Genomic DNA, 72089 nt, shown 5'->3' with positions numbered 1-72089 from the left:
CGAAAAATTTTTAAACAAAAGAATTTTGAAACAAAAGTTGTCAAAAAATGTCAAACAAAATTTTGAAACAAAAAATTCAAACAAAAATTTGAAAGCAAGAATTTTCAAACAAAAAGTTTCAAACAAAAAATTTCAAACTAAAAATTTTACGTTTCACGGTTAACCGTCAAACTTTATCCGGTTTTTAACTATTCGATTAACAAATAAACGGTTTTGATCATATTTATCAGTGAGTGCAAAATGTTGAACGAAACCAAGATTTTTAAATGTTAAACAAAACTTAAAACTGAATACAGCAAAGATTTGAAAATCATCAACCAATCAGATTGCACGAAAGATAGTGATCAACCAATCAGATTGCAGGAAAGATAGTGATCATCCAATCAAATTGCATTAACAATAACTTTGCTAGTGTCAGATTACATCACCTTATGATTACATTTTAAACTGTTGTAGCATGTATTGCCTTTCGTCTATGAGTCATAAGATTCAATAAGGTTAGCTATCAGATTTCTAAAGCTCAAGGTCAAATCAATCACCACCAATGATCTTAGACTATGAGCTGTGACTAAAGTTCAATGTATTGTTTCAAATTTCGCACCTTATGTTAAAATTCTGTTTATCACCATTCCCAAATTTAAAGAATACTTCTCTTGATATACCTAAGTCTTAGAGTTAATCATATCATTATATGTTCAATAAGGTCAATAATGTCCGTCAATTGTTTACCTGAGTAGAACCAACTGTTTTCTAGAAGTGTGTGTGTACTCAAACTTAAGAAGTACCACAACAAAGGAAATGAATCCCTGTACACTACCTCATCAAGGACAATCACGTGGTACAACGTCTTGCTTACGTTTATATTTGGCGGGAATAATCAAAACCAATGACGCATTATCAAATTATCATACAAAGTTTCAATGTACCAATGTCCTGGACTCTTAATCCCATCATAGGTCAATAACCGATCACGTGATCATAATGATTTACCCAATGAAAGAGATACTATCCAATTTTAAGAACAATTACCAATTATTGATACGACAATAAGAAATGTACCCCTTCCAAAATTTAAGATTGGTACACAAATACACCTGTGTCTTATGAAAAAAGTAATAAATCCTGTACTTATTCAATAATAAAGTCGGTCAATAACATTTAAATTTTGAATATTTGGCCATAAGAGGAACATCAACATCTACAATGGGTCCTAGAAAACGTTTAACGAATTTTGTTATTTGATAATTCCCAAATTTAAAAAGGAACATAAACATATAAAGGTAATAAACCTCTGTACATACCCATATAACATGCTAAATAGGGGTCAATAACCTCCGAAATTTGATTTTTGGTAGTTCTTTACCTTTGAAAAGGGAACGATGTGGACCATCCAAATTTATAGTGGTACATATTGGAGACCTGTACTATGATACCAAATGCTTATATTAAACAATTTCTAAAACCGAGTGGATGAGCCAAAATACCCCTCCCAAATTTTTAAAGGATGCATCAATGTACCCATATCTTATGATAGGAAATGAACCTATATACATGACCATATAACCATATAAGGTAATAAAACCTCATCAAAGGGGAGAAATTGGGCCAAAAACCAAACACATGGTACAACATATTGCTTATGTTTATATTTTAGCAATTTTGTACCCCTAAAAGAGAACGATGTGGACCACCCAAATTTATCATAATACATGTTGAGTCATGTACTATGATACCGAACCCCCTCCCGGGGTGCATCAATGTACCTATGTCTTATGATAGGGAATGAACACCTATACATTACCATATAAGGTAATAGGACCTCATCCAAAGGAATAAATTAGGTCAAAAACCATACACGTGGTACAACGTAATGCTTACGTTTATATTTTGTCAATTTTGTACCCCTAAAAGGGAACGAGGTGGACCACCCAAATTTATCATAATACATATTAGGGTCTTGTACTATAATACCAAATGTTTAAATTGGGCAATTTCCAAAATTTAAGGGGTGGGCCAAAGTAACTCTCCCAAATTTTTAAAGGAGTGCACAAATATACCCATATCTTATGAAAGGTAATGTACCCTATACATGACCATATAACTAAATAGGATAATAACACCTCATCAAAGGGGATAAAATCGACCAAAAACCAAACACACGGTATAACGTATTGCTTACGTTTATATTTTGGCAATTTTGTACCCCTAGAAGGAAACGAGGTGGACCACCCAAATTTATCATAATACATGTTAGAGTCCAGTACTATAATACCAAATATATAAAATGATCAATTTCCAAAATTTAAGGGGTGGGCCAAGGTACCCCTCCCAAATTTTTAAAGGAGTGCACAAATGTACCTATGTCTTATGATAGGGAATAGACCCCTATACATAACCATATAAGGTAATAGGACTTCATCCAAGGAAATAAATTGGGCCAAAATACCAAACACGTGGTTGTACTAAAATTTTGGCAAATTTGTACCCCTAGAAGGGAACAAGGTGGACCACCCAAATTTATCATAATACATGTTAGGGTGCAGTACTATAATACCAAATGTTTAAATTGGTCAATTTCCAAAATTTAAGGGGTGGGCCAAGGTGCCCCTCCCAAATTTTTCAAGGGGTGCACAAATATACCCATATCTTATGAAAGGGAATGGACCCCTATACATGACCATATAACCATATAAGGTAATAACACCTCATCAAAGGGGATAAATTGAGCCAAAAACCAAACACGTGGTATAACGTATTGCTTACGTTTATATTTTTGGCAATTTTGTACCCCTAGAAGGAAATGAGGTGGACCACCCAAATTTATCATAATAGATATTAGGGTCCTGTACTATAATACCCAATGTTTAAATTGGTCAATTTCCAAAATTTAAGGGGTGGGCCATGGTACCCCTCCCAAATTTTTCAAGGGGTGCATTAATATACCCATGTCTTATGAAAGGGAATGGACCCCTGTATACGTCCATATAACCATATAGGGTAATAACACCTCATCAAAGAGGATAAATTAGGTCAAAAACCCCCGAAATTTGAATTTTTGGCAATTTTTTACCCATGAAAGGGAACGACATAGACCCCCAATACTGATAGAGGTACATACTATGGTCCTAGGCTACCACACCAAATTTTTAGATTTGGCAATTTCCAAAATTTAAGGGGGTGGTCCTATGTACCCCTGTCAAAATTTAGGGGGTGGACCAAGGTACCCCTGTCAAAATTTAGAGGGAGTGGTCCTAGGTACCCCTAGGTCATTGACCCCGGGCCAAGGTCATTGACCTTTGACCTATGACGTCACAAAAATTTTTGCTGACTCGGCGAGCCATACGTCGGGGCCTACTACTTGTAGTATCTGCCTGCCAAATTTTTATCAAAATTGGAGTGTTACACTTGGGAAGTGTTACTTGTGTAGCTTCTTATTTCTAAAGGAAATTTTGAAATAGAGATTTATTCCGCAATTTTCTTTACGATAAAACAAATATATTTTGAGATATTCAGAAAAAACGTAAACGCCTGAAAACTAAATGGCCACCTCTGTTTGCTTTCATCAATAATTTTACAAAAATACAGTTTTAGCTTCTCAGAAATACTGTTGTAGCTTCGTTGGTTAAGGAATTCACCTCCCAAAATGATAAACAACCCTTTGAAGAGCATACTCCCTCTTCATTTGCGGACAACATTGCCTCCGCATGGTCATGTGAATCTTGTATTTGGTTTGAGACTTTGCAAAGGATATCTTAAATGTACTGTGCTGTACCGAGAAAATTAATATCAAAGCAAAAGTATATACTATATTTGCATAAGGAGTAACACTGAAATAAAAATACAAGACAAGTTAACAATTCTGGCTTGTCATACAACTCACTAATTATGTAGAAACGTCTGCCGAAGTTACACACTATCAATAGTCTACAAATAGAAACCAGACTTGTGGTTAACCTGAAAAGATACGTATATTCTACACGAAATGTTCCAATTTTCATCTTATATTTGTCAATCACTTTTCACAATGTTGCAGCCAAGAATGTGACTGTTTAAGAGTATTATCTTTGGACACTAAGAATATATTTCACTCATGTGTATTTTTCTATTCTCAGTATTTCTTCAAAGATACTTGACACATAATTTTTCACTTTTCTAACACAAGGGTTTGAATATCTAATATTTAACTTACTCAAATTTAAACTCCATTAATTTTAGTTACCGTTACTTATTTTAGAACTGTTTCATTCACAACATGAAAATTTTAGATGTCATGTTAGCAGTTATTACAGCAACATACTTCACACTACAACCTTTCCCTCACTCCTGTTGTTTGGCCATATTGTTTTCAGGCGTTTACGTTTTTCTGAATATCTCAGCATTATTTGTAATATCGAAATGAAAATTGCGGAATAAATCTCTATTTCAAATTTCCTTTAGAAATAAGAAGCTACTGAGTCATAATGTTATAAGAATCACTTTTACTCTTCTAATAGAAACAAACCCTTGACCCCCAAGTGTTATCGGACCAAATGTTCTTTGGACGAAATGTGCTTTGAACTAAACATCCCTGGACGAAATGTCCTTTGGACCAATTCTCCTTTGGACGAAATGTCCTTTGGACCAATTGCAGTTTGGACGAAATGTCATTTGGACGAATTGTCCTTTGGACCAAATGTCTTTGGATTAAATGTCTCTGGACGAAATGTTCTTTGGACGAAATATCTTTGGACTAAAAGGGTGGCCACCGGGTGGGCCAGTGTGAGTCACGGTGAGTGGTGTTTCGCAGTAGGTCACGTCCTTTTGACCCACGATCCACTGAACCACTCACAAATCTTGACCCATTTCACCCACTTACCAACCGACCCATTGACCCACTCCATCTTTGATTTTAACATGTCTTGTTTCATTTAAAGGACGAAACATATATCCACATAATTTTTTCATCGATTCCGAAGATTGGCTTAATATCATGATTGTAATGGTAATTTCTTCTTAAGGTGAGAAATTGATATGATTAAAAAGCCCATCTTGACGTGGGTACAAATTACCTTCCAAAGTTATTAGAAACGCTTTCTCACCCCGAAAACTATGAATTTGACAAATATTTAAGTAATTTTTGAGATTTAATTATTAGCTCTCCCAGGCCATCATCCTGTAAAGATGGGAATTAATTTGGATGTAACCTCCATTGGAGCATCACTATCCATCTCAACGACCGAGAAAATTATGGATAAAACACTAAGATCAATCGTTTTACATTATTTTTACATGTCACACCTCCCAACTTCCATAACTTCATACTACTACAATATTTTCTTCTTAGATTGAAAGTAATATGTCTCCCAAGTTTGGTAAAGTTTGTCCCAGACATTCCAGAACTACGCTCTCCTTATTAGATGTGCTGGGGGATCTTACTCTTACTGGAAGTTGAACTTAAACTTAAAGGTCATCAGAACTGCTCCCAATGAACTTGGCGACCACGAAAGATATGGGTTGTATGCTAACATTGGTTATTTTCAATTATTTCTACATGTTACAAATTTCACAAACTCCTTCATTGTGTTAATGAGGGCTTAACTTACATGGCATCTGAAGTTCCAATCTTTACCTAAGAGACCCCCAAAATTATAGATTCGACACTAATGTAGGTCTTTTTTTTATAATTTTGATGTCAGTCCCTTTCATTCCTCCTAGGACAGCAAACGGATACTGCCACTGCTAGGACTAAATTTGGTCTTAAATGGCATTAAAATTTCTACCAATTAATTTAGCGAACAGTGCTGCATTTAGAAGCTCGGCGTCCCTACGCACTTTTGCTCTCTGCGCCACCAATAACTACACATTTCTCCGTTCCTTGATCCCTAACTTACAAATAAAACTTAATTCGAATATGCTTAATTAGTGAATTTATTGCAGTTAAATACCACTCACTAGATGCTACAGCTACAATTGGGTAACAAAAAATAAATGGGAAACATGTTCTGAATTATTTCAGACTTCTTACGCTATCGTTAAATATATTAGAATAGTAAAAGAGGACTGCTCATGAAATAGTATACGGTATTTGCTCTCGATTTTTTTTTAACTTTTTCATACGAAAAAAAAATAAAATTTTAAACTTTGCGCTCTTCAAATATATTGCCCTCTAGGCACGGGCCTAGTTGGACTAATGAGAAATGCGGCACTGAAAACTTACGCTTCGACTCTAATATTGGTTGATTTCGATATTTTTTGTCGCTACGTAACTACCCTGGGTGCTAATGGGAGCTTAATTGGACTTGAATTGAAAGTAGAACTGTTTACCTAAGCGACCACGAAACTATGGATTCGATACTAATATCGATCCTTTTCTAGAATTTTTGATATATATCCCGACAGTACTCTTTTCCAGATTGTAAGAAATATGGTTAAAATTGCTCTAGACATATCAGAATTATGTCGAAACACACACATACATCCACTTTCATATATATAAATACAGAGTGAGCGAGCGAGAAAGTGAGAGAGAGCGACCAAAGGCATCACCACTTCCACATTGCAAAAGCATATATCAGGTATTGCATTGAAAATCTATGTAAAGACCTTCTGCTGTGGCATGCTTCATAAGGACAATTCCAGTCTGCTCACGTGACCTTTGGGGTTCATGAATTTCTTGCGAGCGTTCCGACTTTGGATTCTCTGTTTATACCCTCTTTTTATGCCTCGGATAATTTTTCAAGAATATCAATGACATGCTGTAATACGAATGTTCAGAAGTAACCCCTATATGACAAATAGCTGCAAATAAATACACTACATAATTTATTTATTGCGATGATATTATTTTCTTAATTTGTATTTAACATTTACATATATCATAGAATACCAACGTACTGTGAACACCTGTTATATTTTAAACATAATAATCACTATGTTGTGCAATGATTATATGTTATATATATACAACTGACGTATTTTAATGTAATTATTTTATATATTTTTTCATGCATTGCGGAAAATAGAATTTCATAAAAAAAACATTGACTCAGATGGGAACCGAACCATCGACCTTACGATTTGAAATCAAATGGCGTACCACTGAGCTAACACAAGCGCTCCACGAATAATACTTCTAGCGATATATAACGGTATTTAAGATAATAATTACATTCATATCCACTGCAAACGCTATTTATGTTCTACTTTGACTTTTATTTTAGTACTCAGGAGAGAATAATGTTCTATGTCTTAACTTTCACCATTCTTTTACATATGGAAAGATTCGTTTACGTATCTAAATATTCCATTAAGTATGGAGAGCAAAATGACAAACAAGCATGTGCTGGCATTAATACAGTTTCGAAATATTGTATCATTAAGTATTTCAATCAATGTTGCTTTTTTATATATAATTGGTAACAAGTCTTCTTATATTTAAAAGAAGAAAAACACATCTGCAAGATTTTTCCCGATTGCAAAGGTTGGCTTCGAGGTTCGAACCTGGTTTACTTTTTCCCGAAGATACCCGAAGTTGGACTTAGAAAATTTTTGCCTCGAAACAGCAATAAAGAATGCGCTCAACCTTTTTGAGACAAGGTGTACATGTGATGCACATATACATGCCAGGTCCTATTCAACATCTTCACGTGCACAGAACATGTGCAACGTACACGTCCTGCACAAGTGATTTACATCTACCGCGCAGGTGATTTACAACTAGCACGTATTCAATTTACATGTAGTTCACAGGTGATTTACATGTAGGACAGCGGTGATTTACACGTAGCACATAGGTGATTTACATGTAGCACACAGGTGATTTACTCGCAGTAACCAGGTGATTTACATGTAGGACAGAGATGATTTACACGTAACACACAGGTGATTACACGCAGTTCCCAGGTGATTTACATGTAGGACAGAAATGATTTACACGTAACACACAGGTGATTTACACGCAGTACCCAGGTGATTTACAGGTAGGACAGAGGTGATTTACACGTAGCACATAGGTGATTTACACGCAGTACCCAGATGATTTACATGTAGGAAGATATGATTTACACGCAGTACCCAGATGATTTACATGTACGATAGAGGTGATTTGAAATAGTACCCAGATGACTTACATGTAGTGCACAGGTGATTTCCTCGTAGTACAGAGGTGATGTAAAAGCAAATTCGAGATGCAACGGAAAAAAGAAGTTTATATATTTGGTGTTTTACGCAGTAACACAATCTATAACTGCATATTTTTTTTAATGCTAGCTTGAAAGCTAGCTACCTCTAAGAGGGGTACACCCTCTTTCAGGGATGGGAAGTTGTAGGAAATATTGGTTGCAGGGATGATTTATGGATGGTCTAAGGGAGGCTAGAGTACTGGGTGATAGTTTTCATTATATACATTTATTTATTTTTTAAATCAAAAAACATGGACATTATGATCTTTGCGATCATAATCACTATGATATCGGTATTGAAAGGAACTTGGGAATACAGACATATTACAAATACATTACAAATATTATAATACGGTACAAAGATTATAACACATAATATAAGCATGGTATAAGAAGATATTTACAGACAAATTTGAAGACACATGGTGATGGAGAAAAAAAAAGAGTGAATTAAAGTGAAAAGAGAACGAAAGGCGTTAAGATTCTAAGGAAAATATGAGCATGATAGATGGGATGAGGTGCAGACACGTCACAACACTAGGAAGATGTTAAGTAAACGAATGCAGTTAACTTCTGCCTAGGGGCGACTCTAGGCTGATGTAGACATGGGGAAGCCCTGTTAGTAACAGAGGAAATCACTGTGCGATATAAGATGGAAATATATGAGGTAGATGAGCAGGAATGAAAAAGTCCTCTATGAGCGCATGAGCTGGATGATTGGGAGGTAGTGTGTAATAATATATCGTGAAGAGTAAATGTAGAGGTGTATAAGTATAGCGTGCTCGGTAGGGATGGAGTGTGAGATAATGAATGGTATCAAAAAGAAGTGGCTGGTGATGAGGGAAGCTGTCGGTAATGAACTTGCAGCGTAAGGCTTCTAGGTGATATTTGAGAATAGGAAAAGAGATACGAGAATAGAGGTCTTGTGTAGAACTAGGTAATGAGATGCGAAAGGCAATTCTAAATGCATGACGTTCGAGAATGGCATGTTTTTCGTAATATGAGGTTGGTGCAGAGATCCAGGTGGGAAAACCATATGTCAGTACTGGCCTAAGAAAGACTTTGTAAGTGTTAAGAACAAGATTCGAAGATAGACCCCATGTGGTACCTGTTAAACGCTTCAGAAGGTTAAGTTTGTTATATGCTTTTGCCTTGACTGAATTGAGATGTGGTGTCCAGGTGAGGTGGTGGTCAAATGTGATGCCTAGATAGGTAACTGTTTTGCTAGGATGTAACGGTACGTCATTGACTTGTAAGGATAGCTTGGAAGGATTCCGATGGACCTTCGTACGTTTTCGGGGTGGAATGAAAACGATGGCTTGTGTCTTGGCGGCATTGATGGTCAGTTGCCAAGTGTGGCACCAGTGCGTGAAACGATTAATTGCTTCCTGAAGAGTAAGATTGATTTTTGCTATTGTGCGACAGAGGGCAAGAAATGCAGTATCATCGGCGTATTGGAATAAACAGACGTTCGGAGGTAGTTCAGGAAAGTCGGCAACGAAAAGCAGATAGAGGAGTGGTGATAATGCTGATCCCTGTGGAACGCCTGAGAACAAGAAGATCGGGTGCGACAGCTGATCGTTAATGGCAACATAGGCAAGACGGCAGGTAAGGAAATGAAAGATAAGCCGGATATATGCAACAGGAAGTCGGGATTTGATAAGTTTATAGATGAGGCCTAGGTGCTATACTTTATCAAACGCCTTTTCAAGGTCGAAGAGAACAAGACAAGATGGCTGAATAGAGTTGTAATGATTGGTGACAAGTGACGTAAGACGAAGGAGTTGGTCGTTTATTGAATATGAGGGCCGAAAGCCAGCTTGATGTGGTGGAATGATATGATGATCGTTTAAGTATGGGTGTAATCTTTTAACCAGGATCCGTTCGAAAATTTTACTAAAAGTGGAGGTGAGTTGTATTGGCCTATAGGATGAGACATCGGATGGTGGTTTTTTAGGTTTGAGAAACATGAGTGTTTTCGATACCTTCCAGTCAGTGGGAAAGAGACCTGTGCGGAGGATGAAGGTGTATATAAGAGCAAGTAGTGAGAGAAGAGCAAGGGGACATTCTTTAATATGTCTATAAGTGATGCCATCGAATCCTGGAGCAGTGTTTCTCTTACGGCTTAAGACAGCGGTGATTTCATTAGGTGTAATAGGAACAGTGAGAACATGCTGCGGAAGAGTGTGAGTGATGTTGGGCTGTAATTGAGGTGAATCAGTGTTGACTTGAGCAGTAGGATGAGTGCGGTAGGTATGATCGGAAACTGATTGGGTAAAAATGCTTTGAAGGTGATCAGCGAAGGCATTTGATATGTCTAGATCTGATTGGAGAGGCTTATCATGAACAAGGAGAGGATATGTTGTCTTAGCGGCTTTGCCACATAAAGCGTTGAAACGTTTCCAATAGATTGTTGGATGTGAAGTGTCTGCTAGATTATTGCATGTTTTAATCCACTGGCGTTGTTTATAGGCGGAGAGATAATTCCGGACAGTACGCTGCAATTGATGATGAAGTATAAGGGCATCAGGATTACGTGTGCGGAGGTACTCGCGATAGCATTGGCGAGAGCGTCGAACCAGAGCAAGATAATGGGGTGGAAGTTTGGGGCGATATGGAACGGATAAAGATTGCGGGATATAGAGTGTAGATGCGCGCTGGATTGCTGTAGTGAGAGTGCCGATTTGTTCAGCAAGATCATCAGAAGTGACTGGGCCTTGATAGGGTTCTATGGTAGAAGAGATATAAGTACGATAGCTAGGCCAGTCGGCCTTGTCATATCGAGGTGTGACTCGAGAAGTAGGCAAACGTGATGGACATGCAAGACCCGTATGGTAGGTCAGTTTGATAGGAGCATGATCGCTACCTAGCAAATCTAAAACTGTGACAGTGCAATGAGTAGCTAATGTATTGGAAGTAAGTGCGATGTCTGGCGTGGTGTTTGAGATTGGTCGAGTAGGAGAAGGAAGTGCAAGTAGTATGCCAGTAGTATGAGTGGTGATGAAGTCACAAAACTGAGTGCGTTCTTGGGCTGATCGACTGTGAAGGTTTATATCTGCAAGGATAATGAAATGTTTGTACGTATCGGATATGTATGAAAAGAAGGCGGTTGGAATGGGATTGCCAGGTCGAACATAGATTGTAGCGAAAGTAATTGCTATGGACTTAAAATAAATGGTGGTGATGACATATTCAGGTAATTGAAGGTGAGGACAAGAGTGCTGTCCTTATGGCAGGTTATTGCGAAACCCAATAGCAGCTCCACCGTTAGAGCGAAGGGTTGGTAGGGTATTGTCATGTCGGATCAAGTCATAGCGAGGGATTCTGCACGTGATGGACTTTTTAAGAAAGGTTTCGTTTAGAAGAAATACAGTGACATGCTCTTCTAATAGTACTGCCTGGAAAAGGTCTTTGTTTCTAGGGAGTGAACGGATGTTAAGAAATAAAAAGTTTAAATCCATGATGCGTATGAAGTTAGACTGTAGTTTCGTATCGAATGGTATGAAAATGAACGTAATTATTTGAATATGTAGCATAGAGAGAAACGTTAAACGTTTGTTTTGCTGCTAAGGTGAGTTGTTGGAGAACATCATGCCTATGAAAGGGGTGAATATTCTGAAGAGCAAGTGTAAGGAATTCCAACAATTTGCCTACTGTCACGGGATCATCAACATGCTGATCTGTGTTTGTGGAGGTTGACTGTGTGCGTAAGGGAGCCACTAACTCAGGATGTGCCTGGTCAGGAAGAGGTTTACTTTTACATTTGTAGCTGTAAGAAGGATGCTGATCTTTGCAGGTAGAACACTGAGGAGGGAGCTGCATATTCGGACAGAGACGTGTTTGGTGTGGACCGGAACAATAGCCACAAACAGCAGGGTTTGTACATTGAGGCGTTGAATGACTATTGTACGCCTGACATTTCTCACACCTGAGTGGCATAGGTGCAGGTGACCGAGAAGGTTCCACGCGGTGTCTGCGTTTATAGATGTATGCACCTTGGGTAAGAAGGCGGTCAATAGTTTCCTGTGATGGTGTAAGGACACGCACCATGTAGGTGGCACCGCTGTTGTTACAAATGCGGATGATTTTGTGAATCGTGTGTCCTTCGGATTGTAATTCATCCGTAATTTCCTCATCTGAATACGTAGGGTCGACTCCTCGAATTACAACAGATAGCATGGGAGGTCGCTTCGGAGGAGGAGGTTGTTTGCGACGTGAAGATGTGAGGTTGGTGAGGATGGATTGTTTTCCGAAGATTTCAAAGGATGCTTTGTTGCGAACAGTAGTTGCAAAATTTGGATCGGGAGATTTGAAGATATAGCCATTGCGTGTTTTTACTACTTCTTGAAGTGGGAGGCTAGGTAGTTATTTCCGTAATTGCAAGATGATGAGCTTTTCGTTGGAGAACTTAGAATCGTAGTGTTGGAGTAGAAAAGAGTGCAGAGATGGAGTAGCGTTTGAAGAAAGAATGATTTGTTCAGATGTTTTGCGTACTGCTGAAGTGCCTTCGGCTTCCATATCTGAAGATTCAGAGGCGGAAATAAAGTGTTGTTTCTTAGCTGGTGGTGAATGTTTAACCTTGGCAGCAAAACTCGTACGACTCTGAGGTGATCGAGACCTCGTCCGAGTTGAAGTGCCAGAAGCTGCGGAAGCAGTAGAGCATTCGGAGTTTTGGCGATGTCTTTCCTTACGGTCTTTCCGCTTCTCTACCTTCGCAGTGTGACCAGCGGGACCAGGGATAACTGGCGGTAAAAAATCGTGACGACATTCTAAGGATTGTCCAGAAACTGAGCCAGGGTCCGCCATCAGAGAAGCCGATCAAGGGGCACAAAACCGTGCCAACTAGTAACGCGATGATGTGATGTAATGAGATGAAAAATGTAAGGTGAGACGACCCGTTTGGATAGCCGTCAAGGTTGAGTAGTTTCAGGTGCCAAACTCGTAGCACTAGACGCCCTTGGCTTGATTAGTCTGACGTACAGTGCTCAGAAGTGAGGCAAGAGAAAAAACCCGGGATAAGGAACAGGAAGGTAGCAAAAAACAGCCGTACTGACGTGTGGTACGTCACAGCTGATAGATCGAAATAAATATCGATCTGGAGTATGCCCTATAACTGCATATTTTTTTGTCCGCTAGCAAAAGCTAGCTACTGCCCGAAGAGGGTTATGCCGTCTGTAGGGGAAGAGATTCAGAAATATTATGGCAGTCAGAACAAACATACAGATGGGATATGGGTGGTTAAAGGAAATACTTTATTGATAATCAATTAATAGGTCATTATGGCCTTTAACCAAAATCATTGTTAAGGTGCAATAGGTACAGATAGAGGAGAAGCATCAAGTTTGGATGAAAGATGAAATGAAGTGCAGATCACATCACAACACAGAGGTTCGGTTAGTAAGACGAATGTGTGTTATCTTCTCGCCTAGGGGCGACGCTAGGCATTAATGAAAACAGGGGTGCCCTGTTAAAACAGTAGGTGTTACGGTGCATATGATGGCCAGATATGAGGGAGATGAGCATCTGAAGAGTATGGTGCGTAATATTGGCTGTCAGGATGGTCAGGAGGAATGGTGTAACGGTACAGAGTAAGCAGTAATGAAAGCGGAGGAATGAGAGTAGCAGAAGGGGAGAGCTTACGGGCGTGTTCTTCAAATGTTTGCTGGAGAAGTGGATGATTCGATTGCAGACGGCGGGTAATATATTTGGTGCGAAGTGTTTCCAGATGGTATAAGATATGCGGAAATGTGAGTCGAGCATAGAGGTCCCGGGTTGGACTGGGTAGCTTAATGCAAAAAGCTATACGCAAGGCATGTCGTTCAAGAACGCGTAGTCTCTCATAATATGATGGTGGTGCAGATAACCAGGCTGTTAGACCGTAGACAAGTATAGGGCGCAGAGAAACTTTATAGGTATTCAGGATAGTAGTCGCAGAGAGTCCCCAGCTTGTTCCAGCAAGACTTTTCAACAGATTTAGACGACCATACGCCTTTTTTGAAATATCTTATAGATGTGCCGACCAGTTAAGGCGGTGATCGAAAGTAAGGCCAAGATATTTAACAGTACGAGAAGGCTTGAGTGGTACATCTTGAACAGTGAGATTTAAGAGTCTGGGGTTACGGTGTATACGGGAACGACATGTTGGAGATTGGAATACAATAGCTTGAGTTTTCGTCGGATTTATTTTCAAGCGCCAGTTAGAGCACCAATCGACAAAAGTATTGATTGCTTCTTGTAAAGCCAAATTGAGTTGGTGGATAGTGTTACCAGTGGCGAATAAAGCAGTGTCGTCTGCATATTGAAATATCTGGACTGTGGCTGGAACAGCAGGAAAGTCGGCAACATATAGAATGTACAGTAATGGTGACAAAGCCGATCCTTGTGGAACCCCAGAATGTAGAAAACTTGGAAATGAGGAGCTGCAATTTATGTAGACGTAAGCCAGGCGACAGGTGAGAAAATTGAAAATGAAGCGAAGATATGGAAGAGGTAATCTGAGCTGTTTGAGTTTATATAGAAGAGCAAGATGCCAAACCTTGTCAAATGCCTTTTCTAAGTCAAACAGAACCAAGCAAGATGGATGCCCTGTATTAAAATGATTGTAGATGGAATTTGTAAGGCGTAATAATTGGTCGTTGATGCTGAAGGAGGGTCTGAAACCAGCTTGTGCGAGAGGAAGACTGTTGTGAACTGCCAGATAGCAATGAAGACGCTTGACAAGGATAAGCTCCAAAATTTTACAGAAAGTTGATGTTAGCTGAATAGGCCGGTAAGAGCTGACATTGTGGGCCGGTTTGCCTGGTTTGAGAAACATAAGGGTTTTGGACGTCTTCCAGTCAGCTGGGATATAGCCGGTGCGAAGAATAAATGTATAGATGAGAGAGAGCAAATATAAAACAGTGTAGGGACTTTTTTGAACGTGCCTATATGTGATAGAGTCCATGCCTGGAGCAGTGTTGCGCCTATGAGAAACGACAGAAGTGATGTCAGAAATTTGAACTGGCTGAGTAAGAGGATTGTTTTCAGGAAGAGTGTGTTGAATATTTGGTTGTAAATGCGGAGATTCAAGGTTTAGTTTGTCGACGAGATGACGACGAGGAGGCAAATCAGGTGTGAGTGGTGTAAATATGCCTTGAAGATAGTGTGCAAAAGCATTTGCCTTATCAGTATCGGTATGAAGAGGCGTATTGTTGTCTATCAGAGGATAAGTTGTTCGTGTAGTTTGACCAGTGAGTTGCCGGAAACGCTTCCAACACTGCGTTGGATGAGAAAGAGAACCAAGATGGTTGCAAGTTTTTATCCAGCATCGTAGTTTGTAAGCTCTAAGGTAGTTATGAACGGTACGTTGTAGTTGTCGGTGATGATGCAAGGAGTCTAGGTTGCCAGTAGCAACGAAATCCCTATAAAACTGGCGAGAACGTCTAATCAGCGGCAGATATTGAGGAGGCAAGGATGGCCGAAATATAGAAGCAGTAGACTTAGGAACATATTTGTCGGTAGCGTTTTGCATGACAGTAACCAGAGAGTAAAGAGAATGGTAAAGTTCTGACTCAGTAGTAGGTGGCGATAGATCAGAAAGATGGTCCGTGAGTTGCGATCTATATGCAGGCCAATTTGCTTTATCATAGCAATAGCGGTAAGTAGTTCGGTTATGTGTATCCTGAGAAGTATTGGCTGAGCGAGTTGTAATAAGTAGTTTGATGGGAGCATGATCGTTACCAATGAGATCAAGGACCTCAACACTGCTACGATGATATAGGTTATTCGACACAATAACGATATCCGGGGTAGTCTGACTAGAAGGCCTAGTATGTTTTGGTAGTGGCAGAGTCACGCCAGTAGTATGGCTAGAGATGTAATTAAGGAACTGATATCGCTGATTTGCTGGTCGGCTATGTAAATTCACGTCTGCCATTATTATGTAGGTGCGAAAGTTATTCGAGATGTATTGGAAGAAATTAAGAGGAATATCATGGCCAGGACGGATATACACAGTAGCAACGGTTACGTAAAGTTCCTTATAGTATAAAGATGTGACAAGATGTTCAGGAAGATTTGGAAAAGCTGGTGAATGACTGCGGAATGGAATGGAAGGAGAAAATCCAATCGCTACTCCCCCGTTAGCTCGCCTTGCTGCTATCGTGCTATCCTGTCGTAGCAATTGAAATCGAGGTATGCGGCATGTCAGTTTGTGTGTGAGATGAGTCTCATTTAGGAGAAATGCATGGATTTTTCTTCGAGCAGAAGCGCTTCAAAAAGCGGCTTGTGTTGTGGTAGAGAACGTATGTTCAAAAACAAGAAAGAGAGCGCCATAGTGCAATGAAGAAAGATAAGATGGCTTTCAAACTTCGGTTTCCAATACATTTGAATGATATTAGACATTATTACCAGAATATGTAGGACGGATGTTGGCGTGGAAAATTGCCTTGGCTGCATACTGAATTTGTTGAGCGATGTGGTTACGTAAGAACGGATGAATATTTTGTATAGAGAGAGTGAGAAATGTTAAGAGCTGATGAACAGTTACAGGCTGTTGAAGTGCTGGATTTGTAGGTGGTTGGATTTGTTCAGGTATGCGCAATGGCACTACTGTTTCTGGTTTTGATGGCTCAGGAGCTGATTTGGATCGGCATTTGTAACTATATGTCGGATGTGAATTTTCTTGACATGTGGAACACGTTGGAGGTGATTTTAAATTTGTACAACTGCGTGTAGGGTGTGGACCTGAACAGTAGCCACACTTAAATGGATTTTTGCACTGAGAAGTAGAGTGCTGACCATAAAAATGACAGCGCTCACAGCGAAGAGGTAATGGGGAAGAGGTGCGAGACGGTTCTACACGATGGCGCTGTTTGTAGATATAGGCACCGCGAGTAAGCAAGTCATCAATAGTCTGCTGTGAGTTAGTAAGGACGCGCACCATGTATGTCGGACCATGGTCGCCTTTGATCCTGATACATTTGATGATAGTGTAGCCTTCTAACTTGAGTTCTTCAAGTACCTCATCATCAGTATAGCTCGGATATACACTACGAATAACAACAGATAGAGTGGGCGATTTTCTCGGTGGTGGTGGCTGTTTGGTGCGTTGGTCACTCAGCTTGGTCATGGTAGATTTTACTCCAAAAATTTCGAAACTGCATAGACATCACCTTCAAAGTGTATAACAAGTAACTAATAATTGTCAGTGAGAATTTTAGTTTTGGAGTTTATTATTTGCAACGAGCAAAGCTTTAGGTAGTATCTTTGACATGTTTGCCAAGTAACAAATAACGCAACATATTCTACTGTAATTGGTCACGAAAATAATTTTGTAAACCTACGAACTGTCTGACAGTAGTTACATCAGTACAATGCTGCCACCTGTTGATATTGTATCCTAGCTCAGTGGACGTTATGGAGTTTTTACAATCATTCAGCTGTTATTCGTCGAAAAATCTCTATAACACCGCCTGGAGGAAAAACGACACCTACCAAAAATGGAGGTTACTTTCTGTTGATGAAAATGAGAGTAAAAGAATGGAAGTAAAAGTATATAGACAACTTGCACGGTATTATGGACGTCTCATACACACGTGCAGTAGCCGTGCAAATACCCATGTGCACACAAGGGCTTAAGCACCGGTAATTTAAATGTGCTTCATCCACGCAAATGCACATGTGCACATCCACTGCTCAAGCATGGGTTATGCACATGCGCTGCATCCACGCAAAAGCACATGTGTACATAACGGCTACAGCACGGGTTATATAAATGTGTGCTTCATCCATGCAAATGCACATGTGCACATAACGGCTTAAGCACGGGTTACGTACGTGCGCTGTATCCATGCAAATGCACATGCGTACATAACGGCTTAAGCACGGGTTATATAAATATGTGCTTCATCCATGCAAATGCACATGTGCACATAACGGCTTAAGTGCGGGATCCGTACGTGCGCTGCATCCACGCAAATGCACATGTGTACATAACGGCTACAGCACGGGTTATATAAATGTGTGCTTCATCCATGCAAATGCACATGTGCACATAACGGCTTAAGCACGGGTCACGTATGTGCTCTGCATCCATGCAAATGCACATGCGTACATAACGGCTTAAGCACGGGTTATATAAATATGTGCTTCATCCATGCAAATGCACATGTGCACATAACGACTTAAGTACGGGTTCCGTACGTGCGCTGCATCCACACAAATGCACATGTGTACATAACGGCTTAAGCACGGGTTACGTGCATGCGCTGCATCCACATAAATGCACCTGTGTATATAACGGCTACAGCACGGGTTATATAAATGTGTACTTCATCCACGCAAATGTATATGTGTATATAACGGCTACAGCACGGGTTACATAAATGTGTACTTCATCCATGCAAATGCACATGTGCACATAGCGGCTTTAAGCACGGGTTCTGTACTTGTGCTTCATCCACGCAAATGCACATGTGTATGTAACGGCTTATGCACGGGTTATGTAAATGTGTGCTTCATCCACGCAAATTCACGTGTACGGCTTAAGCACGGGTTATGTATGTGTTCATCATCCACACAAATGCACATGTGCAAATGTACGGCTTATGCATGGAAAGTGCACATGTATCGTACACGTACGTGTTGTCTGGGACGGAGGTAAGGGAAATAGTAAAAGTTAAGTAAGTGGTTATATTTGTTGATTGGTTTTGATGTTAGCGGCACTGTGTGTGGAGACGGATGGATTATTTTGCGGGGAGGTACACTTGTTTTACTATACGGATCCATAAATTGTAAAATGTACAGAAAAATTTGGCAAGTCTTTATAAAATATTATTTTGCCCATTTCATGTCGATAAAAGAATCCAACCAACTCCTGCCGGGCTTATAACCCGTTCCTACTACTACTATTACTACTCTTACTCCTGCTCCTACTACTACTAATAGTTATACTATGGATCCGTATTAAAGTAATACTGCACGCCTAGTGTAACATAATCTAACGTAACGTAATGTAATCCGACAAAATGTAACCGAATGCAATACACTTTGGTGTTTTTTTTTTTTTTTTTAGTTTTCAAAGTGGTCCGGCGATACGACATAAATGCCCTTATTTTTAACGTATATTATATTGTTTAAATACTTCTCAGTAAACTTGGGAGAAAGTGTCGTAGTCGAAGGTTAGACTACTTGTGGAATTGATATTTAAAAAATAAATAAAAGAATTATCATGGAAACAACTTCTTGTGTTGTATTTAGAAAACAAACAAAAGGTTATTTGCTAAATTGCGGTTCTGAAATTAAAATATCGCAGGCATTCCTTGCTACAGCACATGTTGGTTCTCAGTTTCCGTACAACTTGGAATCGTTTAACATGAGTTTTACGTAAAGAAAAAAAAAGGAAATCATTTGGAGCAAATTTATTAAACAAACTCAAACTCCATCAGATAAGAAAACGACCATACGAGTTCGTTGCAAAACGTGTAAGAAAGGAATCGTTGCTTTAGTTCAAAGAGTGAAGAATCGTTATGAAAAACTCATTGCTGTGAAAAAAACTGGAATCCCAAACAAATGGTAAAAGTATTGATCAGAAAATCAACAATATGTTTTTCATTACTTTATGAAAATTTTATTTCGTCCTTCTTCCCCACCTCAGTTCTAAATTTTCTTGAAAACTTTACACCTTGGCCTAGCTTATATGAAGGAACCAGGCGAGAAAGCACAAGGTATGGCAGTCGCCCGCGTAATTAACTATTAAAGCGTGATACTTATTGTAACATCACTGCCTCACGACACTGTCTGGGACAATTTGATCTCAATTTCTTCGTCTGTATGTATGCACCACGCTACAGGGTGCAATTTTCGGTCTTTCAACATTAAATTCTGAGGGCAGAGGCACGAGACTTCGGAATTTGCTGTAGAGATTTTGACTGCGATCCGATGTAAAATTTCAAAATTAGTGGTTCGGATCCCACTTTAAACAAAAAGTCCTGTCTCACAAACAAAAAGACCTTATACAAGACTGTAATCAATCAAACTACACAAACTAATTTTATGCGTTTCGAACAAACTTGGGTTGCAGGATAAATTTGACTCCAACTCAGTTTTTATAAAATATTTTTAGATATGGAGCATTCAGAGCACAAGGGATCCAAGTCCATTTTTATAAAGGTTCACTTTTGTTCAGCAAACGTAGTATCTTTGTAGCCAAGGGTACGAAATAAATTAAATAAAAACCACGTGAAAGGTAGTGAAATAGAGTTTCAAAGGACAACCGCTAGACAAGAGCAATGGTGGTGGCGGAGGTGGGCTAATTTTCCCCTACTTGCTCATAAATTTAAAATATTAGCATTGTATTGTGTACGCTGCAGCGTGGGAATGATTAACAAGTCAAGGTCCGAATGCCATAGTCAATGATGCATAATTACGTTAAATAAATGCAGGGTATGTCCAAAAAAATACACCTATGGAAAGCGTCATATTTTCACCACTACGAATCCAAGATGAAAGAAAGAAAAACTACATGACAAGATGCAATCTAGAATTTTAAATGATTGCCGCTAGAGAAGGGTGTTCGTTTAGAAGTCATCCGCCTCCTACCCTGAATTTCAGATTTTGGGGGCAGTAATGCAGATTTAGAAAGCGTTTGCTGAGCAAAATCCAACATAAAAAAAATTGAAGTCCTTACATCGATTGTAATCAGTTATAATCCATTTCCATTGACCGTAAGGAGCTATACGCCTATATTGCTCTCTTGTATATTTATTAGCCCAAGGATTCGAAGGTGGCTCTACTTTTGAGTTTCGGGCCTGCTTAAAATTCTGGAAATTGGTCCTAAGCCACTTTCCACTTTTAATCATCTGTATGTTCTCCGTATTTATTCGGTGTAAGGATCTCAAGCTTGTTCTCTTGGACTCTGCTTATCAAAAGACTTCTAAAGCAGCCGTACTACACCGAAAATCTGAAATTCAGGCTGGAGATGCGGGCGGTTGTCCTCCTGTCCAACTGACGCCCCAATCTAGAGGGTGTCATATGAAAATATCCCACGCCCTTTCGCATGGTTTTAGTTTCATTTGTTTCGGGCTCTTGACTGCGAAGATATTACCTTTTGAAGTAGAATTCATTTTTGCTGAGTAAAACTGAACTTTATTAAAAAGGGATTTGGATCCATTTTGCTCTGAACGCTCCAAATATTACTTTTCGAAAATTAATTATTTCAAAATAATTTTATTAGAATCGGTGATCTGAAACAGTAATCAAATTTTGCAACTAAAATCTCACCCGCCTCCACGAAACGCGAGCTTAGCCCCTAAAGCATAACTTTCAGAAGCAGTAACTCCGAAATGACTTGTTTTGTGTCTAAAATAACCACACAATCGTATTTCTGGTAAAATTCTAGCCTTAAAACATGTAACATGACTCCCTTTGCATTTGAAATTTCGAATACCAAAGATGTCCGCTATGATGCTTGGTAGCACCATCTGATGTCAGACCACTTACAAGTTTCATCTTTCTCTCTCAACCCATTCTCAATACACAAGGATGGTGAGGACTTATAGTGGTTTTGCCATATATATTGATAGATCGTGTGAAATCTCTATAGTGGGTAGATTTTAAGATCTACCTAAAAAGGTTATTACAACCAAGAAAGTAATTACGGGAGTCACTCACAAGAGGGTGTAATAAGATGGGGTCGTGATATGAAATAAGTTGAGAATTACTAATCTATACTGAAATATTCTGTACCAAACACAGTGTAGTCTTAAACAGGATAAAATAAATTAAAAGATCGGTAGCAAGAGCAAAGAGTATAAATAAATACGTTATTACACGATTTTGAAATATGTTTAAAATCATGTTTTAAACTGTTCAAAATGTTTAAAACGTGTTTATCTGTGTGTTTTTTAAAACATGTTTAAAACATTTTGAACACCTTTCTCATGTTTTAAACACATTTTTGTTCTTTTTGAAAAAAAAGCTGTATTTTTCCAACCCTGACATGAAATGGGGGTTGATCACAGTACTATTTAGAGAGTACTACGTGAACAAAAGCTACACCCCTATCATCCACAAAAGTTCAAGACCTGCATCCTACAGACTTTGCACCCCGTGTGGTGTTTAGTGAATGGTTAGTGCAGCGCTGTTTGCATGACCCGCAGTTCCATGACGCGATACTCTTCACAGATGAAACCTGTTTTACGAGAGAGGGTGTGTTCAATAGCCGAAATACTCATGTGTGGGCCGACAAAAATCCCCATGGTACCATTGTGCGTAGACATCAATAGAGAATTGGGGTAAATATCTGGGCAGGCATCGCCGGTAACAAGCTTATAGAACCATATCTCTTACCACCCCGATTAACTGCACCAGTGTGCGCATTGTTCGTGCAAGAAACACTTCCTGAATTATTAGAAGATGTACCTCTTGATGTTCGTCAACGTATGTGGCTTCAGCATGACGGGGCTCCAGCACACTTTAGAGTAGCTGCTCGCCATTGCCTTGACTATTTCTTCCCGCATAGGTGGATCGGAATGCGAGTTCCTATTTCTTGGCCGGCACGATCCCCTGATCTCAACCCAATTGATTTCTCTTGTGGAACTATGTAAAATCACTCGACTACGGCACACCTGTACAGAAAGAAGAACCCTCTTTGCACAAAAACCTCGCTGCCTGTGATATCATTAGCACGAAACCTAACATCTTCGAGAAGATAAGACAAAACATATTACGGTGATGCCTTGTCTGCATCGAAACCAGGGGACGCCATTTTGAGTACCTGCTCTGAATGTAAGTACATTTGCTCTTTATACCAGTATACGCAATGTACGATTGTTGTACCCGACTTCATACGTCACTCTATTGTCGTTTATTACGTACATATTTCTTGCTCCAAGGATCCTGCTTCCTAAGATCGCTCTCAATTTTCGGTGATATCTGGGCTTTAAGATCCCACATTTTGCTACAACTTGTACAGCTTTTGTGACACTGGCAAATCTCCTCCTGTTTTGTTGTCCTCTTGAATCACTGTCAATTCTCCCTAGCCCTTTTTCCAACGCTCCGATAGTAATACAGTACATTTCTGTGATTCTTCTCTTGCTCCATCACTGCTACATGAATCGAATCTGCAGGTCAAATAATGCACTATTTCCTTTGGCATTACCTTAACCCAACAATTCGTTCTCTAGTTCTATTCATTTTTGTTCTATTTTAGTACATTTTCGGTGGGCTACAGCTCCGAACTGACGCATTTTCGGATAACAACTTCTTATCTCAAATCACTTCTTTTGTCATTCTCTATCATCCCTTGAAGTTTGACCCATCATTAAAGGTACACCCTGTATATATATATATATATATATATATATAATGAAACACAGTGTATTTTGCTTGAGACCTACTGCTTACTCGTATTATTTAGAGCAAGAAGATGAATTCACCACATCTTAGCAAAGAATGTTTAAAGATAACGTTCTTCAAGTTACCTGATGGCAGTGCTTTTATTCTTCCATTGGAGCCTATTACTTATCTCAATCTGAGCAAAAGACATGAATTCAGTCCATCATGATTGATTTGATTTGACCGAATTTTCAGAATGAAAAAATTAAAAGACTAATACAAAATGAAAAAAAAATCAAAATTGTTCATTTACATCTGCTTTCAAAGATGTCTGGTTTTACTTAAATATACACTTTTTCTTTGATTGATTGGTTGATTTGTGTTTAGTGCTCCTTTCAGCAGCGAGGCTATATGAAACGCGGACTCACAACCTAACTTCTGATCCAAACCATATGAGTTCCGTTTAGAATTGAATCCGGATCCTCTATGCCAAAGGTACCGTAAAACGTTATCTCCGTCGTGACGAGAGAGCTTTTATTTTTCTTTAAGTATGCTCAACTACTTTCCTAAGATTCAATCACGTAATGATTTATTTTTAATAATATTGTGATCAAATATTCTTAAGAGTCTTCATCACGGCGAAATTAAAATACCGCTAATTTTACAGTAATTATGTGATATCTTCAAATAGATAAAAGATAATCGAAATGTGGAACAATATTATTTTGCGTGAGGTACCGTTACCACAAGTCACCTAGTGACTTTCCGTTTCCAGCCGTTTAGAAACGCGAAAATAAATGCCGATTTTCTAAATGGCTGTAAATTGAAAGCAGATAAGTGAGTCGTGATAAGGGTTTCTCATGTAAAATGATATTTTTCTAGGGCTCTCTTATTCCACATTTCGATTATCTTTTACTAGCAGCGTTCACCCCGCTTCGCTGGGGTCACCCCGTAACGCAATAAACCTTGTTAATTAGATAATTTTTACTTTTTCGCTTTGAAGCTTGAGCGCGAAATTGCCCCTCTGGCCCTGGGTCACCAAACGATTTAGCCCTAATCTACTGGTCTTAGCCCTAATCTTCTTCGCCCTAATCTACTGGTCTTACGTGCTGGCATATTGTAAAAGTGTCTGTAAAAATAAGCAAATCAATTAAAAAATTTTAAACAGAAGATTCAAGCTATTTTCCGCTGTATATCGCCTGTCATTTATGTTAACCCGCCGAGTGACACGGTCATGCGGGTTGCATATAAATACGTTTATTTTTACCTATGATGAACTAACAAAGGATTTGTGGACACCTGAATGGTCAATTATCTCAAGACACTGGTAATTAAAAATTAAAGTGATATGATAAAAACCATCTAGGGTCCAAATCCTAATAACCCCCCAAAAATGAAAGAAATTGGTTCAGCCGTATTAGCGTGGTGAGGGAACAAAGGATTTGTACGTTCTCTTTTATATAATAGATATATTTGAAGATATCACATAATTACTGTAAAATTAGCGGTATTTTAATTTCGCCGGGATGAAGCATCTTAATCACTACATTTACTTTCCCTTTTTCCGCAACAAGCCCCCTAGTGGCTAGGCGATTATTGTACGCACGTTTGGCGTGTGAAACTCGAGTTTGATTCCCGGCGGCAGCTCTTGTGGTTTGGACCCAATGTTAAGTTGTAGGTCCGAGTCTTATACAGCCTCACTACTGAAAGGGGCGTTAAACTTAAAATGAAATCAAATAAAACGTTTTTCCACAATTCAAAGCTACTTTATCCACACCGTCCGTTATTATTAGTGTCATGTATCACCAGGGGTGCAACCACGGAGGGTCCAACGGGTCCGGACTGCCCCCTCCAGAAAAAACTTGCTAACTCAATATAAAGTTGTAAAATTTCTCAATAAATCTACATTTGTTTAACAGAGAATTGAATGATATAGCATGAAATTTGATTTATACTTCATCGGTACTCTTATAGAAACAATCTAGTTATATTATCATTTACTTTCTGAAAATACAGGGTGTTTCAAAACAACACCGACAGCGTTTGGGCGGTGATATCTGACACCAAGATAAGACAAAAAGTATAGACTGTCCTGGGTGCAGAAATGCTTCCTTTCGGAGTTATAGGCTGCCGAGAACATAAAAAAAATGAACTTTAAAATTCCATAGCTCCAAAACTATGGGATATAACGTAGTCGGGTTAAGACTTCACTGAGGAACTAATATGTGCTGTATCCAAAAAATGCATGTTTAAGAAAACTAAGGTACTCACGAAGCAATTTAGCTACGGAGATATAATTTGAAACACTCTCCAACTACCTCTATAAAACTTTTTGCAGAAGTACCACAGAATTCTAAAACTTGGATACTTGGATAGGGCACATACTAGTTCCTCAGTGAAGTCTTGATCCGACTACAGTACATCCCATAGAATTGGAGCTATGAACCTTTAAAGTTCATTTTTGTTTCATGTTTTCAGCACCCTGTAACTTCGAAAGGAAGCATTTATGCGCCCAGGTTATCTATACCTTTTGTCTTATCTTGGTGTCACCTTCCAAACGTTGTTTGGTGTTGTTTTGAAACACCCTATATAGGTGGAAGTATTTTACAATTACGTATCGTCTTTCCGGGTGCTGAATAATACCAGTTCAATATTACATAGACGTAGTGGATCCCTCCCAACAACAATTTCTGGGTGCGCGCTTGTATATCGCCTTCAGTCAACTGCCTTCGTTCGCTATGACTTCCACATTTCTCGGTGGATCAAGAAACAAGTTCCGTTGCACAAACATTGGTGATAAAAATGGAAAGTCACTAAAGAACACGTCCTGTAAGGCAATAAGTTACCATTTAAAAAAAAATAAAAACATGTACAGAAGAGATGTTTGTGTTAGCTCCACTCAGCTAAGTCTATACCTAATGCAAATGGATAATCACTAACATGATACGAGTTTTTAAACATTAGGTAACAATTTTTGCAAGATAGTCGCATTTTTATTCCTCCAGCTTACTTCAGCTGTACCTGATAGGCGGACTGTCATGTTACCTGAGCGATGAAGAGATAACTCTAAAGGTAACCAAGAACGTTCTGTCGCTTTTACACCCACCACCTTCGAACCTCGATATGTCACCTAAGACGTACCTGTAAGATCAAAAATAGCCCCCATCAGCATTGACGACCTTCTGCCAACGTTCTGGAAGGCCGTGGATTCCATCGCGATAGGACTTGGTGGGCCGTGAAGCGAAGAAAGTATCAAGTGCATTTTGCACCTTTGCTAGGGATTTGAACTGGCGTCCTCTAAGATAATTATCCAAGGAATGGAACAGGTAATAATCGGGCGGCTCAATATCCGGGAAGTATGGCGGATACAATAGCGTTTCCCATCAAAGGCGTAGAATGGTGTCCCGGGTCACCCAAACCACGTGGGCTTAGCGTTGTCCTGTAGCAGGAGGACCCCTTTGCGATTTATAAGTGTTGGCTCCAGAGTTTTGAGATTTTCTTGAACACGGCTCAACTGCTGACAGTACACAGTTGCATTGATGCTCTGAACAGCTGGTAGCAGTTCTCGGTGCACGATGCTGCGAGCAGTTCACAAACAACACACGAAGATTTTCTCCTCGTGTAGTTCTGGTTTCGGCTTTTTTCGAACCGGTTCATGGGATGCTAACCAATGATGACGGCGCCGTGGAGCTTCGTACAGGATCCACTTCTCATCACATGTCAACACCCTGTCCAGAAATGGATCCTCCTTCCAACGAGACAGCAAAGAAACACAGGTGTCTGCTCGCATTGTCTTCTGACCCGGAGTCAAATAATGTGGAACCCATCCGACCCAACTTGTAGTGCTTCCCAAGTTGACGGAGGTGCTTCCGAATGTTTCCCCACTCACACTGAATTGTTGTCCCAGTTCTGTCATGTCTGGCGACTGTTCACCTCAATTGCTGCCGGAAGATCATTTTGTACATGTGTTGGTCTTCCGGCACGTGGTGCGTCTTCAAGTGTTTCGTCACGGTCCTTAAACTTGTTAAACCACCGCTTTGCTGTCCGCGTAGTCACACCACCTTCCCTAAAGGCCTGGCATATCTTTCGCCCCGCTTGAGCGACGTTTGATCACAGTTTCAACTCGTATTGTGTTGGCAAAAGCTAGAAAGCCGTAGTGGGTGGTAATCGGAACTGTCCTAACAGTCGTATCTTGTTAGTAGTGACATTGTAAATTTATGTGTGCCCAACGACGTTGCCATAGCTTTGATCCCCGTTATATTGTGATTTATGATTTACACATGTGGGGTTAAGAGGTCATTTTCTTTTTCTCTTTCTTTCTTTTCCCCTCTTGCCAATGAAAGGTAACTGCTTCCTTTCGTGTTAATTCAAACAAGTAGATAGAAATAAGAGAATTTAACGTATACTACCATACCAATATTTTAATGTTTCTGAGTACAATATGTTTTCATTGTTTGTTCTATCCAGAGCAAGAAATTGCGTGTAATGTTCACTTTAATTTAATGCGAATGTCATAAATTATTATTTATTCTTAAATGTGTTTTAAAATCCTAATCCTTACTTTGTATACAGCTATATGAACTGACATAAATTAAAAGGTACTTCCGCTTGACGTGGAAAGTTAAAATTTGCCATGATTGTAGCTTTCCGGAACTAACCCACAGAAAAATTGCCAAAAGTGAATATTTTTTAATTTTAATGGGGTCTAAAGGGAGGATGGAGAAATCCCCATGTTATTTAAATGGGCGTTTTCTTGTGATACAAAATCTTATCTTTTAGATAGTTGAAACAGGAGAAGAAACTTGAAATTCGGTAGAATTCTGGGTTTACGAGGTGCGAAGCCGAGCAAAGGCGGAGGCGGGGGGACGAAGCCCTCACTGGGCAAAATCAGCAAATATGAACAGGAAATGCACGAAATTCACTGTTGACGGAAAGGCTGATACGTAAAAAATGCTAGGCCATAGGCCGAGCTAATGCGGGGATCTGGAGGTGGAGCCCCCAGCTAGCCAAAAGCTCGTCTATATTATAAAATTGAAAGTGACAACGTTTGTGACTTCTTATCTCTTGAACGGCCACACCGATCGCGATCAAATTTTGGACGTAGATGCGGTCATGGCCTGGGGTGTTTTCTATGATTTCTCTTTGACGGAGTAACTTAGAGGAAGGGGAGGAGAGGAGCTAAAATAAAATCAATATATGTAGAAATAAATGTCACTATGTTCGTGAGTTAATAACTCTTGAACCATCCGATCGATCTCAATCAAATTTTCAACATAGGTGAGGTTCGTTCAACACAGATGAGGTTCGAACCTTGGTAAGATTTTATCATTTCTCTTTGATGGTAGATCTTACGGGAGGAGGGGAAATGTGTGAAAATGAATAAAATTTATAACTCTTGAACCACTCGACATATCTCGTTCAAACTTTCAGCGTAGATAAGGTTTGGGACTGGGATGTTTTCGTCATTTCATTCTTACGGTGCAAAATAGGAGAAGCGGGATAAATATATATATATAAATATATATATATATATATATATATATATATATATATATATATATATATATATATATATATATGTGTGTGTGTGTGTGTGTTTGTGTGTGTGTGTGTACGTAAGGCATCAAATGCTGGTACCAGCATCTGTTTAAACACCTTCAAAAATGGTACCGGGTATTTCGTGGGACAATTTCTGGAACAACAAGGAAAATAGCTGTGAAATAATTGTTTTGAGTTGTTTGCTTTAGAAACCAAACTTGATGGTACATTATCTTTTGTAACGATAACAGAAAGAAATACTAGAAGTGATAATATCTTTCATTTGACCCTCTATTCATTTTTTCTTAGGCCCCAACAAGGGAGCAATCAATAAAAAGCATGTGTAAATGGTGTGTAAAACATTTGATTGGGGTGCCCTCTGGTGGTCCCACACATTAGCTAAAAAAGTGTGTAAACTTAGGATGTCAATTGCGCGTATTGGGATCGCAGTGATGAAACGTAAGAGGGGAGGTAAAGGGGTATATAGACGTAAGGGAAGAATCCCGTGTGTATGGATTATGAAAAATAATGTGTGTTCTTGGTACCGGGCCAATAACTCGGTTTATATTGTACATACATGTTGAAACAAAAACAGAACATATTTTAAGGCTTTTAGTTTACCAGAATGCCTTTATATATGTACCTTGTCCGTCCGACTAAGGAACAACATATCTCAAAACTAATTGCTCAATAATAACCCAATTCGGTCAAAATGTAGAGGAAAAAAGCTAGGAAACAAGTTAGTTTTTGGAACCAATATTTAAACCGAAATTGCTAAAATTAACCATTTCCTGTTTTAACGTTTCTTGCTATAGAGTAAAAATGATAGTAGATAGAGAAAAGCGGTTCTCTGCAAATGATTAAAGGTCCCAAGAATGTATTACTTTTGCATTTTTAACTCTATTAAAATAGAATGTATCAGAAATCCAGGAATAATAGTTGCCGGGTGTGGGATATTTCCAGCGATTGGACCCATGCAACATATATATCAATCAACTTATCTTGACGCAAGAAAGCAATTAGTACCGGAATTGCTCACTTCTGATAGATGATATCTAATACACTTTCTGAAGGTTAGGTGTTTCCAGAGATTGCACATATGCAACATATGTATCAATTAACTCGCTTTGACGAAAGAAAGTGATCGGTACCGGAATTCGTCTCTTCCGGTCAACCACATTCGGTATACCGTATATAGTAGTTTCCGGGTTGGGGTAGTTTCAGCGATTGCACACATGCAACATATATATCAATCTACTCGTATTACCGAGAAAAGCGGTCGGTACTGGAATTAATCACATTTGGTCAACCACTTCTGGTCCACGGTATCTAATGCTTTCCAGGTGACGTGTTTCCAGCAATGACATTCTTGCAACATATATATCAATCAACTCGCCTTGACAGAAAAACATTCGGCAATGAAATTATTTCCAGTCAACTACTTCCCGTACATGGTATCTAAGTGTCCACGGGTGAGGTGTTTCCAACAATTGCACACACGCAACATACACATGAATTGTACTGCGTAAAGAACCGTCGGTACCGGAATTGATCATATTTAGTCAACCATTTCCGGTTGACGGTACCTAATACAGTTACCGGAGTGCGGTATTCCCTGCTTTTGCACATTTGCAATGTATCAATCAACTGGCCTTGAAGAAAGAAATAGGTACCAGAGTTGGTCACTTCCGGGCAACTACTAATGATAAACAGTGCATAATACACTTTCCGGAAGTGAGGTGTTCCCGTCTATTGTACGCATGCAACATATATATCAATCATGACGAAAGAATGAATGGTGCTGTAATTAGTCACTTCTTTCAAATACTTCTGGTACACGGTACCTAATAGTTTTCGGGGTGGGGTGTTTCCAGCGGTTGCACACACACAACTTAAATATGAACCAACTTGTCTCGCCAAAAAAAGCGGTCCTCAACGCAATTGGACCAATCGGTAAACTACTTCCATTACACGGTGCCTAATACAATTTCCGTGGGTGGGGTGTTTTCAGCGATTGCACACACACAACATAGGTATCAATCAACTTGACGAAGGAAAGCGATAGGTACCGGACTTGGTCACTTGAGCCGGACTAGTAACTGTATTGTATACATAATATTTTCCAAGAGTGGGGTGTTTCCAGCGATTGTACTCATGCAACGTATATAACAATCAACTTGTCTTGACGAAAGAATGATCGGTATTGGAATTAACCACTCCCGGTTAAGTACTTCTGGTACACGGTACCGAATACATTTCAGGGTTTCTGGTATTTTCAGAGACTGTACCTATGCAACATATGTACCAATTGACTCGTTTTGAAGAAGGAAAGCTGTCGGTACCATTCTTTGTCACTTTCGCCCAACTACTAATGGTACACGATACATAATACATTTTCCGAAAGTGGAATGTTTCCAACGATTGCGAAAGAACGATCATTACTGAAATTAGTCACTGCCGGTCAACTACTTCCTGTACACGATACCCAAAACAGTTTCCGGGGTGGAGTGTTTTCAGCGATCGTATACATTCAACATATGTATCAATTAACTCATCTTGACGAAGGAAAGCGGTCGGTACCGGAGTTGTTTACTTCCGGCCAACTACTAACGGTATATCGTACCTAATACAGTTTCCGTGAGAGGGGTGCTTTTACCGATTGTACCTATGCAAGATATATTTCAATCAATTCGCATTAATGGAAGAACTATCGGTACTGGAAAGAATCACTTCCGGCCAACTACTTCCGTTACACGTTACCTAATACAATTTCCGAGGATGGGGTGTTTTATACACATGCATCGTATGTATCAACCAATTCGTCTTAATGAATTAAAGCGTACGATACCTACAACCGATTAGGTACCAATTTAGCCACTTCCGGTACACGATACCTACGTTTTCAGGGGTGCAGTGTTTACACGCAACATATATATCAGTCAATTCCTTGCCGGAACAAATAATTGGTATTGCAATTAGTCACATTCGGTAAACTACCTTCGATACAATGTACGTAATACAGTTTCTGGAAGTGGGATATTTCCCGCGAATTGGTCACCTCTGATCAACTATTTCCGGTACACGGTACCTAGTGCAGTTTTCAGAAGTAGGGTACTTCCAGCGATTGCACACATGCAGCATATATTTCAAAATCTCGTCTTGATAAAAGAATGCGATCTGTACCGGAATTGATCACAACCGGTCAATCACGTCCAGTATAAGATATCTAACCGTTTCAGGTGTGGAATGTTTCCAGCGATGGCACACATGCAACATTGGTATCAATTAATTCGTATCGACGAAAGAAATTGATAAGATACCAGAATTGGTCGCTTCCCAGACAACACGTACGTGTACGACACATGTGCCCTATCCATGCATAAGCCATACATGTGCACATGTGCATTTGTGTGGAGGATGAACACATACATAACCCGTGCATAAGTCGTACACGTGGATTTGCGTGGATGAAGTACACATACATAACCCGTGTATGTGCACATGTGCATTTGCGTGGGTTATGCACACGTACATAACCAGTGACTAAGTCGTGCATGAGCACATATGTATTTTCACGGATAAAGCACACATTTATATAACCCGTGCTTAAGCCGTTATGTGCACATGTGCATTTGCATGGATGAAGCACACATTTATATAACCCGTGCTTAAGCCGTTATGTACACATGTGCATTTGTGGATGCAGCGCACGTACGTAACCCGTGCTTAAAACATTATGTGCACATGTGCATTTGCATGGATGAAGCACATATTTATGTAACCCGTGCTTACGCCGTTATGTACACATGTGCATTTGCGTGGAAGAAGCACACACTTATATAACCCGTGTTTAAGCCGTTATGTACGCATGTGCATTTGCATGGATGAAGCACACATTTATATAACCCGTGCTTAAGCCGTTATGTACACATGTGCATTTGTGTGGGTGCAGCGCACGTACAAAACCCATGCTTGAGCCGTGCATGTACATATGTGCATTTGCGTAGATGAAGCACATTTAAATTGCCGGTGCTTAAGCCGTTGTGTGCAAATGTGCACTCGCACGGCTACTGCACGTGTGTATGAGACGTTCATAATACCGTGCAAGTGTATACTTTTACATTCATTCTTTTACTCTCATTCTAGTCAACAATATAAAGTAACCTCCATTTTTGGTAGGTGTAATTTTTCCTTCAGGCGGTGTAATAGACTATTCGACGAATGACTGCTGAATGATTGTATAAACTCCATAACGTCCACTGAGCTAGGATACAAGATCAACAGGTGGCAGCACTGTACCGTTGTAACTACTGTCAGACAGTTCATAGGTTTACAAAATTATTTTCCTGACCGATTACAGCAGAATATGTTGCGTTATTTGTTACTTGGCAAACATGTCAAAGATACTACTTAAAGCTTTGCTCGTTGCAAATAAAAACTCCAAAAGTAAAATTATTACTGACAATTATTAGTTACTTGTGAAATACTTTGAAAGTGATGTATTTGGTGTTTCATCAAACAGGATTCCGGCCGCTATATAGTATCAATGACCAACTACTTCGACTTAACACTATAATTACCAATCATTATAGCAACGCATTACCGTCTTGCCTTGTACTCATGGACATCGAGAAGGCGTTTGACCGCATTTGGCATTACGGCTTATTTTATAAACTATTAAAACTCGGAATTCCTCTTACTTCGAGTTATATTTTCGTTTATACTGAATCGTATTGCCTATTGAATATCAATGGTACATTATCACATCCGATATTCCCACTCACCGGAGTACCACAGGGTTCAAGCTTATCACCACTTATTTACATCTTCTATGCATCGGATTTACCATCTCCAGCACCTAATACATATTTGTTCCAATATGCGGATGATACCGCTTTTCTCACGCTTGGTAAAACAATTCAGCAAATTAATGTCCACTTACAGGCTACAATTACAGCATTTCTTCAGTGGTGCGATAAATGGAGACTCACTGTTAACGAAGACACAGACGCTAGTAATTTTACCGCCCAACCGCCGCAGTAAGGTTCACCGTAATCCAAATTTGCTACGGATACGTGTTGGTGATCATTTTCTACAGCCGAATAAAACTGTTACCTATTTAGGTATTGTTTTCGATTATAAATTGCGGTGGACAGCCCAACCCCAGAAACGTGTTGGGAAAGCAAAAAACCGATTGCAGCTTCTATGTCGTCTTGTGGGTCAAAACTGGGGTTTAAACTCTAAATGTTTACTAAATACTTATTAAGCCTTTATGCGTAGTGTCCTAATTTTTGGCCATATAGCCTGGTGCTCTGCTCCGCAAAAGTTTTACAATAAATTAGAAATTCTTGAACGTCATGCTATCAGACTCGCATTTCCCATAAAACTACCGTACCCCAATGATGACCTTTATAATAAGATTGATTTTCCTCCGCTTGTCCAACACATAGCTCTCTTACGCCAAAAATATATAGCTAAATGTCTTCATTCATATAAAGATATATTTCTCGACACCATATTCAGACTTCGAACAAGACTCTCAGTACCGATACTGCTATACACTTCTCAGCTTCCTCCTTTCCATTTATGCTCGACAACTCCCAGATGATCATCATCATGCAAGATTTTTCCGACGACAGCTCATCCATGACAACATTCCTCATCTCTTACCATTATACCACTGTCTCCCACAACACTAATATGGGCTTCCCCCTGTTTCACATCAGTCTTGAGTCGCCCCAAGACAGAAGACTAACCAGCATTCGTCTCACTAACTTATTTCATTGTGTTGTGATGTGATGTGCACTGCATTCATTATCATGAGCATAACAATCTTCCCTTACAATGCGCTTATATTCATTAGCACTTTTGTATACTCATATTTTGACTATTCATTTATTTTGTTGCTTTCTCTGCACCTCTTATTTATTTTATGCACATATTCTCTTCTACTATTTATGTATTAGTTTAGATATTATTACTGTTCATAATGTTATCATTATTATTATTATTTGTTATTATTATTATTATTTCAAATATATTCGATTATATATGTTTGCAACATTTTGTATTTTGTATATTGTTACTTATAAAAAAATTCCTTTGACAGCTTATTACCCAACTAAAATGAAATCAAAAATAATTGATGCTCCCACATCCCATGCCGAGAGAGAGGGCGAAACCCTCTAGTGGCAGTTCTTCTTATACCCACATGTTGAATGACAATAAAGATTTCAAACAAACCTGTCTCTCTCTAAAAAAATTTGGTGTTATAGATGGTGTTACTGCGTAAGGCACCAAATATATAAACTCTGTTTTCCGTTGATCTCGAATATGGTTTTACATCACCTCTGCAGTATGAGGAAATCACATGTGTCCTACATGTAAATCACCTGTATACTGCGTGTAAGTCATCTCTGTCCTACATGTAAATCACTTGGGTACTGCGTGTCAATCACCTGTGTGCTACCTTTATATCACCTGTCGTACATGTAAATCATCTGGGTACTGCGTGTAAATCATTTATGTGCTACGTGTAAATCACTTCTGTCCTACATGTAAATCATCTGGGTACTGCGTGTAAATCACCTGTGTGTTACGTGTAAATCATCTCTGTTCTACAAGTAAATCACCTGGTCACTGCGTGTAAATCACCTGTATGCTACATGTAAATCACCGCTGCCCTACATGTAAATCACCTTTGTGCTACATGTAAATCGAATATGTGCTACTTGTAAATCACCTGCGCAGTAGGTGTAAATCACTTGTGCAGGACGTGTACGTGTGCATTGCACATGTCCTGTGCACGTGAAGATGTTGAATAGGATTTGTGATGTATATGTGCATCACATGTACAGGCGTGCATTTATACAGATGATGCACATGTTGCACCCGTGCAATTGTACATGTACTATACAGGTACTATACGTGCATTGGGCTGTCTGGGTTCTGTTCAACCACTTTCAGTACACGGTATCTAATATAGTTTCCGAGGATGGGGTGTTTCGAGCGGTTGTATACATGCAATATACATGTATGTATAAATAAACTCATTTTGAAAAAAGGGGGCGGTCGGTTCCGAAATTGGTCACTTCCTTCCAACTGTTTCCGTTACACAATACCTAATAGTTTCCGGGAGTAGGGTATTTCCAGCAATTGAACACTTGCAACATATGCATCAATCAACCAGTCTTGGCGAAAGGAAGTATTCGGTATGAAAACAGCTTAACCCTATTCGATGTGTCAGGCACCGTGTTCCGGATGTAGTGTATCGGAAATTACGAATACTACTACCGATTAGTTTCTTTAATCAGGTCGGGTTGATTGATATATATGTTACATGTGCGAAATTGTTGGATACCAGGAAACTATTATTCCCAAAAATCCACTTCAACTCTGATTTCGTTATTTTACATATAATAAAAGCGATAACAGCAAGAAACAATTCAGTTTATTGGAATCGATTTAGCGTTCTAAGAATAAGTACTTTCTTATCTATTAACCCTTTATTCGAACCGGAAATGACACAAATCAACTACATCTGATTTTACGTTGATCCTCGCACAATAAAATTCGTAATAGATAGCGAGAAGCGACTTCCTGTAATCAATTAGGTGTTCTAAATATACGAGGGTTGGGGCAACAGTCATTGCAACTATTTTTTTTTCTTGCAGATATGTGAGCGGATCACAAACTTCTATGTGTCGTGTGGAAGTTCTGCATGCATAGTGTGTATTTAGAACGACAGATGGCTCTGTGATAGCTGGTACTAGCACAGCGAGGGCTGTGAAATCAGTCAGTTGGTGAATGTCGTGCGAGATGGAAGTAACCCGTGTTGAGCAGCGCGCTTACATCAAAATAGCCGTTCTCCGAGGGAGAAATGCGATGGAATGTCACAGTGAATTAGTGGAAGCCCTTGGGAATAATGCTTCACTATACTGGACAGTACCACGGTGGGTAGGAAAGTTTCAGCAAGGACGTGTGTCAACCAGTGATGAGCAACGTTTGAGACGACCTGTCAGTGTGCGGACCGACGTGGCACATGCCGTCATCGAGCAGCTCCTGGATGAAGACGATGGACGCTACTGGGGTTGGCGGAGGCAAGTGGCATCGAGAAACGCACCATCCACAGGATATTGCGTAATGAGCTGCAACTACGCAAAATCGCATCCAATGGTACCGCATGCAATAACGGAAGTACAAAGGTGGATGCGCTATGCAATATACTCCGAACACCTTGCACGCTACCAACAGGACGGCGATCGATTCTTGTCACGAATTATCGCCATCGATGAATATTTGGCTAGGGCATACGAACCAGAACTGAAACGTCAGTCCGCGGTTTGGCGACATGCTAGATCACGGAGGAGGCAGAATTTCCGTCAGAATCCGTCCCCAGTAAAATTGATGGTGATCGTTGCGTATGACGTCAGGGGTGTCATTGTTTGTCACTTTGTTCCACATGGCAGAAAAGTGGCCGCACAGTACTACAGGGACTTCCTGGTGCGACATGTATGACGTGGCGTTCGGGAAAACCGTCCAAATCTTGTGGACAGTGCAATAATCCTGCAAGGCAATGCAAAACCACATAAAGCAGAGTGTGTAGGGCAACTACTGCGACGTTGGGATGGGAAAAATTGGGGCACCCACCGTACTCTTCTGACATTTTGCCCTGTGACTTTGATCTCATTCGAAAGATTAAGGAACCACTACGTGGTAGGCGGTTTGCAACACCCGAGAACATTGCTAATACTGTGTGCGAACAGGTGACCGATTCACACAGGGTGCGACAAATGCTGAGGCGGATGGTATTCAGCGCCTTCCACATCGTTAGCAGCGAGTGGTGCAAGTAGCAGGGGACTACTTTGAGGGGTTTTAGGCCCAGGTTTGTCATGTCAACTGTATGCGTACTGTGTTGTCATTCTTTTGCACCGTGAAGGTCATATTGCCCTGTATACTACCGTAATAAATTAGTGAATTACATTTCAGTGCTATTCATTATTCACAAATGTAGTTAAGGCCTCGTCCCTTCGTCTGTATATGTCACATTTTCCAATCGGACTGGTATCTTCACGAAAAAAATAGTTGCCCTGACTTTTGCCCCAACCCTCGTATATATACACTCTAAACTCTCTATTAAAACTGAAAATAGCAGAAGTCAACTGCTTCCGGCTTCAATGTTGATCGTTATAGTGAAAGAATAATAGTGAGAAACTGTTTTATCTAATCAATTAAGAGCCCCAAGAACATATTCCATCTCTAATTATTTCATCAATATTAGAAATGGCAACATTGAATTAGTTACGATTTTAACGTCGATAAGAATGTAATTAAAGCCGTAATAGATAGCAAGAAGCAGTTTTTTGTATTCAATTAGGCATTCCAATAACCCTAACAGCACAAGATGTGCTAGGCATGTGCCATTCAGGTGTCCCAGCTACTTTTTAGGTACCCGACACTTGGTACATATGGTAACTGCTAAGTATGTACTTCAGCTACCTAAAGTTTTAGGTGCTTGTTACACCTAATTGATATTTGCAACTATTGCCACAAATGTAGCATTTATATACCTGGTTCAGTTTCGCACTGTGATAGTCGTTTGTTTTTATGTGATAGTCGTAGGTACTTCCTTTAAGTGCATACTTTTTCATATACTTATGACGTAGTTGATATCTGCAGCGACGTACGAATGACAGTCATCTGTTTACGATTCCTTACGCGCAGTAACATGCAATGGTTTCACGAGCTTTCTGCTCCACCTTATGTCCTTCTCGTACACAATCGCTTAGAAAAAAGAAGCAATAAATGTATCAAATTTGGGAGATGAATTTAGAAGAAAGAAATTACATATCTGATGAACAAAAATTAAGATGAATCGTTCATACATATGTGAACAGTTAATTATTTACAGAGTTAGGGATAAAGAATAGTCTTTTTTTAGATGCCAACTGTTGCCGATTATTTGAAAGTGAGTATGGAAGAACCATGAAATAAAGTAAAGAGACGAGCGTCATTTTGTTATAAAATTACATGGCGAGCGGATTTTATCTGATCCCAAACGGTTATCGTCGAATATACAGGGTTATAAGAGCATTCTGGTTAGCCAAATTAAAAAAAAGGATTTATCCCTCTACAAGCGACGTTTCCTTCATCGCCTCCGTGGCCAAGTCGGAAGAGCTCGCACCTAGTAATCAAAAGTTTGGTAATTTGCGCCCACCCCTGGCTACTTTTTATATACTTATTTAAAAGTGTTTTAGACTGAACTTAATCTAAACAAATTACGCATAAAGACGATTTAACATATTTTGGGGGAGTAATTTTCGCTTACGGTATGGGGAAGAATATACCTAGAACATACTAGGTAAGTTGCACCAGGTGCACGTCAGGCATGTGCATAGGGGAGGACATTGTGACTATCACTTGTCATCTATGTATTTTCTCTCTTATATGTACATAAAGCACATTCCCATGTGCCTGAGGAAACATGATAGGCATATGCCTGCTATGTAATTGTGCTGTTAGGAAATATGTCCCATCTCAACATTAATCTTTCAACTAATACCAGAAGTGGCAGAAATCAAGCACTTCCGATTTTAACGATCGCTTTTGTGCAAAGACGATAGTAGAGAGATGTTTTCTGTAATCGATCTTTACACTTAATACTGTTTTAAAAGTGAACTTGGTAGAAATTCAGAACTTCCGGTTTCGATATTGATAATTATACAGTAAACACGATAACATAGCGAGCAGCTGTTTCTTGGAATAGATTTAGCGTTCTAAGAATAGGCACTATCTTCTCTTTTAACCTTTTTTCGAAGCTGAAGTGACACAAATCAACCATTTCCGGTTTTAATGTTGAGCGCTATAGAATAAAAATCCAAATCGATAGCAAGAAACGGTTTTCGGTAATCAATTAAATATTCCAGTGATGTATTACATCTCTACTCTAATTTCTCTCCGTTAGAAGTGGCAGAAATCAGCCAGTTTCGATTTTAATTCTAGTCATTATAGTGAAATCGGCAACAGAAAGGTTTTCTGTTAACAATTAAGCGTCCTAAGAACATATTCTATCTCTGCTCTAATATATCTCTTTATAAAGGAGCTGGCAGAAATTAACCGGTTTCCGGTTTCAATGTTGAAAGTCATATAATAAAACTGTAACAGATAGCGATAAGCTGTTTCCTGCAATCAATAAACATTCCAAAATATATGGCATCTCAACTCTCTTTGCTGAAACTGGAAATGTCAGTAATGAATCACTTCGGTTTTACGTTGATCGTTATAGAGTGAAAACTAATAGCAACAGTCGGATTTTGCAATCGATTAAGCGTCCAAATAATCCATCTCTAAACAAAAACCGTAAGGGGAAGAAAACAACCACTTCTGGTTTAATCGGCAGTCGTTATAGGGTAAATCGGTAATACATCGAACCAGTTTCCTACAATCAATTAAGCTTCCAGTGAATAGATTACGTCTCCATCCTTAACTCCTTATTTAAATCAAAAGTGACAGATACTCACTATAACTTCCGGCTTTAATATCGTTTTACAGAGCAAGAATGGTAGCAGATGCGGAAAAGCTGTTTTTCGTAATCGATTTAGCGTCGTAAGGATAGGCACCGTCTTTTCTTTTAATTCTCTGTTCAAATCAAAAGCGACACCAATGAACCACATCCGGTTTTGACGTAGATAGACATACAATAAAATCCGTAATATATAGCGAGAAACAATTTTCCACAATCGATTAAGCACTCAAAGACTATATTCCATTCATACTCTACGCTCTACTGAAACTAGAAGTGGCAAAATCAACAACTTCGGTTTTAGCGTTAATCGTTATAGTGAACTCGGTAACAGAATAGCAGTGTCTGCTATATATGTGCCCCAAACATATATTCCACCTCTGCTATAATCTTTCTATTAACATCAGAAGTGACAAACACACTATTTTAGGTTTTAACGTTGATTGTCATTAAATTAAAACATAATAAAGAGTGAGAAACTGTTTTCTGTTAAAAAAAAAAAGGATCTCAAAAATATATTTAATCTCCCCTGTAATCTATACTAAAACCTGAAGTGGCAGAAAGCAACCACTTACGGTTTTAACAAAGATCGTTATAGAGTAAAAACGGTAAAAGGTAGGGAGCAGTGCTTTCCGGTAGCGTCCCAAGCATAAATTACGTCTCTATCCTTAATTCCCTACTAAATTCGAAAGTGATAGAAATCCACTAAAACTTCAGGATTTCGATATTGATTTACACAAAGCAAGGATGATAACAGATAAAGAGAAACAATTTTATGCAATCGGTGAAGTGTACCAAGTATATATTTCATTTTAATTCTTCCGTTTCTACAAACACCAGGAGTGGTGGAAATCCACAACGACTCCTGATTTCAAAATTAGTCTACATAGAACAAAGGTGCTAAGATATAGCAAAGAGCATAGAGCAAAGGTTCGGATGGCTTGTACTACGGTTATGTTCGTCCATCCGTCTGGTCTTCCGTCCAATTGTCTGTGGACACGTATTGCGGTTTATTTTTTCAATTGTTTCAGTGTCTCAAAATAATATACAATTGGCACCCACAACATTCTACGGAAGCAGAAAATGGTTGAAATACCGGCTTGAGTTCCGGTACTTACGGCTTGAATACTTATTTTCATGAAGCGAAAAAGGTAAAAGATATTAAGAAACTATTTTCCATCGATTCAGGGCCCCAAGAATCGATTCCGTCTCCTGCATTACATTCAAACCGGAAGAGGAAGAGATCTTTCCTGAATTTTTATTATAGTTTAACACTGCTCTTACTTCCATTAACAGGTTTGTTTAAGTACAAGTCCAAAATGTTGATGGCCAGTAACTTGGAAGCCAAAGACTTTCATTAAACCAAATTTAAAATGTTTGTAGATTTAAAAAGCTTAATATGTATACGCAATATTGTGCTGTATGAGCCTTTAGTTTATGAGTTGTTGGCCATCAAGTTGGGGTTTTCCCCGAAATTTCATGACAAATAACTCGAGAATGGCTTGGGAGCAAGATTTCAAATTATAAAAGCGCTATACCGCTCTCGCTAAGCATTTGATTAAAAGTATATGTTATCATACTGTAGGAGGGGAGCATTTGCTCTTCCTACCCCTTCCCCCCCTGAAGTGACAGAATATTTATTCAGGTTCTGCAAAATCATTTCAGATCAAACGACTTAAAGAGAGTTCATTCCAACAGCAACAGCATTGGACTTTCATTTTTTGTTTCAATTTTTCGTCTCAAATAGGACAAATATCAAGTAATATGTTTGCCTTAAGAACTACACGTCTAAGATTTATTTCTTTTTGGAGAAATGATGCTGTATACAGTAGTGAGAATTTCGCCCAAGTGTACGGGAATTTTTCCTGGCGAGTATGCCACCCGCCTTCCTTTACAGCTAATTTGGTTGCATATTCCCCGTTAAATGCTTTGGACTCAGTTGGTGGAGCACCTTAGCCGTAAATCTCCATATGGCTGTACCATTTAGAAGTGTCCCTCGCTGTACAACGTTTCTCTTTATTAACAGTCACTTCAGTTCTTACACTTTTACGATTTTTTGCAATCTCTGTTTGTATTTTACTTCTATCAATTATGTTTTGCAGCTGCTCTGGACTCACAATATTAAAATCTTCCAAAACGTCAGTAGCAATAGCTGCAATTTTTCTTCCAGTCACGCCGGTTTTCTCCTTCACTTTTGCTAATGTTGGGAGGAATTTTCTCATTTCTATGCATCTAATCTGTGATTGTTTTCATGTTTTTAAAGGATACGTCCAACTAAAATCAGGATCTCCTCCAGCTTTAGCGTGTTCTTTATTGCCTTCGTTTTTTTTTTTTTTTTTTATCCAAAGATGACGAGGAGTCTAAAGATTCAATAATGTAACTGGTACTGTTTTGGTTGAAAGTTTGACCGCTAGTTGCTTTTTGGCTTTACTTTCTTCCCTTTTCTTTGCCCAAGTAACATCAATACCACCGATTACCATTTTTCTACTTATCCTTTGGTCTGATAAAACACTCTCTCCGATTCAGGCATTTTGAGTGTCCTGTGCAACGACACACCGTGAAATCTAAACACTTACAATCTGCTATATCAAATGGTTTATTGCCCTGCTTCTTCAATTCTTGTAATTTATTTCTTCTTTCATGCTCCCTCTTACTGCCAATTTTAAAAATATTTTCAGTTTCCTGTGGTAACTGTTGATCACTATTGATACACAGCCGAGAGAAACAACAAGAATTGAAACACGTTACCAAATGTCTTCCACCCTTTCTGCTACCTTCGTGGAAACCAAATTCTTTGCTGGTTCTTTACTTCCGTCCTCTTCAGCTGCTGACGCGTAAACAAATAACATGCCATAGCGTCTTCGTAAGTTGGAAGCGTTCTCCAGTCGCGACCTTTGGCACTACGAAACATTTTTTCTGCTCTTGACATATTCCACCTGGTTGATTTTGCCATCTTTCTTCTTTTTTATAGCACAAAATAAAAACACCAGATGTTAGGCTGTAATGCATTGGTAGATAATAAGCCCATCAGTAACTACAAAAGCGCAAAACTAATCAAATCACTAACGTAGCAACACGGCCGCTAACCAGACACGTGCTCCGAGCACTCGTACAACACACTAATAACAATTGTCAAGCTGTCAAACAGTTGCACAAGACCTTAGTACCTGCACGAGCGCGCGCCCTGATTTCGTTCTGTACCCTCTTATCTCCACCCACCAAACGATTATACTAGTGACTTAGTACTGCCAACAAGTTCATTATACCAGAAAAAAACTGTTACTAAATAGCAAACATTTCTTTATGGCAAACTAGCAAATTGCTTATAGTTGATCACTTTTCGTCTAATTATTCCCAAATTTCAGGGCCATTGAGCCCCGGCTGAAAATAATTTTAGTGAACTGAAATTTTCTATGGTAAAGTATTATGATAGGATGCAAATTTTTCTCCATGTCCAAATTCGCATTTCGAAAAAAAAAATTTCGCTCCACTCTAGCCCTCACCCTCCCTCACACTCACCCTCCATTAACGCCCTCACCCTTGCTCACATCCACACTCAAATGACACCCTCACACTTACCCTCAAGCAACTAAATTAATCAGGACACGACAAACTTAAATGTGCCCAATATAGTACGTGTAAAATAGTACGTACGTGTAATTCCCCTCTAAGGTGTGAAATTTTCAACAAAAAAAGCTAAGAAAAAAAGTTACTTTTTATGGTAAATTGGTGTTCCAAGTTTTATCTTCCTAACTTCAGAAATCTGGGAGATACAGTTCCTTGAAAAATAAACTACCATTTACTCTTTTAGGATACACTTTTCCAAAAATCCTTCCTTATCCCTTGTTTTTTTGTGACAAAAGGAGCATTTTATGTAAATTGCACATTCCTCCCTATAGAAATATGGTCTGGCTGATAATGAGTCACTCACTTCTACTGTTCTATATAATAGCATAGTATTGTTATTATTACTGAAGATTTGAAAATAAAATGCTGCATCTGAAATCCCAGAAAAGGCCAGACAAAAAGTACGTATGACAAACAAGCGGGGATGAAGCAGGACGGAAAGTATGTAGGAATTACGAAGGGGGAGCACCAGGTAAAACAATGGGAACCACTGGGTCCTAGGATAAATATGATAAGATTATTTATTTTAAAAGTAATTGGCGGTTAACAGGAGAAACCTCTCGCATCTATACGAATAGCATATGCGCCTTTGGCGCGGGAGACACGGGTTCGATTTCCGACGGGACCTCATGTGGTTCGGATCCCATGTTACGCTGAATGGGATGCTAACTCAAATAAAAAGAATGAAAATAATAGGCGAGGAAAAAGCCTCATTGAATTCGATTGATTTATTTTAAAGTGAAGAACAGAGCTAACTGGCTTTGTGTTGTAACACCAGGTGCTAGTCATTTTATCTTAATTAAATCTTTCTTTTTTAACGTGTAGTTAACCTTTCATCTTTTACCATGCAGTAGTGCCGGCGCGAGGGGGGTCGAACCGTGCCACCGCCCAGGGCGGCAAGTTTAATGGGCGGCAATATTTGAAAAAAAGAAAAGACTACTATCAAAATAGCATACTTTGTAATAGGCCCACATTTAAAAATAAAATTGTGTTTACCTGAGAATGTAATTGAACTTATTTCACTCACGTTCAGGAAAATTAGGTATGATATCGAGACGAGACGAGACGAGACTTTATACAGTCTCGGTCTCGTCTCGGCTGATAAGTAGCGGTCTCAGTCTCGATCTCGTCTCGAGTCAAAAATTGCCGTCTCGGTCTCGTCTCGGTCAACAAATGCCTGTCTCGATCTCGGTCTCGGTCTCGTCTCGGGTCTCGTCTCGAAGGTCTCGAAATATATATAGTGTGAAATTAAAATTATGAAAGTATTATTATCGTACAGTCTGTCGTTTCCGCTTCTTATTTTTTGCCTTCATTCTTCACTTAGAATTATGGTATGATGTACCTCTTCGTAGCTAATTTGCTAGCGCTAATGCTTTCCATGGTGTGTTCCAGGTTCAATCATCAGTGGGTATAACATACCCGGGATGAAACCCTAATAGTAACTCATATTTCACTTTCAGCAATAGACTTTGTCTCAAATAGCTTCAGTACTAACTATACAATTAAACTCTGTTAAATTAACCCCAGTACTATACAGTAGTTTATTTCCTTCCTTTGAATCAGGATTGTTCAATACCTCCTAACGAATAACTCAACACATAGCAGCACAAATGTATTTAATCGTACTGAAATTGAAAATTTACAATTTCTCAGTTATTATCCAATACATTTTGATTTGGTTCTCATTTTAAAAACAGAATATAATATTCATTATCTTAACAAATAGAGTAAATTATTACTACAATATATTTTGTTTCAAATTGATCAAATGCTTTATTACAGTTTCACATCTCAGTGTTTAATTGACACTTTAAAACAGAAACTTGTGGTCGGAGCTACAGCACTCATCTTTGCTATCAGTGGTCTCGGGTTGGATCACCAAACAAGTTAGATTCAAAGTCCGATGCTTCGTATAGTTCGCGTCTCACTTTAAGTACATTATGTTTCTTATACAAGTTCATAAGGTCGTAATGTATTTCATAAGAATATATCCAGTGCCCTAACATAGATTAAGATTATTCCTGAGCTCTCAGCTGTGCATGTGATCTTTATTCGAGAAAACTAATCGTGCGTTCATTATGTTGAAATTTTATATTGATTGAAAATTACTTTCGAAACATGGACATACATATTATATAAGTATATAGATAATTCGAGCTATATGTAGCTATTTTCTCTGTCCCGGCAATACGAGTGATTTTTAACTTTCTGGTTTTCTTTTTTATTAATTTTCGTAGTTTTGCTGCAATATGAAGTCAATTTTTTTTTTCGCTGTACGAATTTCGTTAAATTTTCGATCCGTTTTTACCCTACCTTACCCGATAAAAGTGTTTTAGAGGTACACTATGCTAAGTCATTTTTTGGTCAAAATTGATTTAACAATACTTTTTTAATAGACTAGTTCTTTCCAGTGGTGTAATAATATAAGTCTAAAAGCATCCTGGTACTTTGTAACTACTTAGTATAGTACAGTTCTATAGGTCTTACTTAAGGAACCGGTTTTTCGCTTCTCCTGTAAAATTAAGAAATTATAACTTGGTTTAGTTTATCTCTGAGATCCACATATAATAAAATCATAACCATAATCATAATCAACTATTATCAACCCACTGCTGGATGAAGGTCTTTCCAAGCCTTCTCTACAACTATTTATCTTGAGCAATTCTTTCTCAGGTTACTCCCCAGTTGTTCTTGATTTCGTCAAACCTTCTTGTACAAGAACGTTTTCTAGGCTGTTTTTATCTCGTGGTATCCTGTCTAGAATTGTTTTTGTTCATCGATCATAATTTATTCCAATATGTCCAGCATATTTTCCAGTCCATATTAGAAATAATTTCATTAGTACCAGTTATTAATTGCCGAATAATTCATTTCTACTGTATATATTTGTGCTACAAATAGTTCAAATCTGCTACTTTTGGAGCACAGACAGGCTAGTTTTTGATCTTCGAATCTGACAACACTGACTCAATGATTTAAATCAACACAATGTGAGGACTCTATTTGGTCTAGTGGCTAGCACTCTTGACTGCGGTTCGCGTGGTCCCGAATTCGATTTCCGGTGGGAGTACAGTTGAACGACCGAAGTGGTTCGGATTCCATTATAATCATTAGCTCCACGTTACTTTTAGACTACCTAGCATAATCGTGGGGCGTTAAACTAAAACAAACCAAACCAAAAATCAATACAATGTGTATTACTAACTGTAAGTCCTTGAATAACTGCATACAGCTATGGTATGGATCGAGTTTGAGGTGGTCAAACTAAAACAAGTGAAATATAACTAGGGTGTAATTAGAATTTTAATTAAATATGGTTTTGTGTACATCACGATTAAGGCTTAGGGTAACAACTAGGGTTACTGAAAAGTTATCAGTTATATTTAATTTAAGTTACAATTTGCATTTACATGTATTGCTGGAACCAAAACTTTGACACATTGACATTAACATTATAAAGACTACGAAAAACATCGTCTTTTGAAAACATTCTTGCACCATAAAACAAATTACGAGTAATTTTAAAATATTTTGCAGTTTAGCTACGTTATTTGCACTATATTTAGAATAATACTTAGCAATTTATTTAAGTTGTCAACACTACTTAAAATAATGGAACTGCGATTTGTAATTAAAACCACTAAAAACTATTGTTGTAATAGTAGTAGGGGTCCGCGTATATTGAGCCGAGTCAGCAAAAATTTTTGTGACGTCATAGGTCAAAGGTCAATGACCTTGGCCCAGGGTCAATGACCGAGGGGTACCTAGGACCACCCCCTATAAATTTTGGCAGGGGTACCATGGCCAACCCCCTAAATTTTGGCAGGGGTACATAGGACCACCCCCCTTAAATTTTGGAAATAGCCAAATCTAAAAATTTGGTATGGTAGCCTAGGACCACAGTATGTACCTCTATCCGTATTGGGGGTCTATGTCGTTCCCTTTCATGGGTAAAAAATTGCCAAAAAGTCAATTTTCGGAGGTTTTTGACCTAATTTATCCCCTTGGATGAGGTGTTATTACCTTATATGGTTATATGGGCGTATACAGGGGTCCATTCCCTTTCATAAGACATGGGTATATTAATGCACCCCTTGAAAAATTTGGGAGGGGTACCTTGGCCCACCCCTTAAATTTTGGAAATTGTCCAATCTAAACATTTGGTATTATAGTATAGGACCCTAATATGTATTATGATAAATTTGGATGGTCCACCTCGTTCCCTTTTAGGGGTACAAAATTGCCAAAATATAAACGTAAGCAATACGTAGTACCACGTGTTTGGTTTTGACCTAAGTTATCCCCTTGGATGAGGTCCTATTACCTTATATGTTTATATGGGCGTATACAGGAGTTCATTACCTTTCATAAAACATGGGTATATTGATGCACCCCTTGAAAAATATGGGAGAGGTACCTTGGCCCACCCCTTAAATTTTGGAAATTGCACAATTTAAACATTTGGTATTATAGTATACGACCCTAATATGTATTATGATAAATTTGGATGGTCCACTTCGTTACCTTTTAGGGGTACAAAATTGCCAAAAATATAAACGTAAGCAATACGTTATACCACGTGTTTGGTTTTCGGCCTAATTTATCTCCTTGGATGAGGTCCTATTACCTTATATAGTTATATGGGCGTATACAGGGGTCCATTCCCTTTCATAAGACATAGGTATATTAATGCACCCCTTGAAAAATTTGGGAGGGGTACCTTGGCCCACCCCTTAAATTTTGGAAATTGCCAAATCTAAAAATTTGGTGTGGTAGCCTAGGACCATAGTATGTACCTCAATCAGTATTGGGTGTCTATGTCGTTCCCTTTCAAGGTAAAAAATTGCCAAAAATTGAATTTTCGGGGGTTTTTGACCTAATTTATCCCCTTTGATGAGGTATTATTACCCTATATAGTTATATGGTCGTATACAGGGGTCCATTACTTTTCATAACATATGGGTATATTAATGCACCCCTTGAAAAATTTGGGAGGGGTACCTTGGCCCACCCCTTAAATTTTGGAAATTGCCCATTTTCAACATTGGGTATTATAGTACAGGACCCTAATATGTATCATGATAAATTTGGGTGCTCCACCTCGTTTCCTTCCAGGGGCACAAAATTGCCAAAATATAAACGTAAGCAATACGTTATACCTCGTGTTTGGTTTTTGGTCGATTTTATCCCCTTTGATGAGATGTTATTACCTTATATGGTTATATGGTCATGTATAGGGGTTAATTACCTTTCATAAGATATCGGTATATTTGTACACTCCTTTAAAAATTTGGGAGGGGTACTTTGGCCCACCCCTTAAATTTTGGAAATTGCCCAATTTAAACATTTGGTATTATAGTACCGGACCCTAACATGTATTATTATGATAAATTTGGGTGGTTCACCTCGTTCCTTTTAGGGCTACGAAATTGCCAAATTTTAGTACAACCACGTGTTTGGTCTTTTGGCCCAATTTATCCTCTTGGATGAGGTCCTATTACCTTATATGGTTATATGGTCATGTATAGGGGTCCATTCCCTATTATAAGACATGGGTATATTGATGCATCCTTTAAAAATTTGGGAGGGATACCTTGGCCCACCTCTTTATTTTGGAAATTGCCCAATTTAAACATTTGGTATAATAGTATAAGACCCTAATATATATATATATATTACTATAAATTTGGGTGGTCCACCTTGTTCCCTTTCATGAGTAAAAAAAATGCCAAAATATAAAGATAAGCAATATGTTGTATCACGTGTTTGGTTTTTGGCCCAATTTATCCCGTTTGATGCGGTCTTATTACCGTATATGTTTATATGGTCATGTATATAGGTTCATTTCATATCATAAGACATGAGTACATTGATGCACCCTTTAAAAATTTGGGAGGGGTATCTTGACTCATCCACTCAGTTTTAGAAATTGTTTAATATAAGCATTTGGTATCTTCGTACAGGTCTTCAATATGTACCACTATAAATTTGGATGGTCCACATCGTTCCCTTTCATGGATAAAGAACTACCAAAAATCAAATTTCGGAGGTTATTGACTCCTATTTAATACGTTATATGGTTTATTATCTCTATATGTTTATGTTCTCTTTTAAATTTGGGAATTATAAAATAACATAATTTGGTAAACGTTTTCTAGGACCCATTGGTGTTCCTCTTATGGCCAAATATTCAAAATTTAAAGGTTATTAACCGGCTTTATTATTAAATGAGTACAGGATTTATTACTTTTTCATAAGACACAGGTGTATTTGTGTACCAATCTTAAATTTTGGGAGGGGTACATTTCTTATTGTCATATCAATAATTGGTAATTGTTTTTTGGGTAAATCATTGTGAAATATTAGTATGATCACGTGATCAGTTATTGACCTATGATGGGATTAGGAGTCCAGGACATTGGTACATTTAAACTTTGTAGGATAATTTGAGAATACGTCATTGGTATTGATTATTACAGCCAAATATAAACGTAAGCAATACGATGTACCACGTGATTGACCTTGACGAGGTAGTGTACAGGGATACATAGCTAACCTTATTGAATCTTATGACTCATAGTCTTAAGGGAATACATGCTACAACACTGGCAAAGTTATTGTTGATGCAATTTGATTGGTTGATCACTATCTTTCGTGCAATCTGATTGGCTGATCACTATCTTTCGTGCAATCTGATTGGTTGCTGATTTTCAAATCTTTGCTGCATTCAGTTTTATTTTAACATTTAAAAAGTTTGAAACTTTGGTTTGACATTTTTTCGTTTGATATTTTTCGTTTAAAAATTTTTGTTTCGAAATTTTTTGTTTCAAAATTTTGTTTGAATTTTTTTGTTTCAAAATTTTGTTTGAATTTTTTTCGTTTGAAATTTTTTGTTTGTAAATTTTTGTTACAATTTTTTTGTTTAAAATTTTTTTGTTTGAAATTTTTCGTTTCCAAAATTTTTTTCTGTTTCAAGATTTTTGTTTGAAAAAATTTTTCGTTTCCAAATTTTGTTTCAAATTTTTTGTTTGAAAATTTTTGTTTGAAAATTTTTGTTCAAAATTTTTTTGTTGCAAAATTTTGTTTGAAAATTTTTTGTTTAAAATTTTTTGTTCGAAATTTTTGTTTTGAAATTTTTTGTTTCCAAATTTTTTTTGTTTCGAAATTTTTGTTTCAAAGTTTGGTTTGAGATTTTTAAAAGTTTGTGCACCCATTAGTAAAGAACCGGAACTGTTTAGAGCAAAAACCTCTGGCAACATTGTGGTGCAATAGTACACGTCAGAACATGGGTTGTACTTGAAATGAAAAAACACAATTCATTGAAATGGATCATTTTATTACACTCCACATACATCCATGCCAGATAGTGGTTCTGGATATTGTCGATACAATGTATTTTGAACTTCTTGCACTAGTTTGTCTTTGGCATATAATTTTAATTCCAATTGAAGTCTTTTAAGGTCTATTGCAATATCAATTGGTGGAAACTCAATGTCCATTTGATCACAAATAAACTGTTTATCAATGCAGGTATGCACCCACGAACGATGTTGACAACCATCACAACATCTAGATACATGTTGTACAATATGCATAACACATTTTTCAAAATAGTACTTTTTCAGGAATATACTTGTTTTGTTGCACACTTCCACTGCATGTTTCACACACTGAAATACGCTTATAAATTTGTTCCATTCAGTTTCCGTTAGATACACCATGTTGCGAGGGACATGGAATGTACTCTTTTTATGTAACAAGCACCATCTTCTCTTCAAGGACTGTACGTAGCACCACTTCATGATTTGAGCCTAATGATTTGACTATGGTCACATTTAGCTCATCATGAAAATAATCGTTCATTTGGTCGATTCGTGCCATTCTTCACAGGTCAGTTGTACACCAAATTGTTCTGCTTTGCCCAATCGAATCACTGGTTCAAATGTTCTAGCACTGATACCAATCATCACATGTTTTGTTTGAAATATATTTATTGGATAATAGCTTGCGAAGATGAACTCTTTATCGTTAGAAGTACACATCTTTCATCCTGAAAAGCACTTGCTCAAATGATTTCGTGGGATGACACTGTATTTGCTGGTTTATAGTTATTGCTGACGTCATTGGAAAGGAATGTGCTGACGTTTGAATTCATGGTTTCATCACAGTTGCTGACGTCATGCTGACCAACCAAATTCATACAACTAAGGCTGACGTGCTGTCGTTTGAATTCATGATTTCATCACAATTGCTGACGAATCTGGCTGTGTACTAAATTCAAATTGATGACTTCGACCCAAGAATCCTTTGTAACATAAAGATACAGATCCAGTATTTAAGAAACGTAGCAGTTCTTCTTGTTTTGATGCTTCCATGGGTAAATATCTTGCTGGTAAAATTATATTCTTATCATTTTCAAGTTTCACTACGATTCTTAATCCAAACTTTGTAGGGATCATTTGGCTAGCTAAGATTCTATAAGGTACATTCTGTTGTAAATCAGTAATCTTGGTAAATGATTTCATCACATCACGCGTGTTTAGAAACTGTAAACAAGTAGCCATGATGACGTTATTATGAATACTAACTCGAACGATGATGCAAAACTGATGACGTTGCATTATCGTGTTCTGACGTGTACTATTGCACCACAATGTTGCCAGAGGTTTTTGCTCTAACAGTTCCGGTTCTTTACTAATGGGTGCACAAACTTTTAAAAATCTCAAACCAAACTTTGAAACAAAACTTTCGAAACAAAAAAAATTTGGAAACAAAAAATTTCAAAACAAAAATTTCGAACAAAAAATTTTAAACAAAAAATTTTCAAACAAAATTTTGCAAAAAAAATTTCGAACTAAAAAATTTTCAAACAAAAATTTTCAAACAAAAAATTTGAAACAAAATTTGGAAACGAAAAATTTTTTCAAACAAAAATCTTGAAACAGAAAAAAAATTTTGGAAACGAAAAATTTCAAACAAAAAAATTTTAAACAAAAAAATTGTAACAAAAATTTACAAACAAAAAATTTCAAACGAAAAAAATTCAAACAAAATTTTGAAACAAAAAAATTCAAACAAAATTTTGAAACAAAACATTTCGAAACAAAAATTTTTAAACGAAAAATATCAAACGAAAAAATGTCAAACCAAAGTTTCAAACTTTTTAAATGTTAAAATAAAACTGAATGCAGCAAAGATTTGAAAATCAGCAACCAATCAGATTGCACGAAAGATAGTGATCAGCCAATCAGATTGCACGAAAGATAGTGATCAACCAATCAAATTGCATCAACAATAACTTTGCCAGTGTTGTAGCATGTATTCCCTTAAGACTATGAGTCATAAGATTCAATAAGGTTAGCTATGTATCCCTGTACACTACCTCGTCAAGGTCAATCACGTGGTACATCGTATTGCTTACGTTTATATTTGGCTGTAATAATCAATACCAATGACGTATTCTCAAATTATCCTACAAAGTTTAAATGTACCAATGTCCTGGACTCCTAATCCCATCATAGGTCAATAACTGATCACGTGATCATACTAATATTTCACAATGATTTACCCAAAAAACAATTACCAATTATTGATATGACAATAAGAAATGTACCCCTCCCAAAATTTAAGATTGGTACACAAATACACCTGTGTCTTATGAAAAAGTAATAAATCCTGTACTCATTTAATAATAAAGCCGGTTAATAACCTTTAAATTTTGAATATTTGGCCATAAGAGGAACACCAATGGGTCCTAGAAAACGTTTACCAAATTATGTTATTTTATAATTCCCAAATTTAAAAGAGAACATAAACATATAGAGATAATAAACCATATAACGTATTAAATAGGAGTCAATAACCTCCGAAATTTGATTTTTGGTAGTTCTTTATCCATGAAAGGGAACGATGTGGACCATCCAAATTTATAGTGGTACATATTGAAGACCTGTACGAAGATACCAAATGCTTATATTAAACAATTTCTAAAACTGAGTGGATGAGTCAAGATACCCCTCCCAAATTTTTAAAGGGTGCATCAATGTACTCATGTCTTATGATATGAAATGAACCTATATACATGACCATATAAACATATACGGTAATAAGACCGCATCAAACGGGATAAATTGGGCCAAAAACCAAACACGTGATACAACATATTGCTTATCTTTATATTTTGGCATTTTTTTTACTCATGAAAGGGAACAAGGTGGACCACCCAAATTTATAGTAATATATATATATATATATTAGGGTCTTATACTATTATACCAAATGTTTAAATTGGGCAATTTCCAAAATAAAGAGGTGGGCCAAGGTATCCCTCCCAAATTTTTAAAGGATGCATCAATATACCCATGTCTTATAATAGGGAATGGACCCCTATACATGACCATATAACCATATAAGGTAATAGGACCTCATCCAAGAGGATAAATTGGGCCAAAAGACCAAACACGTGGTTGTACTAAAATTTGGCAATTTCGTAGCCCTAAAAGGAACGAGGTGAACCACCCAAATTTATCATAATAATACATGTTAGGGTCCGGTACTATAATACCAAATATATAAAATGAGCAATTTCTAAAATTTAAGGGGTGGGCCAAAGTACCCCTCCCAAAAATTTTAAAGGAGTGCACAAATGTACCTATGTCTTATGATAGGGAATAGACCCCTATACATAACCATATAACCATATAAGGTAATAGAACCTCATCCAAGAGGATAAATTGGGCCAAAAGACCAAACACGTGGTACAACGTATAGCTTACGTTTATATTTTGACAATTTTGTACCCCTAAAAGGGAACGAGGTGGAACACCCAAATTTATCATAATAATACATGTTAGGGTCCAGTACTATAATACCAAATGTTTAAATTGAGCAATTTCTAAAATTTAAGGGGTGGGCCAAAGTACCCCTCCCAAAAATTTTAAAGGAGTGCACAAATGTACCTATGTCTTATGATAGGGAATAGACCCCTATACATAACCATATAACCATATAAGGTAATAGAACCTCATCCAAGAGGATAAATTGGGCCAAAAGACCAAACACGTGGTACAACGTATTGCTTACGTTTATATTTGACAATTTTATACCCCTAAAAGGGAACGAGGTGGAACACCCAAATTTATCATAATACATGTTAGGGTCCGGTACTATAATACCAAATGTTTAAATTGGGCAATTTCCAAAATTTAAGGGGTGGGCCAAAATACCCCTCCCAAATTTTTAAAGGAGTGTACAAATATACTGATATCTTATGAAAGGTAATGGACCCCTATACATGACCATATAACCATATAAGGTAATAACATCTCATCAAAGGGGATAAAATCGACCAAAAACCAAACACGTGGTATAACGTATTGCTTACGTTTATATTTTGGCAATTTTGTGCCCCTGGAAGGAAACGAGGTGGAGCACCCAAATTTATCATGATACATATTAGGGTCCTGTACTATAATACCCAATGTTGAAAATGGGCAATTTCCAAAATTTAAGGGGTGGGCCAAGGTACCTCTCCCAAATTTTTCAAGGGGTGCATTAATATACCCATATGTTATGAAAAGTAATGGACCCCTGTATACGTCCATACAACTATATAGGGTAATAATACCTCATCAAAGGGGATAAATTAGGTCAAAAACCCCCGAAAATTCAATTTTTGGCAATTTTTTACCCATGAAAGGGAACGACATAGACACCCAATACTGATAGAGGTACATACTATGGTCCTAGGCTACCACACCAAATTTTTAGATTTGGCAATTTCCAAAATTTAAGGGGTGGGCCAAGGTACCCCTCCCAAATTTTTCAAGGGGTGCATTAATATACCTATGTCTTATGAAAGGGAATGGACCCCTGTATACGCCCATATAACTATATAAGGTAATAGGACCTCATCCAAGGAGATAAATTAGGCCGAAAACCAAACACGTGGTATAACGTATTGCTTACGTTTATATTTTTGGCAATTTTGTACCCCTAAAAGGTAACGAAGTGGACCATCCAAATTTATCATAATACATATTAGGGTCGTATACTATAATACCAAATGTTTAAATTGTGCAATTTCCAAAATTTAAGGGGTGGGCCAAGGTACCTCTCCCAAATTTTTCAAGGGGTGCACCAATATACCCATGTCTTATGAAAGGTAATGAACCCCTGTATACGCCCATATAAACATATAAGGTAATAGGACCTCATCCAAGGGGATAACTTAGGTCAAAACCAAACACGTGGTACTACGTATTGCTTACGTTTATATTTTGGCAATTTTGTACCCCTAAAAGGGAACGAGGTGGACCATCCAAATTTATCATAATACATATTAGGGTCCTATACTATAATACCAAATGTTTAGATTGGACAATTTCCAAAATTTAAGGGGTGGGCCAAGGTACCCCTCCCAAATTTTCAAGGGGTGCATTAATATACCCATGTCTTATGAAAAGTAATGGACCCCTGTATACGACCATATAACTATATAGGGTAATAATACCTCATCAAAGGGGATAAATTAGGTCAAAAACCCCCGAAAATTCAATTTTTGGCAATTTTTTACCCATGAAAGGGAACGACATAGACACCCAATACTGATAGAGGTACATACTATGGTCCTAGGCTACCACACCAAATTTTTAGATTTGGCAATTTCCAAAATTTAAGGGGTGGGCCAAGGTACCCCTCCCAAATTTTTCAAGGGGTGCATTAATATACCTATGTCTTATGAAAGGGAATGGACCCCTGTATACGCCCATATAACTATATAAGGTAATAGGACCTCATCCAAGGAGATAAATTAGGCCGAAAACCAAACACGTGGTATAACGTATTGCTTACGTTTATATTTTTGGCAATTTTGTACCCCTAAAAGGTAACGTAGTGGACCATCCAAATTTATCATAATACATATTAGGGTCGTATACTATAATACCAAATGTTTAAATTGTGCAATTTCCAAAATTTAAGGGGTGGGCCAAGGTACCTCTCCCAAATTTTTCAAGGGGTGCACCAATATACCCATGTCTTATGAAAGGTAATGAACCCCTGTATACGCCCATATAAACATATAAGGTAATAGGACCTCATCCAAGGGGATAACTTAGGTCAAAACCAAACACGTGGTACTACGTATTGCTTACGTTTATATTTTGGCAATTTTGTACCCCTAAAAGGGAACGAGGTGGACCATCCAAATTTATCATAATACATATTAGGGTCCTATACTATAATACCAAATGTTTAGATTGGACAATTTCCAAAATTTAAGGGGTGGGCCAAGGTACCCCTCCCAAATTTTCAAGGGGTGCATTAATATACCCATGTCTTATGAAAGGGAATGGACCCCTGTATACGCCCATATAACTATATAAGGTAATAACACCTCATCCAAGGGGATAATTTAGGTCAAAAACCTCCGAAAATTGACTTTTTGGCAATTTTTTACCCATGAAAGGGAACGACATAGACCCCCAATACGGATAGAGGTACATACTGTGGTCCTAGGCTACCATACCAAATTTTTAGATTTGGCTATTTCCAAAATTTAAGGGGGGTGGTCCTATGTACCCCTGCCAAAATTTAGGGGGTTGGCCATGGTACCCCTGCCAAAATTTATAGGGGGTGGTCCTAGGTACCCCTCGGTCATTGACCCTGGGCCAAGGTCATTGACCTTTGACCTATGACGTCACAAAAATTTTTGCTGACTCGGCTCAATATACGCGGACCCCTACTACTGTAATGTTATAGAAGCAAACTAAAGCAACAATCATTATAAAAATGTAACACAAATACGTTATTTTAAGCAGTACAATAATCACTATCCATGTGTTTGGTATCTCTGAAACGGTTTGAAATAACAATTGTTGTAGATGACATAATGATCACTTAAGTCTTTTGGAAGCATCTACATGATGAGACGTGATATGTCAGCACGTTTCCGAAGTGAAGTCTTTAGAAAAAGTTAATTTTTTCATTTCTTGTAACTGATCCTTCATTCATTCGAACGCCAAGATACAAATGATGCGCATTGCACCGTCTATGCCATTTGAGTTATTAGAGCTCTCCAAAATGTTAATGTTGGTGATACTGTATTGTCCTTTGTTAGACTGAATAATGTATGTGGTATCGTGCTTTTTTATTTAATATCTAAATTAGAAATAGGTAATACCTTACATAGTGCAATTTGAGAAAATACAACTTTGTTTTGCGTTGGCAACACTCCTTGTTTATCTAGTGGTATTGCAGAGTATCTAGAAGAATTTTTCCTTTAATATTTCACACATGGTACAAATTTTCAGCATTTTAACTATATATATATATATATATATATATATATATATATATAGGCGTGGATCCATGGGAAGGGCTATAGGGGCCATATCCCCCCTTATCGCTCAGGTATACACTGAATAAAATTAACTTCAATCCTGCTTTACACTGGATAAAGAGGCAAAGTATGGTTTAGCCCCTCCCTTGATCATATCCTGCATCCGTATATATATATATATATATATATATATATATATATATATATATATATATATATATATATAGAGAGAGAGAGAGAGAGAGAGAGAGAGAGAGAGAGAGAGAGAGAAGATTATATACAACAGCAATGGATTTTGTTTCGGGAGAAGCTTGGGGAACGGGTAAGAAACATTTCTGTTGTACGTGCACTGCGAAAAAATGATCACAAATTTATTTGGGAGGGGCTTGAGCCCGACACCTACCCCATAAATACGCCACTGTACATCAGTCAACCGTTCCCACATTATCTCATACAGCAGCGAAACAAATTTTGAGTAAGGGCAAAGTAGCTATAAATATTCGAGACGAGACCGAGACTTTCGAGACTGACCAAGGTCTCGTCTCGGTCTCGTCTCGATTTATAGAGGTCTGTCTCGGTATTATCGGTCTCGGTAGTCTCGGTCTCGGTACCATCCCTAAGAAAAATACTCACTCAGGAAATTCAGAGCATCCCCCCTCATTTTTAATTATCAAACTACTAGCCACAGGTACACTATGTGATCAAAAGTATTCGGACCCCCCAAAAAACATACGTTTTTCATATTACATGCATTGTGCTGCCCCCTACTGCCAGGTACTCCATATCAGCGACCTTAGCAATCATTGGACATTGTGAGAGAGCAGATTGGGGCGCTCCGCGGAACTCACGGACTTCGAACGTGGTCAGGTGATTGGGTGTCACTTGAGTCAGAAATCTGTAGGCGAGATTTCTACATTTCTAAATATCCCTAGGTCCACTGTTTCTGATGTGATAGTGAAGTGGAAACGTGAAGGGATACGTACAGCACAAAAGCGTGCAGGTCAACCTCGTCTGTTGACTGACAGACCGCCGACAGTTGAAGAGGGTCGTAATGGGTAATAGGCAGACATTTATCCAGACCATAACACAGAAATTCCACTCCACTACACCAGAGTCCACTCCAAGTACTATGACAGTTAGGCGGGAGTTGAGAAACCTTTGGATTTCATGGTCGAGCGGGTGCCCATGAGCCACATATCACGCAGGTAAATGCCAAACGACGCCTCGCTAGGTGTAAGGAGCGTAAACATTGAACGATTGAACAGTGGAAAAACGTTGTGTGCAGTGACGAATCACGGTACACAATGTGGCGATCCGATGGCAGGATGTGGGTATGAAGAATGCCTGGTGAACGTAATCTGCCAGCGTGTGTACTGCCAACAGTAAAATTCGGAGGCGGTGGTGTTATGGTGTGGTCCTGTTTTTCATGGAGGGGGATTGCACCCCTTATTGTTTTGCGTTGCACTATCACAGCACAGGTTTACATTGATGTTTTAAGCACCTTGTTGCTTCCCACTGTTGAAGAGCAATTCGGGGCTGGCGATTGCATCTTTCAACATGATCGAGCACCTGATCATATTGCATGGCCTGTGGCGGAGTGGTTACACAACCATAACATCCCTTTAATGGACTGGTCTGCACAGGGTCGTGATTTGAATCCTATAGAACACCTTTAGGATGTTTCGGAACGCCGACTTCGTGCCAGGGCTCACCGACCTACATCAATACCTCTCGTCAGTTCAGCACTCCGTGAAGAATGGGCTGCCATTCCCCAAGAAACCTTCCAGCACCTGATTGAACGTACGCCTGCAAGAGCGGAAGCTGTCATCAAGCCTAAGTGTGGACCAACACCATATTGAATTCCAGCATTACCGATGGAGGGCGCCACGTACTTGTAAGTCATTTTCAGCCAGGTGTCCGGATACTTTTGATTACATAGTGTATTTTGTTCAATATTTCCGTTGCAGCAGCCTAGACAAGATTTTCAGCTAGGGTGGACAATTTTATCAAGGTGTCTTTTATACTTTTTCTATTCAGCGATCTCGAACGCTCCACTCCAAGTATGCAAATGGTACACTCCCACTTGAGACAGGCCTACAGCCGACAGCAAGGCTCTACATTTTATTGACCTTCGACACGTAGTTAAGATAGTTATGTGGTCCCAAAGAAGTGCATGGAGCTTTCTATATGACGAAGAGTGGTCTTACAATTGACGCGGAACACCAGAAAATGTTAAATGCCGAAGCACTACATTGGAAGAACGTAATAGAATGACTAGTGGCAGTAATACAGTTTTTAGGTGAACAATGTCTCCCGTTACACGGAACATCAGATAAACTTTACATAAGTAATAATAGTAATTTTCTGAAACTGGTAAAACTCTTTGCAAAATTTGACAGCACCATGGCCGAACACATTAAAAGAACCATGGTAGGACAAAAAAAAATGCTTTGAAATTTTCGGTAGCCCAAAACTTGCAGTAGATATTTTTATATATTTCGTAATTATTATTTCTATAAAGTGAAAATATATAAATATAGAAAAGTAATAAAGCTATGAGAAACATCTTGTCTTCGCGCATGAAAAGCGTATGAAACTGATGGAAGATTGATATGACGATTTTCTGTGAACGACGATTAATTCTAAGAAAAAAACTACATTACATTTTCTAACATATTTTCCAGAAATGAAGAATTGCAAGATAATTAATTTTTTGAACCCTTACCCTCACACTCAATTGACACCCTCACCCTCAACTGACACTCTCACCCTCCCTCACACTCACCCTCCATTGACGCCCTCACACTCACCCTCCCTCACACTCACCCTCCATTGACGCCCTCACACTTACCCTCCCTCACACTCACCCTCAATTACTTTATCGCCCTCACCCGCAACTACTAAAATGAGGGTGAGGGCAGCCCTCATGAGGGCAAAATGAGGGAGGATGACCATCTCTGGCCAAGACTGGATGGGTACTATCGATCGCAGTTTAATAAAATTTCTTCATTTCACAAATTCAAAACCCAAAATTGATTGTATATTCCATAGGTCGTTCAGGTTTATTACAATGCCAAGTTTGGTCAATATCAAGTGAGTTTCATCGATAGCATGCAATAAATATCATTTCACTGTGACCAACCGCTCTGATTTCTTATAACTCAGGAATCAAAAGCATCATAATATTTAGATGTCAATCATCATTTTGATAAGGTTCAGAATTAATGTGAAAATAGATTATCTCAGATGCCATAAAGTTAGAAAAATGAAACTCCGTATATAAACTCATTATTTAAAACAAACGGACACGTGACCCAGCATTTTACAAAATTCCAGTTTTAAGAGCAATTTCTACATGTTTTCGGTACATCGAATTCTATAACGTTGGGCCTTATGCAGAGCCGTTCATGATTAGTGCCATACTAAAGAGTTCGATTAACATATTTTCCTGCAGTAGTCAGGTTTTTAGTATGACGCTAAATATCGTGAAAACGACTCTGCATAAGGCGTCTTGTCCCTTGTTTGTGACCGCATCACGGAAAACGACTTACCCATTTGAAATGAATTTTGAAACACTGTTCTATGGAGTTTCGCCATGTCACATCGACTAACGTACGTATCCTGACCGGGCGAAGAAGTTCAAAATTTATGCCAAAAATAGTGTGTTATGGGTTTGTATAATTATACTTACAAGGAAAGTACTTGGGCTCGAACGGGTCAATACGCACAAAAAGGAAAGCATGTGTGATGTTAGCACCCCGAAAGCACAGTGATGTCCGTTTTTCTGCAAGATGCTGTAAACGTCTTCAAGAACAGAGCAAAGCAGAACAAGACCCATTAACTTCAGGGCGTCTATAAAGTCTGACCCCGGGCCATTTTTGCGGAAAAGGGTTTGGTAGATGGAAAAATCGGCGCACACGTATTCCATTATTTTTTGAGACACACAGTTTGAATGAAAAAGTTGTGTCCCAGGGTCTCCTTGAGGGTCCCAGACAGGGTCCAACCTAAATTTTCAAATGGCAAGGGGGGTCAAGTAGTATATCGTTGGAAAGGTATCGTGAAAAAAAAACAAGATTAAACTAGTTCTGTTACCTTCAAGCAAATGGTGACGTTCGTTTGTCTGCAAGATGTTGGAAACCTCCACGAGAGGTCACGGTAGGAGGCGCACCTAGATAACGTGGCGTAACTACAACTGTACATAAGGATTCTCAATAAAATGATCAAAGCAGAACGGAAGAATACAGAACGCACAGGTAACAAAAGAACAATTGTCACATACGAACACCGCACACTCTGTAATGTCCGTATGGAAAGCCACATCGATTACACTTCTGAAAGCTTTCTTAGGTTCACCATTACCATAACCAGCTTTCTGCCATACATAACGAAGCGTTGGACGATAGATATTATCCGAGAACTGATTGTAAATGACCGAATATAATCTCAGGAGAAAGAACCGATTATGTAAATTTGGCTGCTGCAGGAAAGTAACTGGAAGTAATCAGTAATTCGCTTGGCGTACAATTTGTATTGCCGAAGGAAATATATATCCAAAGGTTGAGGATATTTCGTAGTTTTTGTTGGAATTAGTTTCATATCGACACATTTTCCTACACAGGCATCCCAGAGGATATGTTCATCCTCGTGTCCCGATCAAGAGTCACACAGTATGAGCTATATATCGTTGTCAGATAAATGTGGATTTAATACGGACACAAAAAACTTGGTAATATGTTCTTTCGTTATCTTCCCGCTTGCACTTGTGTCCACTACTACATTAGGAGGTCAGCATTCTTCCACCTCCCGTGCAATACGGGGACCGAATTTACAACTGGATTCTTGAAAGCATATATACAATTTGTCAGCTACACGTCCATTTTTGTCTTTGTCGTTGGGAGACCCAGGTTCGATTCCCTGCGGGAGCTCATGTGGTTCGGATTCCACGTTAATCAGTGTGTCCCATCTCATATAGCCTCGCTGCTGAAAGGGACGTTAAACTCAAAATCAACTCTACTCCATTTTTGCGGAAACGGTTGAGTGGATGGAAACATCGGCGTACACGTATCCCATTATTTTTCGGAGCACAGATGTTGAATGAAAACATATTGCCTGAAGAGGCCCAGACAGGATCCACCTCACTATTATCAAATAGTAAGGAGGGTCAAGTAGTAAATCGTTTGCAAGGCATTGTGAAAAGAAACAAGCTGCAAGAATTTCCGAAAGTGCATGCGTACCTTATGCAAAGTGGTGGTTACAAACTCTTTCATGACAACTGTGCTGTCATTTTGACTGCCTACCATTTTGTACAGGGTAAACGTAGAGACTCAGGACTTGTTTCATCTTGTTTCTTTTCACAATAGCTTCCCAACGATATACTACTTGACCTACTTACCATTTGAAAATTTTGGTTGGACCCTGTTTGGGACCCTCGGAGAAACATGGGACATAACTTTTTTCATTCAAAATGCGTGCCCGTAACAATAATGCAATACGTGTTCGCTGATTTTTCCATCCACCCAACCCTCTTCCTCAAAAATGGCCCGAGGTCAGACTTTATAGATGCCCTGTCGTTATGGCACGTGTTCTACTTTGGGCTGGTCATGCGGACATTTATACCATCTTGCAGAAAAACGGACATCACTGTTTGCTTCCGGGATGGTAGCATTATATATACTTTCCTTTTTGTGCGTATTCAGCCGTTCGAGCCCAAGTACTTTCCCTGTTAGTTGAAATTCATAATTATCCTAAAGTGGAAAAAGATAAAAATATTTTTTATAAAACTATTTTCCCTGTGCGAAAGACGGGCATTTCAGCGAGTTATTAATAAATGCACGATTCGATTTATGTTTAGTAATAATAATAATAATAATAATAATAATAATAATAATAATAATAATAATAATAATAATAATAATAATACAATTTATGTTCTGCCGTTAGAAAAAAAAAGTTACTGAACACTGTTCTATGGACCTCCAATAGCATTTTCACTTGAATACATAATGTACTCGCTGAAATGCCCGTTCTTCACATGAGGACAATAGGTTTGTGGAAAATAATTGAATCCTCTTGCCGTATGCACATTTCAATGGAAATTTAGTGATAAAAGTCCACTAAATATTTTATATTTAGCATAAATTCTGAACCCATTGCACTTCATGTTTTTAGGATACGCTCTGTAATCAAAGTGATATCATAAAAGGCCAGTTCGAAGTACATGAAAGCTATATTCCAAAATTCATTTCCAACGATTTAATCGGTTTCTGGTTTCCAGTGATTCGATCACCTACAAGATCATTAAATTTTACGTATTACATGTAACTTCCACGTTCCTTTTTCAGTTCACTACAGAACTAACGGCCAATGCTTCTCTTGAACAAATTCTTCAAGTTTGACCCTGTATTTGACAATGTTTAATACAATAAGTAAATAAGTAAAATAAACAATGAAATCGAAATTTAGAGATGAAGTATCACCAAGCATTACACTGGGAAAATTAAACATTGTTTACTGTAGTCCCTCTCAATCGAAAAATTTCGGAAGGTGCTCTACCGTTTGTTCCTACGCGATAGATATGACTCTACCTAGGTAATAAACCTTTAACGGAATTACGTAAAGAATACTCGTCGAAACTCTTCAGCATGATCCAAGTGATGCATTAAAGGTAAAATTACGTCTGCACTAATGAAAATAATTAACAGTAAAGTTGTTAAGTTACACAAAATTATTACATATCGCACATAATTTTATTAAAATATCATTCACTTTCCTACATCAAGTATCATGCATAAGCACTTGTATTCTGCGTTTATTATTGTATTCTTTATTAATTTAATTTATTACAGTATAGTCTGAGGGTCCATATGATTCTCATTTCATATCAATAGGGAAAAACTGCAATCCTGAAACTCCAGGAGGCTTTTTTATAGCGCAAATGACACAACAACTAATGGTGTCATAAAAGATATTGCCATCTTAAAACTCAGAAAAAGATCTGACTCGGAATCTCTAATATTATGGAATCTCTAAGTGATAGAGATATGATATGTGGACTTCTCATTTAAAATAACTATTATATATCGCAGTCTCTTCAAGTTAAGGACATGAAATTCAGTGCTTGGGCTTCTCATTTAAAATAATTAGGTACGTGTGAAATACACAGAAGGTGAAACGCAAAATATTGCCGACGGTAACACGTGGCGATATTTGATAGTATCAAATAATATATATACACACAGTATATATATTAATGGAGAGGCAGTTGCTTACCCATTGCAAGAACAAATAACGCCTCTGCCACATATTCAATATTGTGCATCACAACCTCACTTATGTTCGATAGAACTAAAAATCCGTAACACCAGCGGTGAGCATTTGAGCCACCGTTGTCTGTCTATATTACAGGTTTCCGAACTATTTATTGAAGAAATGATATGATCTTCCTTAGTTTAACGTTACACCTTTTAAGCTAAAGCAAACGGATGATTATTAAAAGTGAGCGATTGTGAAGTTTTTTGTGTTTACATCATAAATCCAACCCGGGACCACGTGCACGAAAGAAACACGCGCTAGCCAATAGACCAGCGAGGAAGGGTCTGATGCATTTGTGACCAAGTGGTTAATGCACGTGGTCTTGGTAGAAATCTCGCCTAGCCAGAAACTCGAGTTGTCTAAACCACGCCGCTCAAAATTTATATTGGTCAATACCTCGCGGGACGAAATCTCTCTTGCCAAAATCTTATCATAACCATTTACTAAATGTATTTCTGGGGGTAAAGTAATAATAATAATAATAATAATAATAATAATAATAATAATAATAATAATAATAATAATAATAATAATAATAATAATAATAATAATAATAGGGAGAAAAGGAGAGAGTTAACTAACATGGGCCCAGGAACGCTTATTTTAGACACTAAAAGCCAGTGGCAGATCGAGAAGGTAAAAACTGGAGGGGAGACAGACCCTCTACTATGATAGGTATATCAAGAGTTTACTACAAACTGCCAGAAATATATAAATAATAGCTTAAATTATTTTAGGTTCCCTCGTCTCCGGGCTAGATCCGCCACTGCTAGGAGAGGAAAAAATTGATGGGTTCGGAATGAATGGATATATCTAGGTATAATACTAAACTATAGCCAAATGAAGAGAAATCTTATACATCAAATCTTGCTTCCTGCTTCATTTTTCCCCCTGAAAATCAATGACACTATAGGTATACTGTACGTACAAGTTCGAGATAGACCTGCTATATAAGAGTTTGAAATATTATATTGTGCAGGCTTATGGTACTCGAGTTATGGCCAGTCGAAATTTGCGCCATACTTTCGAAATCAAAAACCCATACACCAGTTCACCCATCACTACACACCAACGTGTTATACTAACGGAACTCTCTCCTAGGTAAGATTACATCCCGGAGGTTCAAGCAGGCAAGATTCTGTCCCGAGAGATTTTGTTTGGCGAGGTTTTGGCCGGGGTGAGGGGAGATTTTGGCCAGTGAGATTTTAGTCACCCAGCTTTCGACCAGATGGGATTTTGCGCGGCGAGATTTTGGCCACAAGAATTTCAGCCACGCGAGGTTTTGCCCGTGAGGTTTTATGCACCAAGGTTTTGAACATATGAGGTTTTGACTAGGAGAGATTTCGAGCCACAAGGTTTTTGGGGCACACAACATTCTGACCAGGGCAGATTTTAGCCCGGGACTTTTTGGGTGGCGAGATTTTGCTCGGGCAAAACTTTGGGCAACGAGATCTTGGCCTCAACATTTCGGCCGCGAGGTTTTGTACTGAAACTGTTGGCACACAATGCATGTAGTATACCCACATAAAAAGTATCTTCTTTTTAATACACAGTTTAAATGGAACGTCGCTAACAGGGTTGAAGAAAGTCACGATTTAAACAAAGAAAAAACATTTTTCTTTATTTTTATTTTTTTTTATTTAAATCGATTTTTTACTTAAATCACTCGTACTTGTTTTTTAAACGGAATACAATTTAAGTTATATTTCTATTTAACTTGTTTCAGATTGGTTGTTATATAAAGTTAGAATAAAAACGAAATTGGGAGTTTCCACGCATTTATGTTATGTTTGTCACATGTAACGGTTACTCAATAGAAATGAATTACGATTCTCCCAATATACAAGAAGGGTGGTCACAGTGATATTCCACTTCTCAATAATTGGACACAAAAAGATACTTATGCTAATCATATTGCGTATTTGTTTTAGGAATCGTAATTACTAACAAAATAAAGTACATTATGCACGTGTAGAATATGCTGCACTTTTGCAAATTACAAGAATTTTGCATTGCGTTGCACAGCTAGTATGTAACTAACTAGCCTACTAACTCTATGACCTATGGAACCCGAAGGTTCAATGCAGCGTTCACAAAAGCTCTCCATTGACTTCTGTCCTTAGCCAGCTGTTATATTCCTAACTTAACTTATATTCTAACTTATATTCCTATAAAGTTTCTAACTTATATTCCTATTTCTGTAATGTCCATCTTAATATTGTCCTTCCATCTGTGCCTAGATCTTCCAAATGGTCCTTTCCCGATTGGATTTGCAGTTAAAATTTTTGAAGCGTTCGTACTTTCATTCAGTCTGACAACATGACCTGTCCACCTGAGCTCCCTAGACTTGATAACCCTAGCAATGTTTGGTAAACGGTATGAAATATGCAGTTCCTCTTTATGAGGTTTTCCACCATTCCGCATTCCCGTTCTTCTTGTGTCTGAATATTCGCTTCAGGATTTTATTCTCAAATACTTTCAGTCTGCGTTCTTCATTCAGAGTAAGCAACCATGCTGCACAGGAATATAGCACAACAGGCATGATTATTGTTTTATATATTTTAAGCTGTAAAATTCCTTGACATGATTCGCAAAGACAAAAGATTGTGAAGTAAATAATAACATGAATTTCCAACTTTCAGTCGACATTTAATGACTTCAAGGATATGGTTTTGGCCTGTTAACATTGATCCTAGAAATTTGAAAGTATCTAAAGTGAGTATGTAGGATATCCCGCTTAATTTTTTTTTCTTTTTAAATAAACTTTGTACTATATTTAAATATTCCTTTCATCATAATTTTCTCATAATGAATATAAGTACCTTTTGCTTTGAAACTGTATAATTATTCAAAGTAAATTTGCATAACAACATAAATTGTGTATGAATAAAAATATCTGATTTCAGGTTATCTGCACTCAGTATGACAAATAAAATATATGTATAATACCGTAATAAGTAACATCTCTCAGTAGTAAGATATTTCTAAGCAATAATGACATTTTCTCTTCAAATATATTTTTTCTTTCTATTTCAGTATTAACAACTAGTAGAAATGTCCGTTCTTAGCTCGGGAAGAACATGTATGGAAAATATATGAGAGGTATATTTATATCCTCTTTTCCACCCCTTAGGATCTGTATTTGAATCGAATAGAAATCCAACTCGCCCCAAGAGCTGTCTATCTTCAAAAAACCCTTTCAACTAGTGCGTTTGTTAGATATTGTTTGCAAGAACTCGAAAAGTATCTTCCCCCTATCCCTTCTTACAAGAAACGGACATGAACGTGTCATCCGGACATCCGAATCAAACCTAGTACATTCAATAAACATAACAAAGATATGTTCATACACAAAAATTACGTCCATGGACAACGGAGTAAATTCCTGGGGTCCGTTAGGTCTAACCCAGTTAGTATAAAGAAAATCGTAGACTCACAGTGAATAAAGCTATTGCATCAACACTCTTCATTGAAAAGTCATGGTTTATAGTTCATTCTCTTCAGCATGAAACAAGCTTTCCAGAGGTGCTATGTATTGGGGACCATAACGTTCTTAACAGGGAAAATTGAGAGAATGTAGGGAAAATTCCCTCCAGAAATCCCTCCCATCAACTATGGACACCCCTGAACTAGCCCGGGGTAAAAGCACATGATCCAAATGTATCTTGAAAATGCCATAGGGAATAAGAAATGTGTTTGCCAAGTTTTGTATTGATAGACGGAATAGATATGAGATAATAACTCGTATACCAATACACGCTTTCCGCTCATACCTATTCTGTCTATCAATACAAAACTTGGTAAACACATTTTATATTTACTATAGTATTTTTCGAGATACATTTGAATAATGTGTTCTTACCCGGGGCTACTTTAGAGGGGTCCAAAGTTGATGGGAGGGATTTCTGGAGGAAGTTTTCCCGACATTCTCCCATTTTTCTCTGTTTGAATGCATTATGGGCTCCAATACATATCCCATCTGGAAAGCTTGTTTCATGCTAAAGAGAATGAACTATAAATCATGACTTTCCAGTGAACAACGTTGATGCAATAGCTATTTCACTGCGGGTCTACGATTTTCTTTACACTAATAGGGTTAATGGGCCCCAGCGACTTTCTTCGTTGTCCATTGCACCTAATTTTTGTGCATGAACATATATTTGTTATGTTTATCGAATGCACTAGGTTTCATTCGGATGTCCGGATGACACGTTTATGTCCGTTCCTTGTTAGAACACGTATTTTAATCCAAGTCGCTAATGATAAATATCGAAGTCAACAAAAAATATGTTTAAAAATTCATTTTAAACAGTTCAATCTTATCCCCTCTCCACTCTTGGACACGTCTCAATTTACTATTTTCAAAAAGGATTTTATAGATACTGAGTTCTATCTGTCTAATTTAAAGGGTTAAAGAAGTACATATTTTTGTTATATATTTTGAATTCCTCCCCCTTGATATGCGTTTTGGTGAAAATCTCAAAATTAAAAACCCAGCGCGAGTGAATTGCTAACTTTACTCAAGAATTTACTCCAAAGGATTCACTCATTTTCCCGTGATGATAAAACAGACAAAACTCATGTTTCTTCTCATATATCGGTAAGAACATAGAAATGGCCTCCCCCTTAAATGAATTTTCTAAAACGCTGAAGCACGTTGCCATTTATTAATAAAAAGGAGGTTATATATAAAGTTTCATGTTCCGAACATGAGAGGCTAATGACATATTCTATTTCTGGAATACAGTTCCTCTACCCTCTCCTTTAGGATATACATTTTAATGAAAGTGACACGATAAAAATGGACTCGATCCGAGTGCTATGTTCAAAAATTCATTTCAAACGGTTCAACCGTTTACTAGTGATTATGAAATAGACAACGTAGACTTGAATGAAAAGGAAAAAGGTATTGAAATTTACCCCTTTCCACCTTAGAAGCGAAAGTTTTGGAAACGTATGGTCACGTGTCCAACTATTTTTAATGGGAAATTTTCGTATACCAAGTTTTATTTCCCGAACTAACGAGACCAATATGACACTGATTTTACCATAAATTTTGAACCCATTCCCCCCACTTACCATACACGTTTTAATCAAAGTAACATTATAAAAAGTCCAATTAGAGGTTGGTGATAATAATTATGTTCAAAACTTGATTTCAGACAGGTCAGCCATATAAGGAATTTGCCCCTCCAATCAGGCCCGCAAATAGGGTTTCTGTCACCCGGGGCAAACACACAATTCGGCGCCCCCCCCCCCAAGGTTTAGTCGAAAAGTATCACTTATGGATTGCGACTGTAAATAACATTCTTAATGAAACCAGTTATATCGATTTTTAAGTACTTTAACCCTCCAATACGTGCGCGGGCTACCATTGTAGCCCAGCGTTTTTATTTTCCTTGCCGCAAAGTAATTCGAGATGATAACTCAAAGGGTGTCTGTGTACCTTTCTATCAACTATCATTCTGCGTGTTTAGGGTGTGGTCAAACGTAAAATCGAAAGGATCTCATTGTTATTTTGCTTGAAAGTTTCATGAGCTACATCTGTAGCCCGCGAGACTATTGATGTCACGGGTGTTCCAAAGCGTCAAAGTTTTTTCATTATAGTTTGAGTGTTGATCAGATGGTCAATGAGTTTGCAAAATGCCAATTCTGATGAGAAATGTTTTTAAAACCAATATTTACGATCCAAAATCATTGAGAACATAACAATGCAACAATGAAAAGATTATTTTTATTTCTGTAAATTTTTCGGTGTAATCCTTTGATGTGGAGAAAAGAAGAAAACTTTCCATCAACAATATGAAGCACACAAGAACTCCACACTATATTGTTATGTGTACCTCTCGAACTTGAGCACTTTCTGTACCTTTTGGGCACCTTTCTGTATACTTTCTCTTTCTGTATATATGCACCTCTAAGGTGCACACAAGTGATAGAAAAAACTGATTCGAGCAAAGCATCTCTCTTTACAGTGCATTAATTAGAAAATTCATTAAATATGAAAGAAATTGCTTCATAAAATATTAATAAATAGATCAAGATATTTAGATTATTTAATGTATAGTAAATATTATACATTATACACGATTAATGTAAAAAAAATGATTGAAATTAACAATAAAGCATAATAAAGTATAAGTTGGACTCATAGATAACAATTCAAAATGCCTCGGAAAGCTTTCAAGCAAAACTAATAGATAAAACTTCATACAGCCTTCACTCGCAAAATCTCTTGGTAGGCGTACAATTAAATACACCGAGGCGTGTAAATTAT

The sequence above is a fragment of the Thermobia domestica genome, chromosome 17 (assembly GCF_964235325.1).
Source record: "Thermobia domestica chromosome 17, izTheDome1.hap1.1, whole genome shotgun sequence".
In the NCBI taxonomy this organism is placed as follows: Eukaryota; Metazoa; Arthropoda; class Insecta; order Zygentoma; family Lepismatidae; genus Thermobia; species Thermobia domestica.
The sequence above is the reverse complement of the archived record's forward strand: the minus strand, read 5'-3'. Positions refer to the sequence as shown.